The 71405-nt window shown below is 46.4% G+C and overlaps 1 protein-coding gene across 1 annotated transcript; it reads right to left on the bottom strand.

The window, feature by feature from the left end:
• Nucleotides 1-19976: 19976 nt before the first annotated feature.
• On the bottom strand, nt 19977-63931 carry NETO1 (neuropilin and tolloid like 1). Its single transcript, XM_054381706.1, has 10 exons — nt 63904-63931; nt 60328-60381; nt 58763-58900; nt 52885-53133; nt 41744-41785; nt 41468-41595; nt 32548-32776; nt 24274-24387; nt 21899-22457; nt 19977-20037 (listed from the first exon to the last, which is right to left on the bottom strand). The coding sequence occupies exons 1-10, from the start codon at nt 63929-63931 to the stop codon at nt 19977-19979; spliced, it is 1602 nt and encodes a 533-aa protein (XP_054237681.1).
• Nucleotides 63932-71405: the final 7474 nt, after the last annotated feature.

Below are 71405 nucleotides of genomic sequence, written 5' to 3'. Positions count from 1 at the left end.
TTGCTCTGTGTCGCTCTGCAGCAAGCTGTAATTAAAGCCAGGGCGAGCATTTGAGTGTCATTCAGGCTAGCAAAGCAAACTAAGGTGAGGGCTGCGTCTAGAGAGACTGGCTCCTTCAGGAGGAGTTCATGCGAGGTCAGGGAGGGTTGGGAAGTTGTGGCCCTTTGGCTCCTGATTGTGTGGCCTCCAATTTCCCTAAGGGAATGTTCTGCTCAAGATAAAGCTCAAGCAAGTTCTCTGCCGTTAGGTGTCCCTCTTCTCCTTTGGAAAACACCAAAGGCTACACAACTGCAGCGGCTGCCTCAGCGGTGCTCAGAGCAGTCTCGTCTCTCTCTCACGCTTTTATTCAGCAAGAACATCTATTCGGTTTTTTAAGGTGATAGAATGCAGGGACCTTGGGCAGGCTGCAGAGGTGAGCCCAAGCCAACCTCATGAAGTTCAACAAGGCCAAGAGCAAGGTGCTGCACCCGGGTCAAGGCAATCCCAAGCACAAATATGGGCTGGGAAAAGAGTGGCTCAAGAGCAGTCTGGAGGAGAAGGCCTTGGGGGTATCAGTTGGTGACAAACTCCCCAGGAGTAATGGTCACTGGCAGCCCAGCAGGTATCCAGTGGATGGGCTGCATCCAAAGCAAGGAGAGGAAAAGGACAGGGAGGGGATTCTGCCCCCCTGCTCTGCTCTCAGCAGATCCCACCTGTAGTACTGCATCCAGTTCTTGTGCCTCCAGCATAAGAGAGATGTGGAGCTGCTGAAGCAGATCCAGAGGAGGCCACAAAGATGATCAGAGGGATGGAGAACTTCCCCTATGGGGACAGGCTGAGAGAGTTGGGGCTGTTCAGCTTGGAGATAAGAAGCCTTCAGGGAGACCTTAGAGCTGCATTTCAGTATCTGCAGGGGACCTACAAGCAGACTGGGGAGGGACTGTTCAGAAGGGCCTGAGGGGATAGGATGAGGGGTAATGGTTTGAAACTGGAGCAGGGCAGGTTTAGGTTGGACCTCAGGAGGAAGCTCTGCACAGTGAGGGTGGTGAGACACTGGAACAGGCTGCCCAGGGCTGTGGTTGAGGCTCCATCCCTGGAGACATTGAGGATCAGCCTTGATATGTCCCTAAGCAATCTGCTCTGACTGCTGGGGGGTCGGCCAGGATGACCTTTGAGGGTACCTTCCAACCCAGAGCAGTCTGTGAAGCTGTGGGATTCAACCAGTGACACATGAGCTAAGCCTTAGATTCTTCCTACACCAGCAGCCTACAGTGCTTTCTGAGGGGTGACAGACAGTATGACAGGAGTTCCAGCTGCAAGCTGGTGTGGGCTTTATTGAGCTGAAAGGAATCTATCAAGAGTTTGCTGACTGATGGAAAAGAAGGGTTAGTCATAGTCCCTTTTTTTTTTTCATATTTTTATTTTTTCTTTTATGGTAAAATCAGCACAGATCTGGGGACTGAGCTAAAATCTGTGCCTCACTGTATGACATGTGAACAAGACTGGGACCTAAAATCCTCCTTGCAAAAAGTTTTTTCCTTTTTATATTCACCAAGAAGCAGTTGGAAAACCCAATTTATAATTACCTGAAACACTAAAAAGTCTCTCCCCAGCTTTCTTGTTGCATCCTTCAGATACTGGAAGGCCACAATAAGGTCTCCTCAGAGCCTTCTCTTCTCCAGACTGAACAACCCCAATTCTCTCATAGGCCTGTCCTCATAGGAGAGGTGCTTCAGCCCTCTGATCACCCTCATGGCCCTTCTCTGGACATGTTCCAGCACCTCCAGATCTTTCCTGTAAAAGGGCTCCAGAACTGGACACAGTACTCCAGGTGGGGTCTCACCAGAGAGGAGTAGAGGGGGAGAATCACTTCCCTCGACCTGCTGGCTATGCTTCTCTTGATGCAGCCCAGGATCTGGTTGGCTTTCTGGGCTGCAAGTGCACATTGACAGCTCATGTTGAGCTTCTCATCCACCAGCAACCCCAAGTCCTTTTCTTCAGGGCTGTTCTGAAGCCAATCCCTGCCCGGCCTATATCAGTGCCTGGGATTGCCCCAACCCCCTGCCAAAAAAAAAAAAAAAAAAAGGAAAATAGAAAGAGATTATTCCTTCTAGGAATCCTTGAGAAACAACAAATGCAGCATCCACAGAGTGTATTTTACCAGCACCACTTCTCAGAGTGGAAACACATTTTAGTGTCAGCTGGGCTCATGTGTTATGCTGAATGACTAAAAAAAACCCAAGAGCTTAGTGCACCATCTGTTACTTTTAATAGCAAATGAACACCATGAGTTGTAGTTAATGCTGCTGATGTAAAAATATAAAAGGGGATGTTATAAAACTGCTCCCTGACAGACAGAAACATCTTGTGAAATATGAATGAGCTCATTCATGGAGGGGTTCAAGAAGCTGTAGCTGTGGTGCTTCAGGATATAGTTTAGTGGTCATGGTAGTTGGGTTATGGTTGGACTCGACGATCTTAAAGGTCTTTCCCAACCTTAATGATTCTATGATTTGATTTCTCCAACCAAAACAATTCTATGACAAAGGCAACAGAGAAATTCTGTAGTTAGGCTACCTTAAGTATGTGTGCACACACACACAGAGATTAAATTCTACTGGGAAGTGACTCCTTGGAGCTAGTGAAGTCATCCTTCAGCTTTGAAAGAGGCTTTAGATTTAGTGAACAATGCTATAACTAAAAAGATTCAGTCTTTTAGTTCTGTAAGACAGCAGCAATGGCTCTAGATACAAAGCAAGTCCATCACTGAATGATACTTGAACAAATAAATGGATTAGGCTGTGGTCTGCTTGTGGGTTAATTTACACCCCAGCCATATGTTTTTATACTTCATAGGGAAACCCAGGAGGCTCCACCTCAACACAAGGAGAAAATTCTTTGATGTGAGGGTGCTGGAGGCCTGGAGCAGGCTACCCAGCGAGGCTATGGAGTCTCCTTCTCTGAAGACTTTCCAACCCCACTTGGAAGTGATCCTGTGAGACCTGATATTATTTATTCCAATCAGGATCCAGTTCCTGTTTGGCTAGAAGACACCAATGGAATTTTTCTCTTGACAAGTTGATGTTTTTTTGACAGCTGGAAGAGCAACCAACCTGCACTGTAGGAAGCACCTTACCAAGGAGACAAAACTTAACTGCTTGAATCCTTCCCTCAGCTAGAAAACTTCAACAAAGATTTGACTGTGGGTTTTGAAATTGAATTTAAACTTATTTTTGTGGGTTACATTTAGCCATGTCAAGGTTTTTAAGGTGGTATTTGGAAGATTCAGGTGGGATCTGGATATTGGACTTGCCTCTCTTAGTCAGGGTTTCTTCATTCCCCTTCCAAATGGATGGAAGGAAATAATTCAGGTGAATCACCCTCCACATACTCCTTCCCACTTTGCTTTGGATGGGTTGAATCACTCTCCAGAGGCCTGTGCCTTCCCACTGACTGCAAGGGGAACAGTAACAAAAGGATAGAGATAAGCTATAGATAGGGGCAGCTCTTAAGGCAGAGAAAACACTCCCATCACTGTCAGCTCTTAGCAAGCCTCCATCCTTTGTCATGTCAGCTGCCAGCTGGAGGATTTCTGCCACCGGGCACACAATAATCATGGCGTTTACCTCTGCAAAGCATAGCTTTCTTTTCAGGCTGTGGATGGAGGAGTCTAGCTGTTGCTTTCTAGATTCAGAACACATTTGGTGCTTAGTCACTCTTAAATATAGTGCTGGTCCCACTGTCTGCATTGATATCTGGCTAACTTCACACCTTGACACCCAGAACAAGCAAAGAGAGCAGTGCAGAACAGCTACCTGTAACCTTCACACGGTCTGCCATCAGCACAAGAAAGGGGGCTACAGGAAAGCCAGGAAAGGACTTTCGACAAGGGGTTCGAGTAATAGGATGAGAGGGAATGGATTGAAGCTTGAAGAGGACAGATTGAGGCTGGAGATGAGGAAAAAATTCTTGACAGTGAAGGTGGGGAGACACTGGAACAGGTTGTCCAGGGAGGTTGTGGATATCTCCTTCCTGGAGGTGTTCAACACCAAGTTGGATGAGGCCTTGAGTAACCAAGTCTAGGTGAGAGGTGTCCCTACCCATGGTGGGGAGATTGGAGTAGATGAGCTCTAAGGTCCAACCTGAGCCATTCTATGATCTTAGGATTCTCTGACAATTCACTTCCTTAGGTAAGACTGTAATAGCCCTGGGAAAGTTATAAGAGGTGTAAGAGGTTGCGATTCTGATGGCAGAGGTTTGTTCATCAGGCAAGGTGGAGCCTTGTTCTGAAGAATGAAGTAAAAGGTAACAATTCATCCTACCACAGCCACAGCACTCAGTCCAAAATGTCCATTTTCTCTGCAGGCAGCTTGCTGGGAGCTACTTCAGTGAAGCAATCCAGAGAACTGGAGTGTACAATGGGGTCTCTGCTGACAGCTACCCTGAAGTCCTTAGCTACATTTGAGAGCCATTTAAATGCAAATAGGATGTGAGTTTGTCAGTGACTAAAAGCAATCCTGCAGGCCTTAGGAATTAGAAACCATCTGGTATCAGGAAAGCATTCAGTGTTTTCTGTATTTCCAGAGGCCAAAAGGATGCATTTTACCTTCTGTAGAAACAGGAACACCTATGCTTGGGTGTTAGAGCTTCCACAATACATGTGAAATCAGATCCAGCTTGCTGGTTCTCCTCTGGGTCACTCCTGGGAAGTAAATAAACAAGCCTGGAAGAGAGAGTGCCATCAGCTACCAAACAGGAACTTTAAGAAGAACAGAAACAGCTGAGCACCTGGAGAAATGCTCTGGTAAGACCTCACCTGGAGTACTGCATCCAGCTCTGGAGCACTGCATCCAGCTCTGGAGCCCTTGACACAGGAAGGACAGGGACTTGATGGAGCAGGACTAGAGGGGACCACGAAGATGATCTGGGGCCTGGAACACCTCTGCTATGAGGACAGGCTGAGGAAGCTGAGGTTGGTCAGCCTGGAGAAGAGAAGGCTCTGGGCAGAGCTAACAGCACCCTTCCAGTACCTGAGGGGCCTACAAGGAGGCTGCAGAGGGACTGTTCCCAAAAACCTGCAGGGACAGGATGTGGGACAATGGTTTGAAATGAGGGCAGAGCAGATTTAGAGTGGATGTGAGGAACAAGTTCTGCACCAGGAGGCTGCTGAAACAGGTTACCCCTGGAGATATTCAAGATGAGGCTGGGCAAGGTGCTGAGCAACCTGATCTGGTGGAGGATCAGAGCATCATAGAATGATTTGGGTTGGAAGGGGCCTCCAAAGGTAACATCTAGTCCATTTCCCTTACACTGAGGGAGTTCTCTGCAATGAGGGTGGTGAAATATTGGAATAGGCTGCCTGGGGATGTGGTTGAGGCCCCATCCCTGAAGACATTCAAGCTCAGCCTTGCTGTGTCCCTGTGCAGCCTGCTCTGGTTAGAGGTGTCCCAGCTGACTGCAGGGGGTTGGGCAAGATGCCCTTTGGGGGTCCCTTCCAACCCAATGCCACCTGTGCCACCGTGCCAATCCCCACTCACACCTGAACAGGCATTTTCCTTGCCTGAGTCTTCTTGCTGAGGATGTTGCAAGGTTTCCAGCCTGTGCCCTTCACAGTTTATTAGCTCAGCTTTAGTGAATTAAAATCTAATGAAACAGAGGACAGGAATAATTTACACACCATAAAGGAGGACTGATCCAAAGCTTTCCAGCAGTGCTACCACATCATTATTTCAAGCAGATAAAGAGGCATGGCACCAACATTCTCTTGCAAGTTAGGAAAAGAGATTCATTACAGCAGGCAGCATATTGACAGCTTTAATCAGTGCTCTTGCATGAGGCCTGAGAAATAGCAATAAGAAAATGATAAAACTGAAGAGAGTATAGAAAATAACAGAACAAGGGAATGGAACATTTGTTACAACAGAAGAGCAGCCTTCAAAACCCAGCAGCCCAAAGGCAATCTCAAGACTATTTACAGTTTTGATACAGAGCTTTACAGTTTGGATACAGCATAAACTAGAGTCAGTGCACTTGGCCCCACAGAATGGAACCTGCAGGACTGAGCAGTGCAGCTTTTCACTGCTCAGAAGGATTTTTTGATCTATACAACACTGGAAAGTATAAAAGTAGCATCTGAGTCACATCAATCAAGGGAGACAGACACTATGACAGAGCTCAGGGAGGTGGTGGAGTCCCCATCCCTGGAGGGTTCAAGAAACACGTGGATATGGCACTTTGGGAAGTGGTTTAATGGCCATGGTGGTGTTGAGTTAGACTTGATCTTAGAGGTCTTTTCCAACCCAAACAATTCTATGATTCTGTAAATATCAGATGAAATAAAGATCTCAGTTATGATGCCCCCTCCCTCCCATCCAACACAAATCATGCTGGGAGATGATGAGGTTGTGAGCAGCCCTGCAGAAAAGGGAAAAGCCAAATATCAGCTCTCCTCATGCCCATCTATCCACTGAGTTGTAATATTTAGAGCAAAATATGAGTCACAGAATTCATAGAATGATTTAGATTGGAAGGGACCTTAAAGATCATCCAGTTCCAACCCCCTGCCATGGGCAGGGACATCTTCCATTAGCCCAGGTTGCTCAAGGCCTCATCCAGCCTGGCCTTGAGCACCTCCAGGGAGGGGATATCCACAGCCTCCCTGGGCAATCTGTTCCAATGTCTCCCCACCCTCACTGTAAAGAATTTCTTCATCATCTCCAGCCTCTATCTGCCCTCCTCAAGCTTCAGTCCATTCCCTCTCTTCCTATTACTCCAACCACTTGTAAAAAGTCCCTTCCTGGCTTTCTTGTAGGTCCCCTGACTGTTAAGATCTCTTGTCCATGCCCATAACACCTCAGTCACCTGTAGATCATGCTCTTACCTGGCTCTGTAGTCCCTGCCAGCACACTCTTTTCACCTGTCTTGCCAGTGCCATGCACTGGATCAAAAGGCCTCATTTTCAGCTGTTACTGATGCAAAACCATAAACACTGATCTGAGAGGTTTCAAAGGAAGCCTGAATGGATCTGAACGCAAGGAGGCTTCACAAATGAAAGGAGCTATCAGTAATACTCATCTTGTTTGCACAATGGACCTTCTGTGAAATGAAAAAAAAAAAAAAAAGAGGTTGACTCTCTCTGGAGAGGCTTGATGAGAAGCAGGATACTTATTAATCAAATGCATTCTTTTCTGTAATTAAAAGGAGAGAGAGAAAGAGAGAGTGCATGCTTGCTCTCATAGCCCTGATTCATCAACTCATTGTCCAATTCATCCTCAAGCAAACACTTTGGGTAGATTAGGCCTCCACTTGAAAAAAAAAAACACACCACCAACAAACCCCACATTCATCATTTTTCTCTTTTCAAAAATCCAAAAACATATCCTGAGAAAATCCAAAAACCCCAAAGCATATCCTGAGAAGCTGGAAAATAAAACTGCTCCCTATTACCTAGTCTACAAATGAAATCTTCATGAAAACTTAATGGAGAGCAGTGGAAAAATCAGCAAGATAATGTCAGGATGAGAAGGAAGCATTCACACTCTGAGATATTTAATATTTTGATGGGTTATCTGGAAGAAATAAAAGACTGCATTTGTGGATCTGGTTCTAACCTTCTTAACGTCAGTGGCAAAGAGCCCAGTGAGTTCAGTGGGGCCAAAATGAAGCTCAGATTGGATTAAGAACTGACTTCTGATAAAGTATGTGATGCAATTCCCTTCATCTTCCCATCTGAGCAGAACAAAATAGGAAAGATTTATTGAAGCCTGTCACACAGACAACTAATTAAGTTTGTTTTGACCTGGAAAAAAGGAAAAGTAGCTTTGGCTATGAATTCATTGCAACAGCAGTGCTGGACACTGAGCCTTCTGATGGAAAGGTGACTGCCCTTACTGAAGGGTCTCAGACCTGTGCTCCACTAAACCCTGAGCTGTCCAAACACCTGGCTGCTGAGCTCTGCCTGCTTAAACACAGCAACTGATGGGGACACCCACACTGGGAGGGGTGGCTGGCAGCCTCTCAGGCTGTGCTGCCATCCAACCAGATCTGGGCAAGCTGCAGAGCTGGGCAAAGGGGAATCTCATGAAGTTCCATCAGGACAAGGGCAGAGTCCTGCCTCTGGGCAGGAACAACCCCAGGCACCAGCACATCACAGGCTAGGGGTTGTCCTGCTGAAAAGCAGCTCCATGGAGAAAGAACCTGGAGTGCTGGTGGACAGCAAGTTCTCCATGAGACAGCAATGTGCTGCTGTGGCCAAGACAGGAAGTTCCACCTTAACATGAGGAGAAAGTTGTTTGTTGTGAGGGTGCTGGAGGCCTGGAGCAGGCTGCCCAGAGAGTTTGTGGAGTCTCCTTCTCTGGAGATTTTCAAAACCCACTTCGATGTGTTCCTGTGTGACCTGCCCTAGGTGATCCTGCTCTGGCAGGGTCGGTGGACTGGATGATCTCTGGAGGTCCCTTCCAAGCCTTAACATTCTGTGATTATGTGAAATATTGAATCTTTCTCTGGAAAAAAAAAAAAAAAAAGAGACAGAGAAAATAATTCAGAATCTGTTGATGGTAAAAGGCACAAACCATTGTGCTTTCAGCTCCCTCTGACAGTCAGTACTGCAGTCAATTAGTTCACATAAGGAGAAGCTGCCCAAAGGAACTCCATTCCCTTTTGCTGGTTGCAAGATATCTTATCAGTTGTTACTGGTGAAAGAGCACTAATGGAGATGAAGGAAAAATCTCTATTTCCCTTTACCAACATATCCAGGTTGCCCAAGGAGGTCATGGATGCCCACTCCCTGGAGGTGTTCAAGGCCAGGTTGGATAAAGCCCTGAGCAACCTGGGCTGGTGGGAGGTGTCCCTGCCTGTGGCAGGGGGGTTGGAACTAGATGATCTTTAAGGTCTCCTCCAAACCCAAACCATTCTATAAATCTATGAACACCAATACCTCAGGATCTCACTCCTTCAGTTCCTACTGGTTGCTGTCACCTCTTTCGCCTTGGTCTTCTGTCACAGTAGCTGAGCTGAGTGGAAGGGAGGTTCAGCTATCTAAAGCAAATGTTGGAGAGCAGCCCTTCTGGAGAGCTTTCCTTCCAGCCCTCACAATCAGAAGCTTCCAAATTCTGTTTAAATAGGAGAACTGAAGCATGGAAAGAGAGCTGCAATATGAGAGCCTCCAATATCAGAGCCTCCCTTCGACCGGGAGCTCTCAGACAGTTACCCAAAGCTTTGAATTCAAGCACTTCATGGAAAGAATTCTAAACCTAACTGCTATTCCTGTGCAACACCCCAGCTATTCCTGCACCATTTCCTGTGCAGTTACTCTTGGGAGAACCATTCCTTTCCTGTTCAAAGACAACCTTTCATTAGAACAAGAGATAAACTGAAGGCAGAGAAGTAAGGAAGAGCACATCTCCTTAACCCACTGGTTAGGAGCCATTTTCTTTCATGTGGAGCTTGAAACCTCCCAAATCAGTCTGAGGAGAGACTAATTCCCTGTCATCAAAAGTCATGCAGATGAACAACCACCTAGCAAGAGTTCAGAATGTCAGACAGCTTGAATCTGCCTCTTTTTGAGGGCAACAGAAGAAGGATTTTTACAGAGGAGGTCCTTGATTTACAGTGCTTTGACTTCTGCTGCACAATAGGGTTACAGGGTCCAGCAAATCTCTAGAAGTTCCACAGACAAGGCTGTTTCCTTCCCTGCAATTCCTGCAGCGGCACAGGCTTGGGGCAATGCCAGGCACCCATCATTGCCTTTGGTTCCTGCTGTATTTATCCTGGTAAGGGTCCAACCCATCCAAGATCTTAAACAATACTCAGCTTTGAGATATTGCAGACCTTGGACTGATGGCTTTGAGCATTCATGAAGAGTGATTGAAAGACATAAAAATCAGTAATATATAAATATATAAAGTGAATGTGGAGTTGTTTAGTCTTGACATGGCAAGGCTGCTCTTGGTATCTTCTCCCAAAGAACCAGAGACAGGACGAGAGGAAATGGACTGAAGCTGTGCCAGGGGAGGGTTAGATTGGAGATCAGAAAGAATTTCTTTGCTGCAAGAGTGGTGAGGGGTTGGAGCAGGCTGCTCAGGGAGGTGGTGGAGTCCCCATCCCTAGAGGTGTTCAGGGAGCTGTAGCTGTGGTGCTTCAGGGTACAGTTTAGTGGTCATGGTAGCTGGGTTGTGGTTGGACTCAATGATCTTAAAAGTCTTTTCCACTCTTAATGATTCTCTGTGCTTCAGGATATGGTTTAGTGGTCATGGTAGGTGGGTTAGGGTTGGACTCAGTGATGTCAAAGGTCTTTTCCATCCTTCCAGAGAATGACCTGGTGGAACAGATGTTTTCCAAACACTGTGAAGTTTTAACTCCATCTTTTTTCCCCAGAATGAAACACTCCCAGCACCTTCAGCCAGTGAACTGATAAAGCTTTTAATTTCTGTTGAGCATTGCAGCAACTGAAATACATTTTGACATGCCAAGCATGAAATATCCTGGCAGGGGATGAAAGCCTTCCTTAATACATCTCTCTCCATCTTCTTTGTGAAGTATCAGTCCAAACACTTGCAGCATTAGCTTGGACAGCTCTGCAGTTTCCAGCCAGCTGATGACTTGCTTATTGCTGTCTGGGGACACCTAAGCTCTTCTTGTCCATACTGGAGCATCCAGGAACCTTTGAGGCAGGCATCCTAAGTGATGGAGAACATGCCAGCCTAGAAAATTGATTGCCTAGCTCAGCACGTGGCCCACGTTTTCACCAAGGTGAGTTAAACTCCGGGTGGGGGAGGGCAAGGACTCCAGACTTTTGTTCAGACTTGAACTTCTTTGTGAAGTGTTAACCTGGAATGCATTTCCTGTCAGGAACAGCAAAGGCAAAATGCTGTCACACTCTCACATCATCTTTATTGCATTGATGAATTTGAAGGAAACTTCAAGAAGAAGCCTGAGGGAGGCTTGCATAAGCAGCAGCCTTCCACGTGATGATTGAAAGCCTTTATCAGCAGTGAATTTTCCCCTCAAAAAATACATCAGCCAAAGCAGGAGATGTAGAGCTAAGCATCACTATTGTCATCAAAGAACAAACCCCTCAGGATTCTGCTTTTGTTCTCCCTTTCTCCTTCACAATGCTGGTTATTATGTTAGACAAAAGGACAAATTGGAGCTCCTTGGAAAGAGCTCTACACTAAAAGGTCCTGTTCCAGGGTTGTATGGACTGGGTCCTTGAACGTGACCTTCCATTTCACGGACACATTTCCAAACAAAGCTCCATGATTACAATGCTGCTAGATGCCTTTGAGCCTAACAATATTTTGCTAGGCTCAAAGGGAGCTCACAAGAGAATTCCTGTTGTAAAATGATCTAAAACATCCATAGAACAGACAAAGGAGTTGGAACTGTTTGGCTCCAAAGGTACAGAGAAATGTACAACATACCATGCTTAGCACTAGGTGAGGCAAGCACAGCTCAGATGTCAGCAACAATGCCTGATCCATGCCTAAAAACAAGCCCCACAGACTCCTTAGAGGATTAGCAAATTGTCCATCAGGAGCAGGAGCAGGAGCAGGAGCAGGAGCAGGAGCAGCTCCATTCTGTGCTATGCTGGACATTAAATCTAGGCACAAATGGTTTAGATACTTACCACTGCTGGCCTCTGGATGCTTCTTAGCAGCCTCCTTGGTTTTCCACTTCTCTTGCATGCACTTTGAAAATGAGGATAAGGACTGGGGTGGATTAGAAGAGCTGTGGTGAGTAGGTCAGAGAGTTTCTCCTCCCTCCCTGCTCTGCCCTGCTGACGCCACATCTGGAATACTGTGTCCAGTTCTAGGCCCCTCAGGTCAAGCAGGACCTCAGGGAACTGCTTGAGAGAGTCCAGCACAGAACCACAAAGCTGCTGCAGGCAGTGGAACATCTGCCTGTGAGGACAAGCTGAGGGAGCTTGGGGTTCTGGTGCTTGGAGCAGAGGATCCTGAGGGCTGCCCTCATTGCTGGGGATAAAGATGTGCAGGGATAGAGCTCAGGGATGTCCAAGGACAGGACAAGGGGCAATGGGGACAAGCTGGAGCAGAGGAGGTGCCATGGGAACAGAAGGGAAAACTTTGTCACTGTGAGGGTGACAGAGCCCTGAAGGAGGCTACCCAGAGAGGTTGTGGAGTCTCCTTCTCGGAGACTTCCCAACCCCAGCTGGCTGTGTTCCTGTGTGACCTGCCCTGGGTGATCCTGCTCTGGCAGGGGGTTGGACTGGATGGTCTCTAGAGGTCCCTTCCAACCATGTCCTCCATCACCCACTGGCTTCTGTGATTAGCTGGGTGTGGGATTCACAGTGCTAACAGAAATGCTGAAAGGTCTGTCATGAAGAGCATCACCAATGAATAATTTCATGTCAGTAGCAGCACAGTGGTGAGCAGTGAGCTCACTCTCACAGATCCTGATTCCAAAACTCAGGAAAAGAGAAGTTTCTCAGTGACTTGATTGGATATTGCACCTTTGTTATGCAGCAGCTTGAAACCACCCCTTGTAGGAAGGAACCCAAAGGGAGATGTTCAGGTTTGCAGTGTTTCAAGGTAGCATTTATTGGGTTGAGGATCTCACACTCCACTTTTCAACACTTACAGTACCACAGCCTACTTCTCCTGCTTCTTCAAAGCCTGCATTTCAGATCTCTCTTTGAAATAGTTTGTTCAGAAAGGAGGCTGTGCACAATCTGAGTAATTCTGAGAGAAGAAAGCATTACATCAGGTCCTTTGTGTTCCTTTGCCTTTCCCCATCTACTCCAAACAGATGTGTGTTTAAAACTTGATGCTATATAGAGTTTATGTCCCTGTTGAGATGTCCATAAAGCTTTCTACCTGCTGAGACATCTATCCTTGGATCACAAGCAGCTGAATAATAAAATCTCAAGAGAAGGAAAAGAATGCAGAGTTTCTAGAGTGCTTTCCTGGTTTTATTGCCATGCATCCTGCATCTAATCGTTTTCCAGCAGCACATGAAGTGATTCAGCTAAACTCTAATGACATCTAACAGCCTGGGTTCAAAAAGCTGCCTGTTCTCACAGCTAAAGTCTTCTTCCTTTTGAGTCCCCACAACTCAGACAGGCAACTGAACTGCAAGAGATGTTCAGCCAACAGACATTTACAGGCTACAAAGTCTGCACTGCAAAAGGGGATGGATGAGTAAAACTGAGAATTCTACCTGAATTTGGAGGGAAGAATGACAGCTCCAAGGAGGTTCTTCTCCTTCTCTGCTCTGCCCTGCTCAGATCACACCTACAATTCTGTGTCCAGTTTGGGGCAGCCTAGTGCAAGAGAGACAGAGATCTCCTGGAGAGAGTCCAACAGAGAGCTGTGAGGATGATGAAAGAACTGGAACATCTCTACCATAGAAAAAGACTGAGAGCATTGGGGCTGTTTAGTCTGGACTTCTCCAGAAGGCTGAGAGGGGATCTGCTAAATGTCTATCAATATCTGAGGGGTGGGTGTCAGGATGAAGGTGCCAAGCTCTTTGTGGTGGTGCCCACTGATAGGATAAGGAACAGCAGGTACAAGCTGGAACCCAGGAAGTTCCACCTCAACAGGAGGAGAAATTTGTTTGTTGTGAGGGTGCTGGAGGCCTGGAGCAGGCAGCCCAGAGAGGTTGTGGAGTCTCCTTCTCTGAAGGCTTTCAAAGCCCACTTGGATGTGTTCCTGTGTGGCCTGCCCTAGGTCATCCTGCTCTGACAGAGGGGTTGGACTGGATGTTCTCTGGAGGTTCCTTACAACCCCTAACATTCCATGATTCTGTGATCTGAAAACCCTGGCATATATAATAATACTCAAGCACGGATGTAGCTGGGTGAGTCATCTAACTAGATCCATAGAGCTAGGACCTGTGAAACAATCTGCATTTAGGGTTTATTTGTGTCACAACAGCTGCAGCAAATGCCCTGGGTGCATTTCACATCCAACCAACTGAAATGCTAAGCAATGGCTTTCCATTTCCTAACCAGCTGAGAACCTCTGCAGCGTCTCTCACTGGAGCTCAGGAGGGCAGACTGAGGAATGGCAACCTTCAAAGGTCTAAGGACCTCAGATACTGAAGAGCTGTTCACAAGATAGGAGGCAAACAAGACTCAGTAAACTGTTTGCCCGCCTATGTTTCTGCCAGCAGCTTTTAAGCCCTTCCAAAGCCCTGAACAGAAGGGATACTCACAGTGGTGGTGTGCTGCTCCCTGGGGCAAGGGATTGCTCTTCAGGCTCCCCTTATTTGGAAGTGAAGAGATGCAGTGCTGCTGGGCAGGCCTGGTCTTTGGGGAATGAAGTCTGGGCAGTCTTGTTCTTGCTGTTATTCATCATGGGCTGCTTAGATTGTTTCTTTGCTCCTCCTTACAGTGTGTTGATTGAAGGGGGTGACAGCCACCCTTTTGCTTTCCCCACAGTGACCTTGTTGGGAGACTGCAGGTCAGCAGGACTCCTTTTCCTGGAAAGAAAGTGGAGAGAAGCAGCAACTTCTGCTTCTCCTGGTGGCTGATGTTCTTACCTTGCTGGTGATAGCTCTGCCAGACCACTGGTAGATGTTTGACAGCCTGTGCAGCAGAAAGGTGAAGGAGGCTGGAACAGGAATTGATGTTGTGTGGAAGGACAAACTAATCTAAACATGACAGAGGAGAAAGCAAAGAAGTGCTGGAGCCCAAACTTGGTTTGACAATGGGTCAGGCATCACTGGGAGGAGAAAAGGGGTGGAGGCAAGTCTGTTTTTGAAGCACACTGAGGTATGACTATCCCAGGAGGAGACATGCCAGCCCAGGAGGAGATGGCTCAGACATCACTGATGCACAGCCATTAGAATACAAATCCTCCCTAGGAAGCCCCTACTCCAATCCAGTCCAGTGCCACTGCAGAGCTTCTGTTGTGCTGCATAAATTAGAAGCAATCAAGGTGTGCTGTGATCATGGCTTCATGCTTAGAGGCAAGGTAAAGATGGTTCAGCAGTGATAAATGGGAAAGAGTCAGGGGGATGCAAGGGTAACACAAGGGCATTGCAATGCTGGCAGCATTTCAGCATCTGGAAGGCTGCAGAGGGACTTTTCCTGAGGGTGTCTAGAGACAGGACAAGGGGGAATGGTTTGAAGCTGAGGCAGAGCAGGGTTAGACTGGAGCTGAGGAAGAAGTTCTTCAGTTTGATGGTGGTGAGACTCTGGAATAGGCTGCCCAGGGAGGCTGTGGATGCTGGGTGTTCAAGGCCTTGAGCAGCTAAGTCTGGTTGAGAGGTGTCCCTGCCCATGGCAGGAGTTTGGAGCAGATGAGCTCTGAGGTCCCTTCCAGCCTGAGCCATTCTAGGATTCCATGATTTTCAGTGAATTTGGAGGAGAGAAGGAAACATAACCAAATTCACTGTGTGGACAGGAATGAGAAACAGCAGTGATAAAGATGTCAAAGGATCATCAGAGAATAAATAGAGATGATGCCAAGGTAATGATGAGAAGGAGCAACAGAGCCATAAAACCAGGACTTCATATCCAATGCTCAGTCAGGAGTGAGGAGATGAGAGACTCTGGGATGAGGTACAGACTCCTGTGTTGAGAAGAAGCTTGAGTGGTGCAATTCTCATCCTTCATAGCACTCAGCTCTTCAGCTCCGCTCCCTCAGTTGGAGAATCTTTGTGGTGGAAGGAAGATTGTCCAGGAAGCAGAAGACAGGAAAACCCAAAAGGCCAACTTCTGGTGTGCTCATTAAAACACAGGCACCACAGCTGGCTTCTGGAGTTGGACAGGGACAGTACACTGAGTTTTTGGTGGCTAAGGAATTTACTGCCCTGAATGTGCCTGTAAATGGCTATGAACAACCACCCTGATTTGCCTGCTTTGGTTTTTTATCTTTCAGCTTTTATTTTCTGTTTTTTTTGTTTTGTTTTGGTTGGTTGGGGGGTTTTGTTTTTTTCTCTTTGGTTGGTTGGTTTTTGTTTGGTTGGTTTTGGGAGGAGGAGAGAGTTGGCTGGTTTTTTGGCTTTGTTTTGGTTTTTTAGGTGCTAGCAGTTTCTTTTGACCAGAAAACTTTCTCCTTTCTCTTATTCCCTCCCTGATGTTGTTCAAGGCCAGGTTGGAGACAGCAATAAGATCTCCCCTCAGCCTTTTCTCCTCCAGACTAAACAAGAAGTGTTCAAAGCCAGGGTGGATGAGTCTTTGAGCAACCAAGTCTAGTTGAGATGTGTCCTTGCCCATGGCAGGAGGTTGGAGTAGATGAGCTTTGAGGTCCCTTCCAACCTGAGCCATTCTCCATCATAAAACTGAAGAAAAGAAGAAGCTATTAACATTTCTCAAGGCCTTTATATTTTTTAATTTTTTTTTCTGAAGATGCTTTTAGAACTGAGAAAACAAAACAAACAAAAAAAAAAGGTTTCCACTGGGATGGTTTAAAAACATGAACTACCTGCTATTTTTTAAAAAGTTATTTTTTGAGCTTAATCTCCTAACTTTTCTACTATATTTGGGGTTCAGGTCTCTCAAAGTTTTTTATTTGAGCTTAATATTCTAAATTTATTTGAGCTTAATATTCTAATTTTTTTTATATATTTGAGTTTCGAGTCCCTCAATTCTACATTTTGAGCTTAATCATCCAAATTTTCTAATGTATTTGGGGTTCAAGTCCCTCAAAGTCATTTTTCTAAGCTTAATAGTCTAAATTTATTTATAGATTTGGGTTTTAAGTTCTTCAGAATTATTGTTTGAGCTTAATCTTCCAATTTTTCTACTATATTTGGGGTTGAAGTTCCTCTGAGCTATTTTTTGAGCCTAATCTCCCAAATTTTCTGATATATTTGGGTTTCAAGTTCCACAAAGCTAGATTTTGAGCCTAATCTTTGAAATTTTCTACTATATTTGGGGTTCAAGTTCCTCAAAGTTATTTTTTTGGAGCTTAACTTTCCAGATTTTCTGATATATTTGGGTTTCAAGGTCCTCAGAGTTAGTTTTTGAGCTTAATTTTCTGAATTACACCAGTTTGGGTCAGTTTGGTGAAAGAAAACATTGCCATTGAACTCCAAGTAAGAAATTATTACCCATTGTTTTATGTACCTTTATATAAAAAGTTACAAGTAGCAAGCAGATGACAGAGCAATGGGAGAGTAACAGCAGTAACCTGTGGATGCATGCTTTGTACAATGCCAGCTAAGAAAGAGAGTTCTGCCAACTCAAATCTTCAGGAACATACATGCAGATTAAGTGTCTCAAGTGTCCAGTTCAGTCATATTGCTAGGTCCAACAAAACATTTCTCTTGAAGTGCTGCTGCTGCTGAATGGCTAAATACCTGATTTCAATCAATTCTTCCTGAAATTGGGAATTTAACTTGCAAAAAAAAAAAAAAAAAAAAACATTTAAAAAAAGGAAATTAAAAAAAAGTAGAAGAAAAAAATAAAGAAAAAAAAAAAAAAGAAGAAAAAGAAGAGAAATGCCCAGTAAGTAATATAACCAAAGTCTTATTGCCTTCTAGGAATTGTACTCAACACTTTTTTTTCCTCTCATGATATGAGAACAGGTGGTCAGAGAGTCCATAAAACCTCTTAGCTGGTGTTTCCAAGGATGCCAGTTTCACATTTCATTGGAGCACATCCAAAGTCACCCAGGAGAGCTCTATTCCCAGCCAGGCTAGATAATGGAAACAACGGACACAGAACTTCAATGTAAAGCTTCTTCCACGCAGCAGACAACAGAGAAGTCAATCACAGACAGAAAACACAGCAGCAGAGATAAAACTAAATGGTTTTTATGGAAAAAAAAAATAGGGGGGAGACAACAGGGATAGTCTCAGTTAGAAGCTAATTTTTCCTTCGAGTTGGTAGCAAATCTCCAAGTGGATTTAAAAACTAAGGAGCACTTGTTGGTCAGCATCAGGTTACCAAGGAAAACAGGATTGTGCAATAAGGACATCTTGCGAAGGAGATAGGCAAGGCCAGGGTCAGTGAGGCTCTGACCAACCTGATCCAGTGAGGGATGTCCCTGCTGACTGCAGAGGGGTTGGACTGGATGACTTTTGGAGGTCCCTTCCAACCCTGACCATTCTGTGACTCATAGGTTTAGATAAAGGTAATGAAATGGAACTGAAATGTGGTCAGTCTCTCCTTCAGACAGTTCAGAAGTCTCACTGTAGGTTTTGCCATTCAAGGTTTGCATGACTGCATGAATAGCTGTCTGGTGAGGGGAGAGAAGGGACCCTCAGCAAGGTTGCTGATAGTACCAAACTACTAGGGATGTCTGATAACACCATCAGGATGTGCTGACAGTTAACTGAGATCTGGGCAGGCTGCAGAGCTGGGCAAAGGGGAGCCTTATGAAGTTCAATAAGGGACAAGTACAGAGTCCTGCCTCTAGGCAAGAATGACCCCAGGCACCAGCACAGGCTAGGGGTTGTCCTGCTGAAAAGCAGCTCCATCGAAAAAGACCTTGGAGTGCTGGTGGACAGCAAGCTCTGCATGAGACAGCAATGTGCCCCTGCAGCCAAGAGAGCCAAGGGCATCCTGAGGTGCATCAAAAGTGTGGCCAGAAGCTCTAGGGAGGTTCTCCTGCCTCTCTGATGTGCCCTGTTATGACCACATCTGCAATGCTGTGTCCAGTTTGGGGTTCACCAGTGCAAGAGAGACAGAGATCTGCTGGAGAGAGTCCAACAGAGAGCTGTGAGGATGATGAAAGAACTGGAACATCTCTGCCATGGAGAAAGACTGAGAGCACTGGGGCTGTTTAGTCTGGAGAGGAGAAGGCTGAGAGGGGATCTGATCAATGTGTCTAAATATCTGAGGGGTGGGTGTCAGGATGAAGGTGCCAGGCTCTTTGTGGTGGTGTCCAGAGACAGGACAAGGAACAATAGATCCAACCTGGAACCCAGGAGGTTCCACCTCCACATGAGGGTGCTGGAGGCCTGGAGCAGGCTGCCCAGAGAGGTTGTGGAGTCTCCTTCTCTGAAGACTTTCCAACCCCACCTGGATGTGTTCCTGTGTGGCCTGCCCTAGGTCATCCTGCTCTGGCAGGGTAGGTGGACTGAGTGATTTCTAGAGGTCACTTCCAACCTCTCCCATTCTGTGACTGTGTGATTGCCTGAAAGCAAAGTAAGGTTAAAATGCATTCTCTCTGTGAGGAAAAAAAAAAAAAAACACAACAGAAAAATCTTTGTCTACACTCTCTAGAAGCAACAAAAGCATTCATTCATGGATCCTTTCCCAGTAAAATGATTGTATGCATACATAGACGTAACAACATCTTTAGACACAATTCTATGGTTAGATAGATACTCAACTATGAATCCACAGATTCTCAGCTACCTAAAACTTCAGTAGAAACATTTGGTGACCTGGCAGTGCTGGCTTATGGTTGGACTTGATGCTCTTAAAGGTCTCTTCCAATCAAACCTGAGAATTCTGTGATCTGAGATTATATTTATGGAGGTGACATGCTGCTAACAAATGATACAGAACAAAAAGCCTAGGAAAAGACTCAAAAAACCCCTAACCCAAAAACTAAAACAAATGAAGATTATTTTGCAAACATCAACATCAGTGCTAGAGTATCTCTACCACACCCTCTTCCCCCAACACTTTGCAAGGTTGAATGAATAAAATGAACTGAAAGCAGATAATCAATTCCACATCTTCCTGTCTTGGGTTAGATTGCCAAATCTGAGAGATTACTTTACATGCTGGGGCTCCAAATTTTGGGTTCACAAATAAAAAGGAGCAGTAATGAAGCACTAGAGCCATGCAAAGCATCTGTCTTTACCAACTGTTTGCAATGAGGAGTATATTAAACCAGGGAATGAGGACAGTGCTGTGAAGAATGAGGAATTAAGAGATTTGGCTTCATTAAAGTGGTCATCATCTGTCTTTCAGTTTTCTCACCATTCAAACCTGGCTCTTTCCAGACAAGGTAACAGAAAGCTTGAGAACTAAGGTGCAGCTCAGCAAAAAGACACACACACACACACAAATCAAATCAATGCAAAGCAACAGATGGCTCAAACTGTTGCAGTGTTACTCACCTCCACTTTGTCTCCTAGACCCTAGTGGTGTTGTACTCAGACTCATGTTTGCTTAGAGACCCAATGAGGCAGAACCTGGAATGTTATGGCTATTTCATTCAAAATAATAATTTTTGCATAGAAAAAAGAATTACATGCAGAGAGATACTTAAGGAACAGTACAGCTTGATCATATGAGCAGTATTCATGAAGTCATTGACATTGTCATGCAGTCAGGTTCAAATCAGCAATTAACTTAGTGGGGTTTTTAAGAAACAGAAATGCCTTAATGTGCAAAGAAAACAGGGAGGGCTTGTAAAAAAATCACAAGGAGTGCACAAAGAATGCATGCAAGAGGAAAAAAGAAACAACCAAATAATAAATAGATCAAAAGTTTCTGTGTTTCTGTTTCAAATAAATTGTTCATAAGTCTTTTGTATTTTTTTTTCTTTTCCTTGCAACACCCAGCAGAAAGTGCTCTTCGATTAAAAGCAACATGCTTGACTTTTTGATTGGTTAGAAAGATCCCTTTCAACTTTCTTTCTATATGGAAAGCTATGGGTAGTCTCTATTTGCTGTGCTGTCTCATCTTCTAATTGATAGATAGCTTGGGGGCTGACCCGCTGGAGAGCAGCTCTCGGGAAAAGGACCTGGGAGTCCAGTGGAAAACAGGATGGACATAAGCCAGCAATGTGCCTTGGAGGCCAAGGCCAATGGGATGGATTAGAAAGGCTGTGGTGAGTAGGTCAGAGAGTTTCTCCTCCCCCTCTGCCCTGCTGACGCCACATCTGGAATACTGTGTCCAGCTCTGGGCCCCTCAGTTCAAGAAAGATGTCAGGGAACTGCTTGAGAGAGTCCAGCACAGAACCACAAAGCTGCTGCAGGCAGTGGAACATCTTCCTGTGAGGACAGGCTGAGGGAGCTTGGGACTCTGGAGCTTGGAGCAGAGGAGCCTGAGGGCTGCCCTCATCCCTGTTGATAAAGATGTGCAGGGATGGAGCTCAGGGATGTCCAAGGACAGGACAAGGGGCAGCGGGAGCAAGCTGGAGCAGAGGAGGTGCCATGGGAACAGAAGGGAAAACTTTTGTCACTGTGAGGGTGCTGGAGGCCTGGAGCAGGCTGCCCAGAGAGCTTGTGGAGTCTCCTTCTGTGGAGACTTTGCAACCCCAGCTGGCTGTGTTCCTGTGTGACCTGCCCTAGGTGACCCTGCTCTGGCAGCAGGGTTGGACTGGAAGATCTCTGGGGACCCCTTCCAACCCCTAACCTTCTGTGATTGTATGATTTGTGTGTATCTTAATAAGACAGGCCAACATCCTGTGATTAATAATGGAACAGTAAATTTTGCAAGTATTTTTGTCATTCGTTATACCAAAGCTGCTATTTCACGAGAAAAGGAAGTTCCTTACCCCAGGCTTGAGTTTCTCAATATCAAGCCATGCATCTAACCTGATCCATGTGTTTTGTATGTATTGATGTCTTGACTTAGGGACATTAGACCAACAGTGGATGCCCCTGCTGACTGCAGAGGGGGTTGGACTGGATGACTTTTGGACGTCACTTCCAACCCAACCCATTCCATGATTCTACGATGCTCAAGGCCACCTCAGTTAGAAGGAAGCCACACATATGTGGCAGACTCAAAAAATGAAGTTAACACACAAAAAATTCTTTGGTTTTTAAAGATTATCCCTATTCTTTGCTGACCTGTGTGGATGTGGCTAAGTGTAAACTAGAAAAAGAAAAAGAAAGACAGAAAGTGGAAAGGTAGAAGTGAGACACAGGATCCCTCAGGAACAGGAGCAGAGATGAGAGAGAGAGAGAGGAAGAGCGAGATAAAATAATGGAGATGTGCTATCAGGAAACAGAAAGATAAACAGGAAATCAAGCAGACAGTGAAGGTGTTGGGGCAATCAAGTCCTCACACAACAGTCTTCATCAAAAATCTATTGATACTGACCGCTGAACAGCTTTGTCATGTCTGGCCAGCCTGTGGCTCGTGGTTGGGACGTCTTCAATCTCGTCAATCTCACATGCATCTGCAGCGTCCTGGGAGTAGCTATGTTTCATGACAAGGATGTTCCTCCTGTTGACAGGCTGGATGAGTGGTTTGACAGGCTGGGGCTGGATTTCTGTCAAGACAGAAGCATCTCTTGTGCTGAGGTTACTCCGGCTGCCCTTAATGCTAGACACTTGTGATCCACAGTGATGGTCATGAATGCATTTGGAAGATGATCTCCGCAGTTTATGGTAGTTCTCAAAGTCATCTGCCACGTCAGCCAGGTCAGCTGTATGGCCTGTCCCTCTGAGGGTGCATAACTCATAGTGAGGAGGCTCAAACACCTCCTGGAATACTGTTTGATCAAAGTCTGCTTTCCTTTGGACGAATTTTTTCCGAGGCTGCTTGATCTGCACTATAACAGAGATCACAATGAGGATGATCACGATGCAAGAAGTCACCCCAATTATAGTCCCACTGGTATTGGTAAGTTGGTCCAAGAGGTTAGCATTTCTTTTTTCTGTGAGATAGGAGAAAGGGAAAAAAGGGAAGAGAGGGGAGAGAGGGGACAGAAGGGAGAGAGGAGAAAGGAAAGAAAGGAAGACACAGAGTTAATTGCAGTTCAAGAATAAAAACAACCCTGATGGGTTCACAGATGACTGCAAAACTGAGCCTAAGTCTACGCCTGAGGTCACTTAATCAGTCTCCCTGATGGAAATGAAGAAACCAGGAATCTGTGAAAGCCAAGTGCACAGCACACAGGTCCTGTGCCTGCCCACTCACCTGGAAGGTTATTGACTGAGAGTAGATGACAAGGAATCATTCACAAAGCTATAGCCATAACAAACAGACGGCTTTGATGTCACCGCTGAACTCCAGCTGCCTGCTAAAGCCCCCCCAGACCGCTACAGATCTCTCCCCAGTCCCTCCCCAGCCTTCTTCCTTATATCCAACCTAAATCCACTCCCTGCCTACTCCAGCAGATTCACCTGGGCTTTCTCTGACTGACTGACAGAGACTCTGGGGACGTAGCAGAGTTAGAAAAAGCCACACAGCAGCAAACAACTTTTTGTTTTGTTTGGCTGGAATCAGCAAAATCTTTTTGTAGTCAGGGGAGAGGATAAATGCAGAAGGCCAAATGAAAAAGCTACTTGGTAAAGGTCCGATGAAGAAAATGATGCTGGAAAACTAAAGAGTGGGGGTGGCTCTCTGTTCCCTTTGTTCTGGAAAATAAAGAACAGATAATTCTTTCCCAATGCTATGTTTAGGGTTGGTTTGTGGGGTGTCTTTTTGGTGAAGAATATTATTGCCATGCCACAGTTTTGCCATGTCCTTTTAGAGTGCTGCTTTCATTTGTGCTTTCCCCTATTGCAATGCTTGTCAGGATTTTCCAGGCTTCAACAGAATTATGGGCTGCCTGCTAATCCATCTCATTCTGAAGTTTGTGACTTGATTGGTTCCTAAATTTGGCATATCCCATGTTTCCAGGAACAAATCTGCAACAGGGAGGAGGAGGGAGGCAGGGAAGCAAACTGTCTCCCTAGCTTACAGTGTAAGTTAGTTAAGCTCTTCCCCTTCAAGGCAGCACAGATGCTGATTTTTATTTCTTTTTCTTTTGCAGAAACACAAAACAATGTTCAGAAGCCACTGCAGGACCTGTTTGAGAACATCAATCCCTACCTATGAAATAGACGTTCTGCCTCATTTCATAGGTTCAGAGATTCATACAATGGGTTTAGCCTGGAAGTGACCTTGAAGGTCATCTGAAGATCAGAGAATCATAAAATGGCTTAACCTGGAAGGAACCTCAGAGTTCATCTGCTCCAACCTCCTCACCATGCCCAGGGACACCTCTCAAGCAGACTCAACTGCTCAAGGCCTCATCCAGCCTGGCCTTGAGCACCCCCAGGGAGGAGGCATCCACAGTTTCCCTGGGCAGCCTATTCCAGAGTCCCAAAAGCCTCAAGCTGAAGAATTTCTTCCTCACCTCCAGTCTAACCCTGCTTTCCCTCAGCTTCAAGCCATTCCCCTTGTCCTGTTTCTAGACACCCTCAGGAAAAGACCCCTTCTTCCTGGAGATCCCTTCAGGCACTGGAAGGCAATCAAACCAAATTGGAAGGCAATGCAAACCAAGCAAAACAAATGCAAAGGCTGCAGGTAAAATCCAGTGGTGCCTTTACCTCTCTTCATTTCTTCTCTTGCTTGGTTTATGCTCTCCCTGCATTACTCTTCCTGAGCCCTGCCCTGTCTGGCACGCAGTTAACAAGACACTAAAGATGAAATGCTGTATCCCACCCAGTCTAAATGGCTCTGACATCTCCTGCTCTCCACATTACCTTTGCAGTGGTTTTCATCCCAGGGATATACACAGTTCTGGAGTCCATTGCAGACCAAGGTGTTATTGATACACATATTACTGTGGCAAAAGAATGTGTTGGCTTCACAAGGGGCTGAAAACAAGAGAGAAAAAAGCTGATATTAAGAAGAGAAAATCATTCAGCTATCTGCAACAAACAAATCTAGGGGTGGTCACGTAATGTGGAATAGGAAATAGCTAAACAACACAGCTTCAAGAATTGCACTGGGTTAGAAGGGAGCCTCAAAGATCACCTTGGCCAACACCTCTGCAGACTGCAGAGGGACACATCAAGGCTGAGCTTGAATGTCTGCAGTGATGGGGTCTCAACCACCTCCCTTGGCAGCCTGTTCCAGTGTCTCCCCACCCTCATTGTGCAGAACTTCCTCCTGATGTCCAACCTAAATCTGCTCTGCTTCAGTTTCAAACCATTGCTCCTTGTCCTACCCTCACAGGCCCTTCTGAACAGTCCCTCCCCAGCCTTCCTGAGGTCCCCTTTAGACATTGAAATGTTCCTTGAACAAATTTAATATTCACCACGAAGCCCTGAGAGCACTCAAGTCCCACACTGTTCATCATGCAAGAGCTTTTCAGTTCCAAGACAAATGGACTTCCTCAAAGCCTGACTGGCATTATTGTAGTGGTTGCCCCCCTCCACACATTGCTGGAGGGTCATGGATGTTCTATCAACAGTTTTAGCCACAGATCCAAAACACAGCACCCTATGGGCTGCTCTAAAAAGAGTTAACTGCGTCCCAGCCTGACCCAGTGTATGGACAAGAGTTTGGTCTAAAACTAGTTGCTGAAACTAGTTGCCCAAAGAAAAATGAACTTTAGTGACATATGAAGTTTGCCTGAACATTTATATGCAGAGAAGATAAAATTACTTTAAAAAACTTTGAGTCACAAGAAAGGCTACAGCAAAAAAAAAGACTACTTTGGTCGCAAGTGTGAAAATCATACACAGCAACAATCTTAGTTGTCCCTGAAGCCCAGAGTCTAGGAGAATAATGCAGATAAAAGCTGCAGGATGAAGGCTTTACTGAAAGCAACAGACTGTTGCTGTGAAGAGGCATGGAAGCCACCAGAAGGATAGAATCATAAAATGGTTTGATTTGGAAGAGACCTCCGAAGGTCCCTGCAGCCAGCAGGGACATCTTGGGTTGGAACTTTAAGGACCCTTCCAACCCAAAGCATTGCATGAATCTGTGAAAGTATTTACAGTGGACACAAGATGGTGCACTACTCCTAGGAGATAGATGAGCAGGTGAGGGGACAGAAGAGATGTTAACAGTGAGGGAACAGGGAGAGATGTTCTCAGGGGCGGGGACAGGAAGAGATGCTATCCCATCCAGACTCTTGCCATCACCATATATAAAGAAACCTAAATTTAGTATTTTAAGGTTAAATGGCTTTCAAAATCAATAACAATTTAGTCAGTGGAGCTGTCCACATTTTGTTACTGTTGGAAGGTTTTCAGAATGCATGTGGAGCCCATAACCTCCAGTTTTTCCTTTATTAATGCAAAATAATCATAAATTCTTTTCATCCTGAATAGCCCCAAGGCAGAGAAACACAAAAAGCATTAATAGGTCTTCCATCTGCCATGTTCACCAAGTACCATGACATAAAAGCAGCCATCTTCTACATTAAAGCAAAATAATAGTGCTTCCACTGAGACAATCAAATAATCAGAAGTACTACATGGACAATTGTACTGTAAACCAACTCTATTCATAAAGCACTACAGGAAATAAATGGAATCAGAGAATCACAGAATGGTCTGGGTTGGAAGGGACCTCCAAAGGGCATCCAGTCCAACCCCCTTTACTCAGCAGGGACATCCTCCACTAGATCAGGTTGCTCAGAGCCTTGTCCAGCCTCACCTTGAATATCTCCAGGGATGGGACCTCAACCACCTCCCTGAGCAACCTGTTACAGCGTTCCAGCAACCTCCTGGTGCATAACTGGTTCCTCATATCCAATCTCAATCTGCTCTCATTTCAAACCATTGCCCCTTGTCCTTTGGGCCTTTGGGAACAGTCCCTCTGCAGTCTTCCTGGAGGATCCCTTCAGGTATTAGAAGGCTTCTCTAAGGTCTGCCTGAAGCCTTCTCTTCTCCAGATTGAACACCCCCAGCTCCCTCAGCCAGACTATTTTTAATAATTATTTTACCATAGTGATGTGTAACAAAATACATCTCTCTCTGTGTGTTAAAGAAAGGTGGGAAGGGACTTTTTACAAGAGCTTGTAAAATAGGATGGGAGGCAATGGATTAAAGCTTGAGGAGGGCAGATTTAGACTGGAGATGAGGAAGAAATTCCTGACAGTGAGGATGGGGAGACACTGGAATAGGTTGCCCACGGAGGCTGTGGATGCCTCCTCCCTGGAGGTGTTCAAAGTCAGGCTGTATGAGGCCTTGAGCAACCTGGGCAGGTGAGAGGTGTCCCTGCCTGTGGCAGTGGGGTTGGAACTGTATGATCTTTAAGGTCTCCTCCAACCCAAACAAGTCTCTGAATCTATGAAATGTGTTTAACACCAAATTTTCATTCACATCCCCCTTCAAGACAGCTCTGTTAAAGATAAATGTAATGTTATCTTTTGTGGTCAGTTAACAGCAGATGCACATTGATCATCTAATGTTTCCAACCCACCTCTGTGGGGTTTCCCAAGGTTGTTTGGATAGATGAACTCAGCAGAGCATGACAGCTCAAGACCATGTGCTCAGAGCTCCAGCCTCTGTTCAGTGTCTACACTCTAAGCACCACAGACAGGGATTTAATTCAGGGGAAGAGAGTCATTTGGGATGCTAAAGCCAGGGAGGGCTTTTCACCTAAGAGAGAGCTGCAAACAGCACAGAGGTGAAGAAAATCACAGCCGAGCGCTCACCAAGGAGGCAATCCCAATGTTCCCCTTTCCAGGTGTTAGTGTGGACAGAGGCAGCAAAGCCAGCAAGGCTGTAGTGTATTTGCACTCCTAAGACCTTGTAAAGGGAAGCTCTCTCTTCACGTGTGCTGCACTAATTGCTTTGCTTCTCCCTTGCTCAGGAGTTCCCTTTGCATTACCACCACAAACACAGTCACTAAGGCTGCATACCTGCAGTGCCCTTTCCCCATGCTGAGGGCATCACCTGTGGAATTCTGCTTGCAGACAAGGCCTGGAGTGCTGTTACTCACTGAGGATCTGCACCACTTCTTTAAGATTTCTACCCAAATACAGATTTTGCTAATCAGAATAAAATAAGAATGCAAGAGCTTGTCCTCCTTTAGGGAAGCCACAGGTAGCTTAGAGGTCAAAAATAAGAGAAGGAATAATATTTTATCTGGCATTGGGTTTGTGATGCAGGGTTATGGACAGAGAAGGGAGCAGAGCTACCAAACAGGACTCAGAGGTGAGACAACAAACCTCTTGCCTGCTGTGCATATAGAGGGATTTCTTATCCCTGCTGTACTGCTTCTCCAAATCTGCTTTTATGTTCAAGTGTGGCTGTGTTTGCTCAGGAGCAGCTCTTGGAAGAAGCTGGAGGTGTAGCACAGCTGTCATTAATCAGCCTGGAGATCACTCTCACAGGCATGGAAAATGAAATGAAGAGTTAGTCAGTGGGTGAGAAAACAAAGGCTCATTTTTCAACTCTTCTTACTAGATGAACCTTTTGATGAAGCCACCTTCCTTGTTTTCCTTTTTCTCGTTCTTAATTTCTTTGGATATTTGAAATCTATTGTAGACAGTGGCTGCCATGCAAAAAAATATGATTTTTTTTTGTCTACAGATATAGATAATGTAGATATAGATAGTGGCTGCCATGCACAAAAATATGTTTTTTTTTTGTCTACACATATAGATAATGTAGATATAGGTATACATATAGATATATAGCTATATAAATTTAGACTATTTAGATATATAGATATATAAGTATAGAAGATACAGATGATACAGATGGATTTATAGATGTGCTTAGAATGTACATTAAAGATCATAAGGTAAGGATATATTACATCCTGTTCTGGTGTTTCCAGCAGAAGAAGGACACAGAGCTGCTGGAGAGAGTCCAGAGAAGGCCACAAAGATGAGACAAGGGCTGGAGCAGCTCTGCCGTGAGGACAGGCTGAGGGAGCTGGAGGTGGTCAGCCTGGAGAGGAGAAGGCTCCAGGGAGGACCTTAGAGCTGCCTTCCAGTACCTGAAGGAAGGCTGCAGAGGGACTTTTCATGAGGGTGTCTAAAGAGAGGACAAGGGAGAATGGCTTGAATCTGAGGGAGAGCAGGGTTAGACTGGAGCTGAGGAAGAAGTTCTTCAGTTTGAGGGGAGTGAGACTTTGGAATAGGCTGTCCAGGGAGGCTGTGGATGCCTCCTTCCTGGGAGTGTTGAAGGCCAGGTTGGATGACACCTTGAGCAGCTTTTTCTAGTTGAGAGGTCCCTGGACATGGTGGGGAGGTTGGAGTAGATGAGCTCTAAGGTCCCTTCCAACCTGAGCCATTCTGGGATTCTATGACTCTATGATAGAGATGGAGATAGATAGATAGATAGATAGATAGATAGATAGATAGATAGATAGATAGATAGATAGATAGACAGATAGATAGATAGATGGATAGATAGATAGAGATAGATTATATAGATGCAGATATAAATATAGATATTCTCAGAGTGCATATTAAAGATCCAAAGCCCATAATGACAGTTGAAACAGCTAATAATGCTGCTCACATAGTACTACTGCAAATTACCACCTATTAGGAATTAATTGGTTATCGTTACTTAGAGCTCTGCTACTCTTCTGATGATCTGAGAACCAGCAGTGTTTTCCTGGCTGAGGAAACTTAACCACTATGTGCATTGCATCCCTTTCTTTTGAACATTTATAGCACTGCTAGAGGTCTGGAAACTTGCAACAGCAGTTTTTAGATGCCAGCCACAAAATCCTATCTATTTCAAATGGAACTGGAGCACACCAAACAAACCTCATTAAAATATTCACTCAAGAAATCTCTTTAAGATTTCTCTGTTCTACACAAACATAAAGTCCCCAGGAAGTGGCTCTGTAACAAGAATTAAGAGAGTTACACAGAAGGAAAACATTCCTCAGGCTAAGCAGCCTGCATCCAGAATAAACCAATTCCAGACCACAGAGCTGCCCACAAGGGAAGGCTTCACATCTCAACAGCTCAGCTCCACACTGCGGAGAGAAACTCAGGGAGCAGCAGAGCACAACACACACAGTCACAGAACCACAGAATCTTAGGGGTTGGAAGAGACCTCCAGAAATCATCCAGTCCAACACCACTGCCAGAGCAGGGTCACCCAGGGCAAGTCATACAGGAACACATCCAGGCAGGTTTGGAATGTCTCCAGAGAAGGAGACTCCACAACAGTCAAACAGGATTTTTTCTTTGTCACTCTTTCCCACGCACAGCCCCACCACATATATGCCATCTGTTTTATTTCTTTCTCAGCTCCAGGGTAACAAAACAGCTTTTTTCCCCCTCTTTCTTTGTCCCCAAGTAGAGACACAGGTGTGTGCTCCCTGATGCACATCTTCCTGAACGAGCTCTGACATTCCCTCTCTGCCATGCAGATGATCTAATTATGCCCTCACCCTGCTGAAAGACGCTGCAGCCTACATGCAGTGAGCTGTGTCTCACCTCAGCATCTGCTCTGGCTGATCCAGGCAGCCCACACCAGTCTGACACACAGGGCAGCACTTACAGCTGACATGGCCCAGGAGCTACAATCTGCAGCACCTTTACATCTTTAAAGTCCCTTTCTAGCATTAAAAACACAGACACAGTTTCTTCTCCTGTTTATGAACAGGCTGTGTACTACATTTTCTTCCCCTTGACTCTGTGGCCAGCAGGGCAAGAGAGGGGATTCTGCCCCTTCACTCTGCTCTGCTCTGCTGAGACCTCACTTCCAAACCTGCCTCCAGTTCTGGTGTCCACAGCAGTAGAAGGAAACAAAGCTGCTGGAGAAAGTCCAGAGGAGGCACAAAGGTGATCCAAGGGCTGGAGCACCTCTGCTAGGAGGACAGGCTGAGGGAGCTGGGGTTGTTTAGTCTGGAGAGGAGAAGGCTCCAGGGGACCTTAGAGCTGCCTTCCAGTACCTGAAGGGATTCTCCAGGAAGGCTGCAGAGGGACTTTTCCTGAGGGTGTCTAGAAACAGGACAAGGGGGAATGGTTTGAAGCTGAGGCAGAGCAGGGTTAGAGTGGAGCTGAGGAAGAAGTTCTTCAGTTTGAGGGTGGTGAGACTCTGGAACAGGCTGCTCAGGGAGGTTGTGGTTGCCTCCTTCCTGGGGGTGTTGAAGGCCAGGTTGGACGAGGCCTTGAGCAGCTGAGTCTAGTTGAGAGGTGTTTCTGCCCGTGGTGGGGAGGTTGGAGTTGATGAGTTCCAAGGTTTCTTCCAACCCAAACCATTCTATGATTCTGTGATTCATGAAGGAAAAAGAACCCACATTTTTTTCCTTTATTTTCATTCAAAATATGAAAGCTGTTCACACACCACTTATTCAAGAAAAAACAAAAGAAATCATTTATTTTCCTTATTTTCCTTAAAACCATGAAAGCTGTGCACACACACAAACTTACTCAAACCTTCCTTTCAAGTTTGTCATCCTAGTGTTTCACTCCCCTGCTCTTTATATGCTGTGAACCTCCAGTGCCTGTGCAGTTGTTTCTAAGGTAACAGATCAGGGTGCCTTGTGAAAAAAAAAAATGAATCAGACCTTGAATATTCAAGACACCTCCGTCTGCAGAAAGGAGAAGAGTAGGATCATCTCAACTGAGGGTTCTCAATATCTTTTAGACCCTGGCCTGATTTGCAGACAAGGAAAACACAGTGCTCCCTAAGGCTGCAGAGAGAGAGCACAGTGGCAGAGGCAGTGTGAGGCATGTAGACTGTCAGAAATTTTTAATCAGAGCCATAATTAGGGAATTACGGAGGCTGCTCTCAGCACAGTCTCATTGCCTCATCACAGGGGACACGCATGCAGAATACAGATGAAGGATGTCTTTGGTAGGGTTGTTGTCTTCATTCCAGCCACTGGCAGCTGCACAGAAATCTTCTTGTCAGACTTGTGATGCACCAAACCAAAAATACACTGCAATGGGCATGGATAAGCATGTGAGAATTAATGCAAATGTTCCAGCAATGAGCCCCTGTGGCCAAGAGGGACAAGTGCATCCTGGGGTGCAGCAAGAAAAGTGTGGCAAGCAGCTATAGGGAAGTTCTCCTGCTCCTCTGCTCTGCCCTGCTCAGACCACACCTGCAATGCTGTGTCCAGTTTGGGGGTCCCCAGTTCAAGAGAGACAGAGATCTGTTGGAGCGAGTCCAACTGAGAGCTACCAGTATGATGAAGGGACTGGAACATCTCTGATATGGAGAAAGGCTGAGAGCCCTGGGGCTGTTTAGTCTGGAGAGGAGAAGGCTGAGAGGGGATCTGATCAGTGTCTCCTGATATCTGAGGAGCAGGTGCCCAGATGAAGGTGCCAGGCTCTTTTCAAGGATACTCAGTGGTAGGATGAGGGGCAATGGACATAAATTCAATCACAGGAAATTCCATCTCAACATGAGGAGAAATTTCTTAGTACATAAGTCCAGAAATTGGAAATGTAGGAATGCAAGCAGGGTGCAGAGAGAATGTTAAGAAAATACCCTGCCAAGCTTGTAGAAAACTTCTTTTACCACAAAAGACTTAAGTAAATGATTTGCTTAACAACACCTGACACCTATGTTTGTTGATAAGCACCGGCTACAACCTGCACAAACAAATCCACCACCTGGGAGTAGATAAACATAAGTTTTGTTCAGTACCCATCATAATGAGATTAAAAAATCAAATTCATAAAATCATAGAATGAGGATGGCTCAGGTTGGAAGGGACCTCAGAGCTCATCTACTCCAACCTCCCCACCATGCCCAGGGACACCTCTCATCAGCTGCTCAAGGTCTTCTCCAGCCTGGCCTTGAATATCCCCAGGTAGGAGGCATCCACAGCCTCCCTGGGCAGCCTCTTCCAGAGTCTCACCACCCTCCTACTGAAGAACACAACTGGACAGATCAGGACTGCTCTGAATCCTGTGCTCTTCCTTCTGCCTTACAAGTTGCTGCACACTACAAATAGTCAGAATAAAAACGGCTCTGAATGCTTCCAGAGCTTGTTTGAGAACACTTTGAGGATACCGCTCTGTGTGAAGCAAACATGAACAGTTCAAGGGGCTGGACCAAGCTGGAAGGCAGACACATTGGTGAGGGTCTTACGTTCTTGGAAGGATGTGAAGAGCATCTGGAAGTGGCTGTTCCGACTGCCTTCATCTGCCCACATGCGGATGACTCCCAGCCCTGTCCTCAGCATCACGTCATTGGCAACAGTGCTGCAGAACTTGGCTTTTAGATCCTCCACTGAGCTGCTCCCATCGTAGACAGCTACAAAATTCCTCTTGCACTCGTTGGAATTCTGCATCTCGTAGTCCAGGAATCGCAAATAGATCTGGGGAAAAAACAGCAGCAGACATCTGAGAGTGACTGAAGCCACAGAGCAGAGCTTTGCTCTGCATGGTGGGGGAAAGGCTACACAACAGCACCAGCAAAATCATTTCTCTAGAACTGGTGATCCAGAGGCCACTTCCCTGGAAGAACATTAATATAAACATCACATGGTATACAGTTTGGGGCTCCTCAATTCAAGAGAGAGAGGGATCTGCTGGAGAAAGTCCAACAGAGAGCTGTGAGGATGATGAAGGGACTGGAACATCTCTGCCATGGAGAAAGACTGAGAGCCTTGGGGCTGTTAAGTCTGGAGAGGAGAAGGCTGAGAGGGGACCTGATCAATGTGTCTGAATATCTGAGGGGTGGGTGTCAGGATGAAGGTGCCAGGCTCTTTGTGGTGGTGCCCACTGATAGGACAAGGAACAGCAGGTACAAGCTAGAACCCATCTCAGCATGAGGAGAAACTTCTTTGTTGCGAGGATGCTGGAGGCCTGGAGCAGGCTGCCCAGAGAGCTTGTGGAGTCTCCTTCTCGGAGACTTTCAAAACCCAGCTGGATGTGTTCCTGTGCGGCCTGCCCTGGGTGACCCTGCTCTGGCAGGGTGTTTGGACTGGATGATCTCTGGAGATCCCTTCCAACCCCCAACATTCAGTAATTCTGTGAAACTCATCCCCTTTTATACTTCCTGGTATTTTGTCTCTTCTTCAGAGTAAACCTAGCAGATTTAGATATTTGTTTTGCTCTTTGCAGGAGGGTCCCAATTTCCAGACATATATTTGTTGTTTGGGGACTATCTACAGCAGTCCTTCAAGATGAAGGAAAGTCATGCTAGAAATTTCTTCTTTGGCTGCCTGGCACAACATTGCTCTGTGACGTGCCTGACATGGCTAATAATAAGGCAAATAATTGCTGCTCCCTCCCCAGAGTCAGTATGTGTCATCTTTGTGAGATGTGTCAGCTGCACTGATCCAGGAAGTGAGGAGCTGGGAGCCAGGCAGAGCTCAATCATTAATCTTTTGATGTTTTTCTCAAGCAATTTGGCCATCATCTCAGCTTTTCTAAACAAAGCCTCGTGGTATATATCTTTAGGATGTAACAGGGGTGAAATCAAGTGGATTTCTTGGAAATTGGTAGGAACCTAGAAAGGTTTCCTTCAGGAAATGTCTGCTGCATACAAGCTCAGTTCTCTAATCAATACAGGAGGTATACAGCCCTCGGCAAAGACCTCTTTAAATCCACCCAACAAGGTAAGATTGTGGACAAAATGCTGCTCAGAGATCCATAGAAAACTTGGTATTAAACACATTTCAAAGATCCACAGAGTGATAGATTTATTTGGGCTGGAAGGGACATTCAAGTCTGGTTCCATTCCCCCTGCCATGGGCAGGGACACCTCTCACCAGCCCAGGTTGCTCAAGGCCTCATCCAGCCTGGCCTTGAACACCTCCAGGGAAGAGGCATCCACATCCTCCCTGGGCAACCTGTTCCAGTGTTTCCCCATCCTCCCTGTCAAGAATTTCTTCTTCATCTCCAGTCTCAATCTGCCCTCCTCAAGCTTCAATCCATTCCCTCTCATCCTATCACTACAAGCCCTTGCAAAAAGTCCCTTCCTGGCTTTTTTGTAGGTTCCCTTCAGCTATTGGAAGGCTGCTCTAAGGTCCCCCCAGAGTCTTCTCTTCTCCAGGCTGAACAACCCCAGCTCCCTCAGCCTGTCCTCACAGCAGAGGTACTTCAGTCCTTGGATCATCTTTGTGGCTTCCAATGGATTCACTCCAACAGCTGTGTGTCCATAGAACCACAGAATGCTGGGGTTGGAAGGGACCTCCAGAGATCATCCAGTCCAACCCCCTATCAGAGCAGGGCCACCCAGGGCAGGCCACACAGGAATGCATCCAGGTGGGGTTGGAAAGCCTCCAGAGAAGACGACTTCCAGTTCATTGCTCTGTGTGACAAATTCAACTAAGGACGTAACATAAACAGACTTGATAGGTGCTGGAAGCAGTGGAAAGAAATATTTGAGTAAAAACCTCTTTGTCTATCTGAGGTCTTGAGTTGCTGAGTCTAGTTGAAAGGCCTTTGGTAGGGAGGCTGGAGGAGATGATCGCTGAGGTCTCTTCCAAGCATTCTGTGATTCTTTGATGCAGGTATATTAGAGCAAACAAACTGCTGATCTTCTGAGTTGAATTGGAGTTTCCTTCTCATCATCTGCTTTGGAGATACCTATTCTCTGAATTTTATATCAAGCAGTGAAGGCCTCATGCCCTAAAATCAGTGGGTACTTTCAATTTAATTATCTGGATCAGAGCTGTGGATGAAATACTGGAAAGTGATGACAACCTGCCATGGGATCCCACCTTGTTTTAAAGAGCTGAAGTAATTTAATTGCATCTGCATCCCTCTGCCAGTTTTTTCTGGCTTCATCACTGGGTGTTTGCCATTGTTCCTGTCACTGGCTCTGAGACCCACACTGGCAGAAAAAAAGACTAAGAAATTGAATCCCCCCAGGGGAAAGATAAAATTGATTCTGTGGCAAACTGTTATCTAGTGCAAGATGTTCCTCAAACCAGTAAAAATATTGTGGTACCTTTCACTGGTGTATGGTACTCACTGAAAGAAATCGAACAGACAAGACTGCGATTCATAGATTTGTAGAATGGTTTGGGTTGGAAAGGACCTTAGAGATCTCCTAGTTCCAATCCCCTGCCTTGGGCAGGAACACTTCCCACCAGCCCAGGTTGCTCAGGGCCTCATCCAGCCTGGCCTTGAACACCTCCAGGGAGGAGACATCCACAGTTTCCCTGGGCAACCTGTTCCAATGCCTCCCCAGTGTCAAGAATTTCTTCCTCATCACCAGTCTCAATCTGCCCTCCTCACGCTTCAATCCATTCCCTCTCATCCTGTCACTCCCAGCCCTTGTCAAAAGTCCCTCCCCAGCTCACTTGCAGCTCCACTTCAGATACTGGAAGGCTGCTTTATGTTCTCTCTGGAGCCTTCTCTTCTTCAGGCTGAACAGCCCCATCTCTCCCAGCCTGGCCCTCCAGCAGAGGCTCTCCAGCCCTCTGATCATATTTGTGGCCTCCTCTGGACTCACTCCAGGAGCTCCATGTCCCTCTTATGCTGGGTGCACCAGAGCTAGAGGCAATGCTGCAGGTGGGGTCTCACAAGAATGAGAGATCTTAGTCATTAATTCTACCAGGAGAGGATAAGAAACTTTGCTTCCCCAAAAGCAAACAAATAAACTAAAACCAAAAAGAGGACAGAAACTGAAATGCCACCACCTGCCTTGGTTGAGCATTTTGCCATTGGTGCCCAGAGGAGCTTTTGGAATGCTGATATTTCCATAGAGAGAGACATTACATTAGCATAAAGGGGATATTCTGCTTGAGGAGAACACCTTATTTCAATGAGGCAGCACAACTGCCACAGCTTCCTCTGTCTCATTTCTGCTGTTAAGCTTTAATAAGACACTTTCCTCAAACCATTAATTTCACATTACTTGCAACAACAGGCAGCTGGTGCACAAGGATTAGCTGTGAGTGAGCTTTGAGATGTCCCTGCAAATGCCAATGCCTTTAGCAACAACACTAATAAAGCATCACTGCCACTGTGGCATGAAGAGATCGTAGAATGGCTTGGGCTGCAAGGGACCTCAGAGATCATCTGCTCCAACCTCCCCACTATAGGCAGGGACACCATTCAACTACACCTAGCTCCTCAAGGCCTCATCCAGCCTGGCCTTCAACACCCCCAGGAAGGAGGCATCCACAGCCTCCCTAGACAGCCTGTTCCAGAGTCTCACCACCCTCAAACTGAAGAACTTCTTCCTCAGCTCCAGTCTAACCCTGCTCTCCCTCAGCTTCAAACCATTCCCCCTTCTTCTGTCTCTAGACACCCTCGGGAAAAGTCCTTCTGCAGCCTTCCTGCAGGATCCCTTCAGGTACTGCAAGATAGCTCTAAGGTCCCCCTGGAGCCTTCTTTTCTCCAGACTGAACACCCCCAACTCCCTCAACCTGTCCTCACAGCAGAGCTGTTCCAGCCCTTGGATCATCTTTGTGGCCTCCTGTGGCCTCTCTCCAGCAGCTCTGTGTCCTTCTGCTGGGGACACCAGAACTGGAGGCAGGATTGGAGGTGGGGTCCCAGCAAAGCAGAGTCAAGGATAAGTAAAGAGTAAATCCATAATTTACACTTGGTCACAATGGATTTTAAGTCATTTCTTTGATATTTTTAAGGTTTGGATTGTCAACAGAATAATAAAAGTGGAAATATTGGAGAAGTTTTACTATTCTGTTATTTGCATCTGACAACAGCAGAATGCTGCCTGAATATATTAGGACCAAAAAGAAGAAATGATTGTGAGCTATGAATAATAGCTCAGCTCAGTAAAGTGATCAGATTATCATCTCTTCAGAGTGAATCACTTCTTATGACTTCTGCTTTTTAATCAATCACTGCAGCTTAGGGCTGACAACAGGATCGATCAGGCCAGCCAGAAAAAGCTTCAAACCATATCCTACCACATCATACTCAGTGGATGTGCACAGACACCCAGTCTCTTGCAACCAGAGCAAGCAAACCAAAAGCCATCCTTTAACTGCCAGAAGGAATTTAGGTGTGAGACAAAAAGCTTCTCCTCAGCCTAACATGCAGCTCGTACATTCAGTCAGTTCTCCTGTAAACACAGGACTGGGCTCAGTGCTGCTGTGACTCTCACCACAGCTCAGTGATCAGTTTCAGTGTCTGCTCCACTCTGCATCTGCTTCAGCTCTGTGTGTCCTTCATTCTGGGAAGCCCAGGGTTTCTAAAGTAGATTGTGCAACACTAATCCTCCTTCAAGAAAGGATCACAGAATAGTAGGGGTTGGAAGGGACATCTGAAGAACACCTAGTCCAAGCCCCATGCCAGAGAAGGATCATGCACAAGAACACATCCAGGTGGGGTTGGAAGCTCTCCAGAGGAGGAGATGCCACAAGCTCTTTGGGCTGCCTGCTCCAGGCCTCCAGCACCCTCACAACAAACAAGTTTCTCCTCATGGTTGAGGTGGCATCTCCTGGGTTCCAGCTTGTACTTGTTGGACCTTGTCCTGTCTCTGGACACCACCACAAAGAGCCTGGCACCTTCATCCTGACACCCACCCCTCAGATATTTAGACACATTGATCAGATCCCCTCTCAGCCTTCTCTTCTCCAGACTAAACAGTCTCAGGGCTCTCAATCTTTCTCTATGGCAGAGATGTTCCAGTCCCTTCATCATCCTCACAGCCCTCTGTTGGGCTGTCTCCAGCAGATGTCTGTCTCTCTTGCACTGGGCTGCCCCAAACTGGATACAGGATTTCAAGTGTGGTCTGAGGAGGGCAGAGCAGAGGAGGAGGAGAACCTCCCTAGAGCTGTCATTCTTCTCTCTAAATACCAGTAGAATTCTGAGTTTTACTCATCCATCCCCTTTTGCAGTGCAGACTCTGTGGCCTGTAAATGTCTGATGTCTGAACATCTCTTGCAGTTCAGTTGCCTGTCATGGTAGGGACTCAAAAGGAAACAGCTATTAGCTGTGAGAACACAGATCAGGCAGCTTTTTGAAACTAGAAATCACATTATTTTAATTTTATGGAGTCTCCTTCTCTGGAGACATTCAACACCCACCTGGATGTGTTCCTGTGTGACCTGCCCTGGGTGACCCTGCTCTGGCAGGGGGGTTGGACTGGGTGATCTCTGGAGGTCCTTTCCAACCCCTGATATTCTGTGGTTCTGTGATTTGCTCTTCTCTGTCCCATTCCAGCTTGGTAAGGGTAGCAGCAATGCTACACCCACACTGCCAGATTAAAGCTCAGGCTTTAGAAATCCCAAGTCCTCACTGTCTGACTGATCTCAGTTCTCATACACTGAGTTCAGACTTGGCTTGAATCTGGAATTGGAACCCAAGGCAAAGGCTTGCATCTTGCTTCTGCAGGCAGTTTAGATTGGATGAGCTTAAGACAAATGAAATTGCAAGCTGCCCACATTCTGGCAGAGTTTAAGTAAGCAACTAAAGGTGTAAAACTCCAGCCCAAAGTGCCTGAGAAACAGTGGCCCTTAGGTATAATTCCCAGTAACAAAATGCAGTACAGAGTACAGGAAGGTGTGGATTTAGAAGTGGCTGCTGAGCTCTTACTGTTTGTAGAGGTGCAAGCTGCCATTAAATTCCAGTGATGTCACTGAGCTCTTGTACTGAACATGTCATTAGTTCAAGGTTAGATAAGCACAAAGAGAGCTCATTGTAAAATATGGACAACAGAATGAGTTCATTTGAATCAGGCTCATAAATAACCTGACCATAAATCCTTACTGCCAGGGGAGTTTCATATTTTATCCACTAATTCCTTCCTTAATCTCTGAAGGCTTTTCAGCTTGTTGCAGTATGGTGAACACCATAACCGTGTGTCTGTGTGTGTAGAGATGTACACCTGGATTGGTGTGTATAGAGATGTCAGAACCACACTAAGAAAGTTCAAGGGCTAAATTAGATTGGCTCAGGTTGCAAGGGACCTCAGAGCTCATTTACTCCAACCTCCCCACCATGCCCAGGGACACCTCTCAACTAGACTCAGATGCTCAAGTCTCATCCAGCCTGGCCTTCAACACCCCCAGGAAGGAGGCAGCCACAGCCTCCCTGGACAGCCTGTTCCAGAGTCTCACCACCCTCAGACTGAAGAACTTCTTCCTCAGCTCCAGTCTAACCCTGCTCTCCCTCAGATTCAAGGCATTCTCCTTTGTCCTGTCTCTAGACACCCTCAGGAAAAGTCCCTCTGCAGCCTTCCTGCAGGATCCCTTCAGGTAGTGGAAGGCAGCTCTAAGGTCCCCCTGGAGCCTTCTCTTCTTCAGGCTGAACACCCCCAGCTCTCTCAGCCTGTCCTCACAGCAGAGATGCTCCAGCCCTTGTCTCATTTTTGTGGCCTCCTCTGGCCTCACTCCAACTCTGTGTCCTTCTTATGCTGGGCATACAAAACCTGGACACAGTATTCGAGGTAGGGTCTCAGCAGAGCAGAGTAGAGGGGAAGAATCACCTCTCCTGACCTGCTGGCCACAGTCGTCTTACAAATAAATAATTATGAGGTTTCTAGCAGGACTTTGAATCCTATAGAATTTAGAGTTAGATCAAGTAAGGATGTCACAGCAAAACCCTGTGACCAACCAAGTACAAGCTGGAATTAAGACTATAAACCAATTTTATTGGCTTGTTTAATTTAATTCTCATTTCTTCTTTACCTGTGTCCGTCCACCTAATCCCAAGTACAGAACTTATATAATAAGCATTCATCAATCCAGTCACTTCATGTCTGCAGCTACTTACTGGAGCAAAATAGGAGACTCATCTACTTAATTGAAAATCTCTATGAATAGTGAATTGATCCATAAGTTTAAAAATAAATAAATAAATAATAAAAGTGATTCAAGTAAATTCTGGAAATAATTTGCTGTGATCTTTATGAGCCAGCTATTTAGCTGCTCCCCTAAACTTTCTCAATAGAAAAATGCTGATACTGATGATTTTCTCTCTTCTGGAAATCCTTCCCTATCCAGTACCAAATGCTGAAACTGATCTTTTCAGAACAGGCTGCTCTGAGATTAGGCAGCAGTGCTGCCTAGGGGTGGTCCTGATGGAAAGCAGCTCCATAGAGAAAAACCTTGGAGTCAGAGTGGACAGCAAGTTCTCCATGGGACAGCGATGTGCCCCTGTGGCCAAGATGGACAATGGGATCCTGGGGTGCATCAAGAAAAGTGTTACCAGCAGGTCTGGGGAGGTTCTACTCTTGCTCTGCTCTGCCCTGCCCTGGTGAGACCACACCTGCAGGGACACCTCCCACCAGCCCAGGTAGCTCAAGGCTTCATCCAGCCTGGCCTTGAACACCTCCAGGGAGGGGACATCCACAACCTCCCTGGGCAACCTGTTCCAGTGTCTCCCCATCCTCACTGTCAAGAATTTCTTTCCCATCTCCAGTCTCAATCTTCCCTCCTCAAACTTCAATCCATTCCCTCTCATCCTGTCACTCCCAGCCCTTGCCAAAAGTCCCTTCCCAGCTTTCTTGTAGCCCCTTCAGGTCCTGGAAGGTTGCTCTAAGGTCTCCCTGGAGCCTTCTCTAGGCTGAACAGCCCCATCTCTCCCAGTCTATCCCCAGAGAGGAGGTTCTCCAGCCCTCTGATCATCTTTGTGGCCTCTGTTAGACCACCTCCAGCAGTTTCATGTCCCTCTCACGCTGTGGGCACCAGCACTGCATGCAGCACTCTAGGTGTGGCCTCACCAGAGCAGAACAGAGGGGCAGAATCCACTCTCTTGACCTGCTGGTCACACTTTGAAACACTTTAAACGTATTGAAAATGAAAATTGGTAAGGTTTTATCTCCCATTGAAGAAAACACATTGATTCATAAAAAAAAAAAAAAAAAAAAAAAAAAAAAAAAAAAAAGAGGATAATTAAAGAAGAATTTAAGAGCATTAGGTATAGCCCAAGAAGCAGCTCAGTGCTGCCCATAGCATCATTTTGGCTGAGGTGACAAATTCCCCTTCCATGGCAGTGGGATAAAAACCCCCCAAAAACCAGTCTACGAGTTCAAGCTGAAAAGTTATTAAACAAGATCTGAGTGTACTGAGAAGTGCAGAAGATATTAGAGAAGTCAATTTCTGAAATTAAATGGCAAAGCAGCAAGTGAATGAAGGACTGACCTTGGACCGGGGTGGTGCTCGGATGTACCATTTACAGTCTACTGCTTCAGTTTCAGAAGCTTTGCCTTCTTTGACAATTTGTACAGATTCCACAATTCCTTCAGGTCCTCCCATCTCAAACTCACAAACTGAATAACAAAACACCAGAAAAAATGAAACCTGAATAGCAAAACAGAAATATTTTCTACAGCAAGAGTGCAAAAGTCCTCCAAAGTGCCACATAAAAAAAAAAAAAAAAACCAAAAAAAACCAACCATAACCAACCAACATACCAACCTGGCAAGGGCTTCAAAGCACCAAGGTCCTTAAAATCTGGATCTTAAAAATCGAGAGAGAGAAAAATTAGCTTTTGCTCAATGTTTTGGCTGTAATGTCAATGTCCTAAAACTTGACAGTGAGATATAATTATAGACCAGTGTTCTGGAAATAGGAAATGTTCCACAACTAAGACAACATAAAATTATAGAATGATAAAATTACGGAATCATAGAATCATAAAATCATAGAATGGTCTGGGTGGGAAGGGACCTCCAAAGGGCATCCAGTCCAACCCCCCTGTAATCAGCAGGGATATCCTTCACTAAATCAGGTTGATCAGAGCCCTGTCCAGCCTCATCTTGAATATCTCCAGGGATGGGACCTCAACCACCTCCCTGGGCAACCTGTTGCAGCGTTCCAGCAGCCTCCTGGTGCAGAACTTGTTCCTCGCATCCAATCTCAGTCTGCTCTTCTCTCATTTCAAACCATTGCCCCTCATCCTGTCCCTGTAGGCCTTTGGGAACAGTCCCTCTGCAGCCTTCTTGTAGCCTCCTCCAGACACAGGAAGGCTGCTGTTAGGTCTGCTTGAAGCCTTCTCTTCTCCAGGTTGAACACCCCCAGCTCCCCCAGCCTGTCCCCACAGCAGAGATTGTCCAGTCCTCTGATCATTTTCATGGCCCTCCTCTGGGCCCAATCCATCAAGTCCATGTCCTTCCTGTATTGGGGTCCCACAGCTGGACACAGCACTGCAAGTGAGGTCTCCCCAGAGCAGAGCAGAGGGGCAGGATCCCCTTTCTTCATCTCTGGCCACGCTGCTTTAGATGCAGCCCAGGCTGCCATTGGCCTTCTGTGCTGCAAGCTTCCACTCTCTTCTTACACTAATTGTTAATGCAGCAATTACTGACACTATTACCCCAAGTTCTTCTCTTCTGAAATCCTTCTTTGCTCTCTTACTGAAGAATTAAAAAAATATTTCTGCAGAGACAAGCGAGCAAGAGCATCACAGAGCTCAGCATATGGTATTTTAATACATCAGTCTGAGGAAAGACAATATATTATGAGAGACATTCACAATCTCTTTCTCTATTTCACATGTTGTAATTTAAAACTCAGCTAGGGCAGAGAAATCTCAATTTCTTTCTGGCTTTCTGAAGGCAATAGAGAGCAAAACAGAAGACCTACCAGTAACCTTTACCAGGGTCTACACTGAGTACCTGAAGGGGGCTACAAGAAAGCTGGGGAGGGACTTTTTTGAAGGCTTATAGTGATAGGCTGGGAGGGAATGGACTGAAGCTTGAGGAGGACATATTGAGACTGGAGATGAGGAAGAAAGTTTTGACAGTGAGGGTGGGGAGACACTGGAACAGGTTGCCCAAGGAGGTTGTGGATGCCCTCTCACTGGAGGTGTTCAGGGCTAGGTTGGATGAGCAACCTTGAGCAGCCTGGGCTAGTGGAAGATGTCCCTGCCCATGGCAGGGAGTTGGAACTGGAGGATCTTTAAGGTCCCTTCCAACCCAAACAAGTCTATGAACCTTTTTCTTCAGCTTGCTGCCAGTGAGCACTGACTCTGCATAGCCTTGTGAGAGAGCTCATCCAGTCCATAGAGTGGACTTTGCAGGACAGAGGGAGGTTATAGGAAACACTTTGTGATATAAAGCAACTTATTGTTATTTTAACACAGGAGAAAGGTTTTCTCCTGCTTTTACCTCAGAACATTCCACAGAATACATAAGTCACTTCAGCATTCCCAGACCTTTTGAAGAACTAAGGTCTTGCCAGCCTTTATAGCCCACAGAATATATTACCTGCAATACTTCAGGAAGTAACCTGCAGTTGACTGCACATTAAGACTCATTTCCAACACAAGCAGAAACGTCAACTCGCTCTGCACCTACTAACAGCTCCCTGCTGTGGGCATCTTTTTGAAGAGAGCCACATCGCACATGAGAAACTCAAACATCTCCTTTAGTTTCCACGTGGGAAGAGTTCACTTTCACAAGAGATTTCCTGCACTGTCTCCAAACAGCTCTGATATGAGGACAAGAAGAGGGAGCTGGGGTTGTTCAGCCTGCAGAAGAGAAGGCTGCAGGCAGATCTAATAGCAGCTTTCCTGTGTCTGGAGGAGGCTACAAGAAGGCTGCAGAGGGACTGTTCCCAAAGGCCTACAGGGACAGGATGAGGGGCAATGGTTTGAAATGAGAGAAGAGCAGACTGAGATTGGATGTGAGGAACAAGTTCTGCACCAGGAGGCTGCTGGAACGCTGCAACAGGTTGCCCAGGGGGGTGGTTGAGGTCCCATCCCTGGAGATATTCAAGATGAGGTTGGAGAGGGCTCTGATCAACCTGATCTGGTGAAGGATGTCCCTGCTGAGTGCAGGGCAGGTGGAAATGATGACCTTTGGAGGTCCCTTCCAACCCAGACCATTCAGTCACTCTATGATAATGCTACAAATTATTCTTGTGGAGTGAGCAGATAGAGGGATTCATATCACAGAACCACAGAGTTGTCAGGGTTGGAAGGGACCTCAAAAATCATCCAGTTCCAACCCCGCTGCCATGGGCAGAGACACCTCCCACTAGATGAGGTTGCTCATACAATTGAATATATAAATGTTATAATAATTGATAACAGATTTTTTAACCAATTCTGTATTGTAAACTACTCATCTGGCTACACTTTATTAAAAAAAAGTTATATAAATTTATGCACATAATTCAATAAATATCTTATAAACTTATTACATAAATATATTCTAAAATTCCTTTCTGTAATTTCAGTATAGACTTTGCACTTGGTAGCAGTTAATAACCAGCAATATAAGCCACCAAAGGAAATCAGCATTAAGGCCAAAAAACAAAAAAAAAGATATTGTTAATAATAATAGTAATAATCTTCATCATTCTCTTTTAATATTCACTTGCACAGAGTTGAGAAATGAGCTACAGGAAAGAAAATAAAAGAAGAAACAAAAATAATAACCCCAAGAGAAAGCCAGAATCATACAATCTTTTATTAACCCACATACTGCAAGCAGCAGATTTGATAACATTCGCTTCTGAGCTTCAACTATCAGATAACAGCTGGCAAATGATGTTGGTAAGTCCTGTTACACAACATCTCCTGGCTCCTCAGAGGCAGCGAGGGGAATGGGATGTGACTGGAACAACACATTTCATGCTGCCTGCTCCGTCATGCTAGCACAGGTGTTGAATAATGGACATGCCACAGACAGCACTTTGTGTCAACCTGAGCCTCCAGGAAATATTTGGCACTTCGGCTCTCATAACCTCACTCAGGACTCAAGCAGTCCCTGCTGGAGATTGGGGGTATCAACAAGAGAGGAGTGTGGGCAACAGGGCAAAAGAGGGGATGCTGCCTCTTGGCTCTGCTCTGCTGAGACCTCTCCTCCAATCCTGCCTCCAGCTCTGGAGATCCCAAGCAGAAGAATGACACAGAGCTGCTGGAGAGAGGACAGAGGAAGCCACAAAGATGATCCAAGGGCTGGGGCACCTCTGCTATGAGGACAGGCTGAGGGAGCTGGAGGTGGTCAGCCTGGAGAAGAGAAGGATCCAGGCAGACCTTAGAGCTGCCTTTCAGTACCTGAGGAGATCCTCCACAAAGGCTGCAGAGGGACTTTTCCCGAGGGTGTCTAAAGACCAGACAAGGGGGAACGGTTTGAAGCTGAGGCAGAGCAGGGTTAGACTGGAGCTGAGGAAGTTCTTCAGTTTGAAGGTGGTGAGACTCTGGAACAGGCTGTCCAGGGAGGCTGTGGATGCCTCCTTTGTGGGGGTGTTCAAGACCAGGCTGGATGAGGCCTTGAGCAGCTGAGCGTAATTGAGAGGTGTCCCTGGGCACGGTGAGGAGTTTGGAGCAGACGAGCTCTGAGGTCCCTTCCAATCAAACCATTCTATGTCTCTGTGGTTCTATGCTATTAGATGTAGTCCTTTGGCTTCAAAGTATTCAAAGAAACTTTCTGCATCTCTAATGTGTTACGATCTCTGAAGCAATCTTTTTCAAATGTTAATCAAAACCATTTGCTTTTCACACTTCTGCACTGAATTCATTCCTTCTGATGGCATTCTCAATTGTTTGGTAGGTCTCATCACTCTGAACAATAACAAACATTTGAATCAAAAGTTCATTTTAGATGGTGCAGCAGAGACCAAAGCTTTCTATCTCACTGAAGGTAAATTTTCCTGTTTGAGGAAACACAAACGTCAGACCCTCATTTACCTCCTGAATTGCAGACGAGGCTGTGACCATCTCAAGGTGCAGCATTTGGCATAACTGGAAGAGTCTTCAGAGCGAGAATAATGTGAGGGCAATCTCTCAGTTTCAGAAGATATTTGTGGGATATATTATATTGCATGATGCAGTTTTAATCAGAAACAGAAAATATCTGCCTTGAGAATTGCTCTCGCAGGGCAGAAGTAATTTGGTGAACAATAATGTTACCTGATTTGATTGTCAATCACTGGCAGCTCTCCATGAAGGGTTCTCAGCTAGACTGTGTGCCCAGACAGCTGAAAAGTACTCTTGGATCTGGTTGGATTCACATTCACAGAATGGTTTGGGTTGGAAGAGACCTTAAAGATCATCCAGCTCCAACCCCCTCCCATGGGCAGGGACACCTCCCACTAGCCCAGGTTGCTCAAGGCCTCATCCAACCTAGCCTTGAACACCTCCAGGGAGGGGGCAGCCACAACCTCTCTGGACAACCTGTTCCAGTGTCTCACCACCCTCACTGGAAAGAATTTCTTCCTCATCTCCAGTGTCAATGTGCCCTCCTCAAGCTTCAAATCATTCCCTCTCATCCTGGCACTAAAAACCATTGTCAAAAGTCCCTCCCTCAAAGATAATCAGGGGGCTGGAGCATCTCCCTTATGGGTACAGGCTGGGAGTGTTGGGGCTGTTTAGCCTGGAGAAGAGAAGGCTCCAGGGAGACCTTAGAGCTATGTTTAAAAAACAGTTAGGACAACATTTCTATCAATGCTGAAGAAAGTACAATCCTCCTTTTATTTCTGAGCACCAAAGAAGCTCAGATGGGTCACCTGAGATGAAAGATTTACATAGCCTTGCATTTCCAAACAGAGAGGAAAGAAATCAGCACTGGTCACAGCCACCAGTACCACAAAAGTTACAGTAAGGTGACAGCACACAGCTACTAACCTTCACCTCACCTCTGGTAAGCCAAAGAGCCTCTAGATTGAGCCCTTTACCAAGCCCTCAGAAAAATCAACCAGCTGATGAGGATAAACATCCAAGGCGGAGAGAGGATACATCTCAATCTGACACTTTTACCATCCTACTAACTGCTGCAGACTGCAAAATAAAAGCAAATCAGTTCATGCCTGATTTTTCCTGCAGTGCACAGAATCAGAGCTACAGATTATTGACAGGAAATCTTTCTGTTAGATAGAGAGGACTGGGAGCTTCCTACCAAGGGGCTTGTGTGCATTTCTTGAAGAGGAATTAGCTAGAAGCACTGCTCAAAGAGTGAAATATCTGTTAAGGAAAACTAAATATGTCAAGAGCGAGATGTGTGAGCTGAGAAATCCTTCATTAAACAGACAATAACAGAAAGTCCATAACTGTAGTTACTTGAACCTATGCAAATATCAAACCAACAAACATCACAGAACCACTGAATGTCAGGGATTGGAAGGGACCTCTGGAGATCATCCAGTCCACCTACCCTGCCAGAGCAGGGTCACCCAGGGCAGGACACACAGGAATACAGCCAGGTGGAGTTGGAAAGTCTCTGGAGGAGACTCCACAACCACTCTGCGCAGCCTGCTCCAGGGTTGCCACCCTCACAGTGACAAAGTTTTTCCGTGTGTTTCTGTGGAAAACATGGGAGACTGAAAACAAGTGATAGGAATATGTCTTTGTTTCTGACAGAAACGCATCGTTTTTCTGTACAGACAGCTACAGAATCTGAGCACTTGCAGCTCTGTGGCTAGAATAACAAAGAGCTTCTCTGCCTAACAGAAAGGCCTCAGCCACATTGAGTAGACCAAAGCACTGAGGTGATTGATAGATTCATACAGTGGGTTGGGTTGGGAGGAACCTTCAAGATCATCCAGTACCAACCCCCCAGTCCATTCCCTCTTGTCCCATCACTACAAGCCCTTGTCAAAAGTCCCTTTCCAGCTTTCTCGTAGTCCCCTTGATTGTTAGGAGTTATTGTCCATACCTATAACACCTCAGCAAGCTGTGGATGTGATACATACAGACGAAAATTCAACACTGAAGGAAAGGATAACTAAAGAAAAAAGTGGTTCTTCAATGTCAGCAGAATCTCTGCAGACATACACATGGCCAAGGTCACCAAAGGAAACTATTGCAGACAACAGTGCTGCCAGGATGAGGCCATAACACAATCAGCCAGAAGTGCATCCCACTAAGAGCTATTAGAGAATCTGCCAGGCAAGGAAGTCAGAAGATCTGGACCAAGTTTGAAGAGAATTCAAAAACTCTCTACTCATTAGATATGAGACACCAAGTTTCTATATTTTTTTTCTTGATAAAAAAGGCCTTAAAATATTTGAATGAGAATCACTAATTAAGCTGCTGAGCAGATTTGGGAGGTGCTGTTGTGAATACAACAAGAAGTTGCTTCCAAACACTTGTAGAAAACAACTACCCAGGCTTGCTGTTCACTAAAATCCTCTATTAACTTCCCTGCTCTGCCACTTCCAAATGCTTCATAAGCGTTACAGAGAATCAAGAATTAGTAGGGAAAACATTGGTGAATGTCCACATTTTACAAGTGTTTAAAGCAAAGGGGAATCATGAGAAGCTGGACAGAAGGCAGCAATGGGCACTGGCAGCCCAGAAGGCCAATGGCAGCCTGGGCTGCATCCAAATCAGCTTGGCCAGAGATGGAGAGATGGGATCCTGCCCCTCTGCTCTGGGGAGACATCACCTGCAGAGCTGTGTCTAGATCTGGAGCCCTCAGCCTTTCTTCATAGCAGACCTGTTCTAATCACTTCATCATCCTCATGGCTCTATGATGGACTCTTTCTAGCAGATCCCTGTCTCTCCTGAATTGGGGAGTCCCAAACTGGACACAGTATTCATGTTCCCTGCCTCCTTTCTTTCCCCAGCCAATTATACTTCCATTCAAAGTGAACGAGAACAACCTGAAATTCTTGCAGCCTGAGATACTGTTTCTTTTCCATGTGAGGCTTGGAAAAAACCAACCCCAACCTTTATGGTAGGTTCAGAGAGTTCCATCCAGAAATGATCAAAGTTTATCAGTGTTTCACAATACAAATTGTAATTAAAATCATATTTAAAGAGTAAATTTGTTTTCTTTGCTTATAAACTCCCAGGTCTACAAAATGGTTTTAAAAATCACAGCCAAATTGCAGCTGCTTATTACAGGCATTCACAAGGAATAACAGAAAAGAAAGACAATTTCCTCACTTCACTCAGAGTTTTGACATTTCAAGCACTCGGTCCTTACACCATACACAGAGCCTCATTCAACCACCTCTTGCTTCCCCCCTGTCATTTAGAAAATCACCAAAATGAAAGCCTAAATTATCCTCTTCATGAGCTAGTTCTGCCACACACTGGCTGTGTTTTTGTTGGGGTTGTTTAGAGGCCTGCATTTGTCATTAAAGTCATTTTTTCTACTGCTAGATTTCACCTTTTACAGGGCTGGAAAGTGCTCTGATAAAAAAAAATAAATTCAAACAAACAAACATCTATTTAAAAGGAGCAGAAATTATGGAAAGAGAATTAGGCTTGCTTCAGCTGCAGCTTGGTGGGAGTGTTGAAACTCCACTAGACTTCAACATCAGAGAATGGGTTGGGTGGGAAGGGACCTCCAAAGGGCATCCAGTCCAACCCCCTTGCAGTCAGTAGGGACATCCTCCAGTAGATCAGGTTGACCAGAGCCTTGTCCAGCATCACCTTGAATATCTCCAGGGATGGGACCTCAACACCTCCCTGGGCAACCTGTTGCAGCATTCCAGCAGCTTCCTGGTGCAGAACTTGTTCCTCACATCCAGTCTCAATCTGCTCTGCCCTTATTTCAAACTGTTGTTCCTCATCCCATCCCTGCAGGCCTTTGGGAACAGCCTCTCTGCAGCCTTCTTGTAGCCTCCTCCAGACACAGGAAGGCTGCTGTTAGATCTGCCTGCAGCCTTCTCTTCTCCAGGCTGAACAACCCCAGCTCCCTCAGCCTGTCTTTGCAGCACAGCTGCTCCAGCCCCCTGATCATTTTTGTGGCCTCCTCTGGACCATCTCCATCAGGTCCATGTCCTGGCTGTGTTGAGGGTCCCACAGCTGGACACAGCACTGCAGGTGAGGTCTCCCCAGAGCAGAGGGGCAGTATCCCATCTCTCCATCTCTAGCCACTCTGCTTTGGATGCAGCCCAGACTGCTTTTGGCCTTCTGGGCTGCCAGTGCCCATTGCTGGCTGACATTAGCAGGTGGAGATCCAAATATTTCAATGCCAAGGAGTGAAGAACTTATTAAACAAAAAAGTTCCAGAAGTTTGCCTATTCCTGAGAACTGTTCTAAGTAATTGCTCTTTTTTTTTTTTTTTTAGGACTGAGTCCAAATAACTTTCAACCTGCCTCAGGTGTCAGGGCTCTTTTGACTTGCACAGACTAATTGATCTCCATTGGAACATTTTTCTTGGTGCCCTAATTGATCTTTTCTTTTTTCAGCTTCATCAAGTTAGCTGCCTTTGTACCCCCTGCAGACACAGCAAATAATTTCTTCCCTTGCTTCTCCAGGTACTATTCGAACAATAATAAATGGCGGCAGCTTCAATTTTAGTCATATTTCCTTCATTTCTTTTCAATCTTGTCACACAGCCACACACTCAGTATCACATTGCTCATCTTCCTCCACAGGCCAGAGCTTCCACCCAGATACTGAATGCAGAAGTGACAGCTGAAGGGACTGCAGGAGACACAGGGGTGGAGAACACTGAAGACTGCTGGTACCAAAGAGGTATCTCTGTTGTGTTTGTCACTGGGATGTAGAAAGCTGCCCAGGCAGGCTGCAGTTGGTGCTGTTTCTGCCCAGTGAGATGACTGCAACAAACTGCAGCTCCCCCGAGTGTTCAGCAGCTCTACACACTGATAGTTTCCAGATTAATCTTTGCTTTGGATCGTTCCTTGATAGTCTTTAGACAGAGGATAGTTGAACTGGGGCTGTTCAGCTGGAGAAGGGAAGGCTCCAGAAAGGCCTTAGAGCAGCCTACCAGTACCTGAAGGGGGCTAGAAGCAAGCCATAAGGGGACTCCTGACAAGGGCTGGGAGTAATAAGAGAGGGAATGGATTGAAACTGGAGGAGGGCAGATTGAGACTGGAGATTAGGAAGAAATTCTTTCCAGTGAGGGTGGTGAGACACTTGAACAGGTTGCCCAGGGAGACCTTCCAGGCAGCTCTGAGGTCCCTCCAGAGAATTCTCTTCTCCTGGCTGAACAACCCCAACTCCCTCAGCCTGTCCTCACAGCACAGCTGCTCCGGCCCTTGGATCGTCTTGGATCTGGACTCACTCCAGCAGCTCTGTGTCCTTCTTATGCTGGAGACACCAGAACTGGCTGCAGGACTGGAGGTGAGGTCTCAGCAAAGCAGAATCAAGGGCAGAATCCTCTCCATTTTTGTCCATTTACACTCAACATCTACAGCTACCTACAAAGCTGCTACAGAAATTCTGTGTTCTTTTAAACAGGTTTCCACCTGAAAGCCAGAAAATGGAAGGTTGCTGGCTCGTTTTAGAGCTATTTTTCTTGCATTAGGGGAAGAAAACCATGCAGAGAAGTGTTCAGGTGGTCCTGCTCTCTTCTGTGATGCCAGTGGAAAAATTAAGCAAGCTGAACTAGGAGCCTGTTAATTTTAGCTGATATTCTAAAGAACATTGTTCCACCTAATCCAAACATTTAGCTGAAACAATAGTGCCACAATTGGCAAAATCACTGAATAATTACAGTGCTTTGGAGGCAGCTATATTAAGGTCTGACTCATCACTCAATACATGAGAAGGTCCAGAACTACGTCAGATCCAGCAGTGTAGAGCAGGATTGTGAGGCTGCAGCCAAAAAGGAAATTTAAAATCAGCAAGTTTGGGATAATAAGTGAGGAGAGGGGGAGTGGAATTAATAATAAGTATGACAATGAATTTTGTGTTACTTTATAGGATTAAATTTTTTAAAGTGGAAAGGATCCCCAGCACAAAAAAGTGTCTCTATCATAAGAAGGACATGGAACCACTGGAAAGAGTCCAGAGGAGGCCACAAAAGTGATCCAAGGGCTAGAGCCCTCCCTACTGTGAGGACAGGCTGAGGGAGCTGGGGGTGTTCAGGCTGGAGAAAAAAAGACTCCAGGGGGACCTCAGAGCTGCCTTTCAGTACCTGAAGGGATCCTCCTTCAGGTACTGAAGGAAGGCTGCAGAGGGACTTTTCCTGAGGGTGTCTAGAGACAGGACAAGGGGGAATGGTTTGAAGCTGAGGCAGAGCAGGGTTAGATTGGAGCTGAGGAAGAAGTTCTTCAGTACCAAAGTGGTGAGACTCTGGAACAGGCTGTCCAGGGAGGCTGTGGATGCTTCCTGCCTGAAGATGTTCAAGACCAGGCTGGATGAGGCCTTGAGCAGCTGAGTGTAATTGAGAGGTGTCCCTGGGCATGGTGGAGAGGTTGGAGCAGATGAGCTCTGAGGTCCCTTCCAACCTGAGCCATTTTCTGTTGAATAATTGTGCAATTTCAGTTAAGATTTCCTTCTTTTATTATTAGCAGAATATTTAATCCATTTTACAGTTTGAACCTCAGACTTCTTCTGGCAACGCCTGTAACAGTTTGCTTTAGTGAAAAGGGAGAAGCATTGCACTCCTCAACTGGGGAAACCATGGGTGAAGTGGAAAAGCAAGGATGGAATTTTCATGGATAATAACTTTTGATTTTCCCTATTATTAGAACAATTTATCCATGACTCTTTTGAAAGCAAAGCTGCACAGTGTAATAATAAAGGAGAAACCCTGCAACTTCCCAAGAACCATTGATGACTCTCATTTTCCTACTTTCCTGGACAGCACACCTAGTCCCAGTTAAAGATGTTAGTCAGTAGCAGCTACAAATCATCAACAAAGTTCATCTGCTAAGCTTTTTCCATCCAAAAAAATGGAGAGATTTGTACTCACCAGGTGTAAAATTGTATCGAGCAGAAAACCCAATAGATTCCAGCTCACCGTCAGCAAAAAATTTAATCCATAGGAATCTTCCACTGGATTTTATCTTAGGTGGATTTTGCTGTCCACAGAAACGTCCCAGGATTGGGGAAAAGCCAAAAGGTCCATCTCGGACTTCAATGTGGTCAAATTTACACTCCCAAGAAGGCTCTATGGAATATTTCTCATCAAAGTGGAGTTCAATGCATTGTCTAGGGGCAGCTGGAGACGAAAAGAAAAGCATCTTTTTATCTTGTGAACCAAATACCTTCAAACCCCCAAATAAAAATTAAAATCAAATATATCACACAGAATATATCTGGTCGGAAGAGACCTTGAAGCTCATCCAGTCCAACCCTCAACCCAGTACTGAAGGGTCACCACTAAACCATGTCCCTAAGAACCAGGTCCACAGCTGCTTGAACAGTGCCAGGGATGGTGACTCCAGCACTGCTCTGGACAGACCATTCCAGTGTTTGAGAACCCTTCCAGTGCAGAAATATTTCCTGAGATGCAGCCCGAACCTCCCCTGGGGCAGCTTGGAACCATTTTCTCTGGCACTGTTGCTTCTTCTGAGAAGAAGCTGCCCCCTCCTTGATCCAACCTCCTTTGAGGGAGCTGTAGAGAGCAATGAGGTCTCCCCTCATCCTCCTCTTCTCCAGCCTGAACACCCCCATCTCCCTCAGCCCCTCCTCTCAGCCCAGGTGCTCCAGACCCTTCTCCAGCCTCATTACCCTTCTCTGGACATGCTCCAGCCCCTCAATGTCCTTCCTGTAGTGAAGGGCCCAGAACTGAACACATTACTCAAGGTGTGGCCTCACCAGTGCTGAGCTCAGGGGGATGATCACCTCCCTCTCCCTGCTGGACACCCTGTTTCTAACACAAGCCAGGATGCCATTGGCTTTCTTGGCCACCTGGGCACTGCTGGCTCATATTCAGTCAACTCTCAACCAATACTCCCAGGTCCCTCTGCAAGTTGTGGCAATTTTGATGCATCTTAAGGTCTTGCACTTAGCAAAACTAAGAGAGGTATCTATGTTGTAAAGCAAGATACAGTTAACAGGGGATTCAAACACAAAATCTTCCTAAGAAATTTAGGCAACTGGGAAAAAAAAACATTTCTTATATTTAGGGAGAATGGTTAATTAGAATATTTTTCCCTTTTTTAGCCTAATGCTCAAAAAGGTGATGAAAAACAATTGATCAGAATTGTGCTGCAAGAAGGACAAATTCTGCTTCTACACATGTTGCACTCCAGGACAAACTTGAGTGTAACTGCTTCTGCTTAATTCATTAATTAATTAAGAATCACTTATCATCTCATTTGAAACATAAAACAAGTGTAGTGAAGTCATAGATTCATAGAACAGTTAGGTTGAAAAGGTCTTTAAAGATCACCCAGTTCCAACCCCATGGCAACCACCAGCTCAGGTGGCTCAAGGCCTCACCCAGCCTGGCCTTGAACACCTCCAAGGAGGAGGCATCCACAACCTCCCTGGGCAACCTGTTCCAGTGTCTCACTACCCTCACTGGAAAGAATTTCTTCCTAATCTCCAGTCTAAATCTACCCTCATCTTGTAGGTACTTAAAGTCTAAATGTTTTGTCTGCAATAACCTACTTAAGAAGCAAAATTAATCAACTCTTCCTTGGAAATGAGGCTGAGGGATGAAAACACACAAGTCCAGTTCCCAGCTTGAACTCGTATTGTTTCAGCCTCCCACTCTGGCCTTAGCAAAGGGTTTCTTTGCCACATGCAAGCTAAAATAAGCAGGTATTGTGTAGACAAACAGCTTGTGCCACAGCTTTTGCAGTCAAGTGTGTGCAGATGTGGTCACAAGCAAAGCTTAGAGAAATGTAGTAGGGACGAGTCCAGAATCATGACTACTGACAATCCATGCACAGCTACAGAGGAAAAAAGCAAACCAACCAAACAGCCCAGAATATCCAATTCCTCCAGACTAGAACAGAATCTGCACATCTAATCAGAACAGGGGGGATGCCCCTTCCCCCCTCCAGGGGGTTGGAGCTAGATGATTTTTAAGGTCACTTCCAGCCCCACTCATTCTATGAATCTATGAATCCTCCTTTGAAAAGAAGATGCTTTCCTTGTTTTGATGGGAACTTTCTGAACCCAAAAAATCAACAGCAAATACAAAAGGACTTTGAGCAGGGGGGGTTTGACACAGAACCATTTTCTAACACCTGTGAACTATCTAGGACCAAAGATTTTAAGGATCAAAGAGTTCAATGGAAGACCTTCAGGAGAATGAACTTGAAATGTCCACAAACATATATGATGTGGAAGATTTCTTTCCTATCTCTGTAACTCAGTTTTGTGCTTACATGGTAATGGACTAGAATTGTTTTACAGAGATGGGGAAAAAAATTATAATGTTATATCTAAACGTGTTATATATAAATATCTATACACCTAATAGTTTTCATATATATTTATACTACATGAAATTTTATATATATATGATATTACATTATATACAATAATATATTAATATATTAAAATATATCAATGTATCAATAACATATTAATATATTATATATATGTTATATTATCTAAATACATTAGACATTTGCTCCTACCAAACCTCATCTGCAAATTTCCCTCTGGAGCACACAAGCCAAATTTTCTGCAGCCTGGCAAAGGCTGAAGCTTGGCCCTGCTGCAGTTGTTCTGGGCAGCTGTGAATTCTGCCAGGTTAGAGCCATGAATATGCAAAAGTAGAGTGCAATTGGGCCCAGCTGGGAATTGCCTGTGTACACTCAGCTCTTCCCTACATTTGCTATATGCTCAATGAGACTAAAAGAAAAACAACCCACAAATTCTCATCACATTTTGAGAGGCCCATGGGATTCAGCAGAAGCTCCTCTATAGCATAACAACTTCTGTACTTAGTCCCTGAGTTCTGGATGACCTAAAAGATTTCTCTTGGAAAGACATCCAATCTGGACTTGAAGCTTCCTGCCTGTTCCAATAGCTAATTATCATCACTGCTCAAACAGGAAAGAAACTTCTAGCTGTTTGATCTGTCTGTGCCTTTGACTGCTGAGATAGAAGCCTCTACAAACAGAAATCTTCTTCTCCTTTAGAAACTCCCAGTCTATGATCATGACAAATTTTTGTTAGCTCCCTTATTTCACCCAAGTAATTTTGAAATGATAAAAGGCAGGCATACATTTTACGATGAGCTCCAATGGAAGGGAGGAAATGGTAGCAGGAGATGAAATTCTATTTTATTACAACACACCACAAGCTGGGGTCTTCACCAAGTCACACAGAATCACAGAATGGTAGGGATTGGGAGGGTCCCCAGAGATCATCCAGTCCAACACCCCTGCCAGAGCAGGCTCACTCAGGGCAGGTCACACAGGAACACATCCAGATGTGTCTGGAAAGGCTCCAGAGAAGGAGACTCCACAACCTCTCTGGGCAGCCTGCTCCAGGCCTCCAACACCTTCACAGTGACAAAAGTTTTTCCTTCTGTACCTGTGGTACCTCCTCTGCTCCAGCTTGCTCCCATTGCCCCTTGTCCTGTCCTTGGACATCCCTGAGCGGAGCCTGGCTCCATGCCTGCACATCTTTATCAACAGGAATGAGGGCGCTCTCAGGCTCCTCTACTCCAAGCCTCAGCTCCCTCAGCCTGTCCTCACAGGGAGATGTTCCACTGCCTGCAGCAGCTTTGCAGCTCTGTTCTGTACTCTCTCAAGCAGCTCCCTGATGTCCTTCTTGAACTGAGAGGCCCAGAGCTGGACAAAATATTCCAGATTTGGCCTCAGCAGGGCAAATGAAAATATATTTCTTTTAGTACCTCAGTGCTAGATTTGCAAGGAGTGATTTCTAAATGGGCCTGGCGGAGGCTTCTAAAGCAGCTAAGTCAATTTTTACCAGCTATAGACCTTTAGAAAGCTCTCTGGGTGCTACCTGCACCTTCAGCAAAATCAGGATGTCTCTAATTCCTGCCTCCATCATCTGTAGGTAATAATTCTGTCCAATCAAGCATGGCCAGAAACAGTGTTGCTGTTGTATTCTGCATGTATTCACAACTCATGAATGAGTCTTCTTGGTTCAATGACTTAACATTCTCTACCTGATTCATCTTTTCTGCTACTAAGCTCTGACAGTATCTGGTCTCTATTACTTTCCACTGATTTATTTTTACAGCAATCCCTTCGACATCTGTTGTGCTAAGGCTGATGAAAAGAAACCACACGAGCTGCTTCTAATACACCTCTGACCTTCCTTACATCACCTCCATGCCTGCAGTTTTCTGCTCTTTGAAAACTGTGTCACAGAAGCACAGAATGGTAGGGGTTGGAAGGGACCTCCAGATATCATCCAGTCCAAGCACCTGGCCAGAGCTGGCTCATCCAGGGCAGGTTACACAGGAACACATCCAGGTGGGTTCTGAATGTCTCCAGAGAAGAAGACACCACAACCTCTCTGGGCAGCCTGCTACAGGGCTCTGTCACCTTTGCAATGACAAAGTTTTCCCTTCTGCTCCTGTGGAGCCTCCTCTGCTCCAGCTTGCCCGCATTGTCCCTGGTCCTGTCCTTGGACATTCCTGAGCAGAGCCTGTCCTACAGCTACTTTTTATTCCTTTCTTCTTCTTTTCTGGTTTTGGTTTGGTCTGGGATTTTTTCCCCACTTATTTTCATCTCTTATAAACAATGAGATGTAACATCATGTTTATGCTCACCCTATGGATATTTTCTGGTCGCCATCATAAAAAGGACATGGAACCGTTGGAGTGAGTCCAGAAGAAAGCCACAAAGATGATCCAAGGGCTGGAGCATCTCTGCTGTGAGGACAGGCTGAGGGAGCTGGGGGTGTTTAGCCTGGAGAAGAAAAGGCTCCAGGGGGACCTTAGAGCTTCCTTCCAGTACCTGAAGGGATCCTCCTTCAGGTAGTGAAGGAAGGCTGCAGAGGGACTTTTTCTGAGGGTGTCTAGAGACAGGACAGGGGGAATGGTTTGAAGCTGAGGCAGAGCAGAGTTAGACTGGACCTGAGGAAGAAGTTCTTCAGTTTGAGGATGGTGAGACTTTGGGATAGGTTGTCCAGGGAGGTTGTGGATGCCTCCTTCCTGGGGGTGTTGAAAGCCAGGCTGGATGAGGCCTTGAGCAGCTGAGTCTAGTTGAGAGGTGTCTCAGGGCATGGTGAGGAGGTTGAAGCAGATAAACTCAGAGGTCCCTTCCAACCTGAGCCATTCTGGGATTCTATGAATTTCTCATAAACATTTATTTGGAAGATCATTTGCACTCACTTTGTGGATAATTTCTGCATGACTTTCACCACTGAACTTTTCCTGCCTCTGCTTGCATCTCTGCTTCACTCAGTTATAAGTTTAAATTTCTATGTGAAAGTCAAAAGCTTTTATGTTTCCTCTGTTCACTTTTTTCACTCATTTTAAAATATTCTTTCTTCTGTCATCTTACACTATTTTAGGTTCCATTGATTCTCTGAACATCCTCAAAGAAATTTTTCTATGTTCATTACTAAGTGACTCATAGAATCATAGAATTGTCAGGGTTGAAGGAGACCTCAAGAATCATCCAGTTCCAACCCCCCTGCCATGGGCAGGGACACCTCACACTAGATCAGGTTGCTCAGAGCCACATCCAGCCTGGCCTTAAAAACCTCCAAGGATGAGGCTTCTACCACCTCCCTGGACAACCTGTTCCAGGGTCTCACCACCCTCATGGTGAAGAATTTCTTCCTAACATCCAGTCTGAATCTACCGACTTCTATTTTTGCTCCATTTCCCCTAGTCCTATCACTACCTGACATCCTATAAATTCCCTCACCAGTTGCCCTCTGAACAAAGACTCTTTGCTCACCTTCTATGATGTAGACACACTCTCTGTCAGGAGGATATTTGTTGGGGTAATTGGGAGATGTGAAGATGCCTCCTTCTGCATACTTTGTCCAGGTTCCACACTGCACTGGTTTCTGTCCTTCGGCAGTAGCTTGCTTTTCTGGGAAAGGATCACATCAAGCAGTAGGTAATTAGCTCACAGATTACTGTGGCCCTGTGACACTCAGCATCCCCTTGCAGCCCCTTCTGTTAGTCACCTCAACTTTCTTATGCTGAGGTTCAAAGTATGCCCATTGACCTGAGTGAAAGCAAAGCTGTTCCTTAGGGGTACAAACATAGAATTCTCACTCAAAATAGTTTCTGAAAGCAGTGAAGAGGTTTGGGTGTCTAGAGGAAGATTTATTTACACTGATTTTTAACTAATAACCTTGTAGGGAAAGCACGTGCAGAAGAAATGGGAGACAGGAGTTTCCCATTTGTGTATCTTGGGAGGCTCAAGCGTGTGATCCATCAGCAAGCTGTATGCTGGAACATATCAGAGTTATAAAACCAAGAGAAAAACCCCACAGGCCTATGAAAGAATATACAAATTGTTTTAAACTCCCAGCAGCTTGACTCTCTAATCACCAGACTGAGGCAGGCAGGGGGGAATTCCTGGATTCTGCTGCCTAGATTGTTATAAAATGCCTCAGTAGCTTTGAAGCCAGGAATCAGAGTCCAGAACCTTCCCTCTCCTAAGTGAATCATCAGAGAGCAGAGTCAGACCTTCTTGTTTGCTTTCTTCGTAGACCTGAAACATTTGCACTCCTTTCTGCACATTGGCAGAGGGCCTGGAGACAAAGGTTTGAGTCTGTGCAGGCTGAAGCAGATAAAGGATCACTTCCTGGGCATCACACTTTAACAAATAGGCTAAAGGAAGATGGATTTTTCAGAGGGAGAAGTACCTAAGCTAGCTTTAAAAAGAAGTATGACAGGTTCTAGACATCACAGAGGTGTCTGGAGAGGACTCCTGTATTTGGCTACAAATGAGGTATCTATCTCCAAAGGAGTGCCCCAGTCAACTTGAGCATCTAGTGCAGAGCTGAGTTGTTTGAGGCTCCCTCTTGCCATCAGTGGAGGGAAACAGACACCTTCCAAGGACGATTTTAACCACCTGAGATCTGCCTTCTGCTCTGCAAGTGTTTCTCTTTCTCCTGGTCTGTATCCAAGCTGGGTATGACATGGATCCTAATTTCCTGGAATTGATTCAGGCCTGCAGAGACTGAGCACTCCAACCCAAGCTCAGACACATACTGTGCTTGGCTCTCACCACACCTGACATCCAGGGCTTTTCAGAGCCACTTTCTATTCCCCACCCTGCACAAAGACACCAATAATACCCAGTTTCAGAGTCTGAATTCTACTTCCACAAGGAACTTGCTGGATTGTAGCGTGCTCAAAATGAACAAAGGACAGACACAGCAAGGAAGTAAACTACTGAAAATGCCAAGAACTAACCAAACCAACTCAAATCTATGCTGTGGATGCTGGTATGTCTTTTTAAAAAATAAATAAATAAACAAACAAACATTTGTGAAGCTCACATACCTGTTCCTTTTTTGGTTGCCCCAGACAAATGTAGGATGATTAGACTTGCTACAACTGCAAGAGAAAGATGCATTAGAGATCACAGCATGGCAGTGCCTGCAATCAAATCGCTTGTAAACACCTTTAAAAAATACAAATTAGACAGAAGGACTGGGAAAAGGAAAGGTGTTCCTGTTTGCTTGCATCTTTAAATTGTACATTTTGTGTAAACAAGGTTGTGTAAAAAAGGGAAGCCCTTTTAAATATCCAGCTCAGTAAATCCATCCAAATGAAAAGGAGATCTTTGGGGTTTAATAGGAAATTTCCAGGCAATAATGTTTCCCCTCTTTCTTTTTTCTTTTTTTTTCTCAATATTAAACATTTTACTACTATTTATTTATATAATTACATCTCAAGCCAGTAGTAGAGAAGTGGCTGCTTTTTACCAGAGGGAGACAAAGGACTGCTAAGTTTCAGTGCTGCTGGACTCACTAATTTCTCTCACTGAGGCATAATAACATTTGAAAATGAGCAGTGGGAGTATGAAGGAAGTGAGGGGCTGGGTTCTCCATATCCATCAAAGCATTTGCACGTCCCCAGGGAAACAAATTAGTGTGTGTGCTTAAAAGTCTCATTAATCCACTTTGTTGGACTTGCCGGGAGGGTGTTGCTCTGTGCTGCAGTGAATCTGCAGCCCATTCCACAAACAGCAAGCTCCTCTCTCAAACCATGACAGATCAGCTGTGCCTCTTGGGGAATAATTGTGACCTGTCTGAGATAGACCACAACCTGGTGATAATACTTGAGGTTCTGGGAGTTTCTGAGTGTAATATTTTAACAAGAAAAGGCTAAGAGGTAAACACTGGGACCAGTCATAATGAGACTGCTTTGAAAGATCAGTGACTAGATAGCTACCTGAGGAAGAAATCATGCACTGATGACAGCATTTTCTTGCCCTCTTTGGCTACAGGAAGAAGTGGAAGGGAAAAAACAGAATAAATCCATCCGTTCTTGGAGCACTCAAGGTTTTGACCCCAGCTGGCTTGGCTTTAAGCCCGCACATAGTGCCCAGATTGCACTGCAGTTGAATTGGAGCTGAAGCTGTGTGTTTGATCTGGAGCACTGGGGTCAATCAGCTGCCATTTGTGTTATTGACTGTGATGAGGAACTGATGGACCTGCGGTCCTTAGCAAAGATAATTAAATGGCATACTTGCCTCTTCTCATCCCCAAGAGACACTGAAAGCCATCATGGGCTACGAACTAGCTACATAACTGATCCTTTCCAAGATGGTGCTTTAGGCATTTTTCAGCTTTTATGCTGCAAGCTGTGCTCAGTTTTCACCCTGAAGGGAGCCATCCTCCCTATTTCCAGTATTCTGGTGGCATTGAGATCTCTGTTTATAGGCCTTTGACCCTTTTGGGTGTGACAGAGGGTTTGAGACACAGGTGATGGTTACCTTCTCAAGCAGGGACAGGCTGATGTTCTGGGCAGATGAAGGTCTGGCAGCATATTCACTGTTAGTTGGTCAGATTCACAGCCTCTGCATCTCTTTGAATGCCTCAGCTAACAGGGACGGATGTTGGCAGAGATGGTAGTTACAAACTCTTCTGTGTCGTGGGCATTCAGCGAGAACATTGCATCTTCTGCTCAGATCTGAATGCCTCCCAACTATTCACAGCCCTTCCCCTCCTCAGGGATGCATTCTGGAAATAGGAGCTGGCTGGGACTCTGCCTGCAGGCTGTCAGAGTCTGAAGGCAATGCAGGGTTTGCCCCTTTGCTAAGTTGCTCATTTCCTTATTTGCCTTTCGTGCAGTGAACATCCTGCATCTCTGGCTGTAATCCTCACTGCCCAGACCTAATTTCTCCGTGGTGTAAGGTGGATTGGTGTGAGAGTCTGGAGCCAGTGGCTGGCATCTCTTCTGCGCATGGATTGATGGAAGTTAGACTAGGACGTACAACAGCCAGGCAAGCCCCATGTGAGAAATGTCTCCTCTCAGGCAGTCTCTAACAATTCATCTCTGATTCTTACACCTTCATTTCAACCACCTTCATTCAACTGCTTTCTCCTCCTTTCTATATGGAAAAATTTCAAGTTTGGAGAAGCAGAACTGGTCCAAGTCCCAGACATGTTATTACCCAGCTGCCACTGGGTCTTTTCAGCTCCAGCTGTCAGCCCTGGAAAGGATGTTTCCAAGATGCAGAGCTCTGTTATTCCAAAGCAGGGAGTTATACTTACATATCACAGAGTAAATATCTTGGGTTGGAAGAGACCTTCAAGATCATCTAGGCATCATGTCAGCATTGATTGGTAAGAGGAGTCAAAATAATCTTGATAATAAAATGTTTCAGAGAAGAAGAAGCTAAGTTTTATCTGGACAGATGATATCTGACATTTGGATAGAGGAAGTGAAATACTTCTCCCAAATTAAAAAAAAAAAAAAAAAAAAAAAGCCTCTTGATTTAGTGATATTAACACTAAGACCCGTATATTGTCAGAAAGTAACTGAAATTAGGGGCTTTTGTGGGAAAAGATAATGCTGCCTAAGCCATCAAGGCAGCCCATTTCATTTCATTTCATGACCTTTTTCTTTCTCAAGCCACAGGAAAAGAATGGGAGGTTGGAGGGGATGGAGGGGGTGGGAAGGGGCAGAGGGGAAAGACCCCAAAGAGCTGCAATCTTCCCAAACTGCAAGCTGTCACTTGGGAAGCTTTGACAGCACAGCAACAGCACGGTGATTATCTGGGTTTGGGAATTATCTTAAAGAAGTTTCCACCGAATGTCTTGTTGCATTCTCTCTGCCTTCCTCCTCCCCCTTTCCCTCCTAATCAGGGGTGTAATTACGATCGTGCCTTCTAGTACCACTCTAATTAATGCATCGCTGCAGCTTTTTGGATGGGTGCATTTTTCTCTTCCAAGCTGTACAAGGAGACATTTCTCTGCTGGCCAGGCAGCTTTTTGGAGTCTGTGTTTTGGCACGGCCATGGCTCCAGCCCAGCGAAGAGTTGCTGGACACGCAATACCTGGCCACGGCGCTGCTGTCTCACAGGTGTGGGCGTAGAGAGAGGGCTGGAAGGAGCCGTGGCCAAGTCAAGCCCCTTCGGTAGCGCAACCCCTCTGCGAAACCGAGGCGGAAGAGGGGGTCCCACCCACTCAAGCCCTGGGGGTCCTCCACGAACAGCTGTTACATTTCGGGGCCTCCTAGCTGCCGCCCTCGCCCCGCAGCCCTCCCGAGCTCCGCGCCCTCTGCGGCCGCTCTCACCGCGATGCCCCGCGGTGCTTCGGCCTTCGGTTCGAGCCGCAGCCGGGTCCGCGCCGCACTGCGAGGACGGCTGGGGCCTCTCCCCTCCTCTCCACCCCGTCACCCCGAAAGCCACCAGACGCGTCTCGCCCGGGTGAAAACCTCCGTGCCACCCACGGCCCCCAGACCCGACAGACAGCGGCTCCCCTCCGCTGCAGCGCAGAGTGCCGGGGACGGGGGTGCTGCGTGCTCCTGCGGGGGTTCCGCGCGTCCCGGTGCGCTGTACGGGCAGCGGAGGGCAGGAGCCCCTGCGCGACAGAGGAGCTCAGCTCTGGGGTGGGGGAAGATACTCACTGTGAAAGAAGCTGCGCCCATGGGTCATGTCTGTGCCTTACACAAGGGGCTTCGGTCTCCACTAATTCCATTTAGATACGGGAGGACTTCCAGTGGCGGGGAGAGGATGGAAGTAGGAAAAGAAGAAGAAAAAATAAATCCCGAATCCCACACGCACAGCAGAGCGGAGCAGCCTTTCCTGTCGCTCGCTCTCCCTTCAAATAATCACCGCCGGCTCAACCCCATCACACCCGAGCTGCCATCAGCACCACCAGAAGCGCTGCATCGCGGCGGGAACGGCGGCGGCGACCCGCGCATCCAGGTGCCGGCGGGCGGCGGTGGGGCGAGCCGAGCCCCTAGTCACCAGTTTCATACAAAACCAAAAGCAGGTCGAAGCGTTTCCTGCAGGACTCCGAGCCCAGCCACTTCCAGCCCTTCGGCTTCTTTTGATGCATTGAAGAAGGGATTAATGGGTCCGTCATCAGCTCCCTGTGCTTGCTCCTCTGAAGGGGTGGGGGCGGGCGGGAGGGAACCCAAAGAGAAGGGGTGGGGGGAAGACAGATTTACCAAATAGGGGATTTAGTCATATTCGTGTGCAACGCGATCCTTATTAGAGAAGAAATCCTTTAAAATCGAACAAATCCATTTTTGCAAAACCCTCTCCATGCGTGCAGCATAGTGTCAAGTGGCAGCGGCGGCAAGAGGCTGCAAACCCTAAAATCCTCTCGGGAATGGATGGAGAGAGATAGAGATGGCTGAGGATGAGAGAGATGTCCTCTCACTTCTCCACTCCAGGGCGAGAAGCAGAAGAAAACCCTGGAGACTCTCCCATTCACTCAATGCAGGGGAAGGGGAGGGGAAGGGTGCGAGGGTGGCAGTGGTGAGGAAAGAATGGTTTCAAAACTGGGAAAGGAAGAGTAAGAGGAGAGGAACAGTTTCCTCACCCCTAATCACTTCATGGATCAGACAAAATGCTCACGGATTCCTCCTTGAACTGCACCTGCCAAAGGAAAATTGAAAAGATTCTCTCCCTCGAGAGGCGACTTCTCCATTTACACACCTCCACACGCACAAAAGGGCACAATGAAAGTTTAGCTGCCAATCCTTCGGCCGTAGATCGGTGACTGCCTCTTCCAATCAGCCCAGAGACCACAGCAAAATCTCTCCCTCTCGCTCCCCCTTCCCTTTCTCTGGCTAATCTTCCTCCTCAGCTACATCCAACCCCAAACATCCATCCCCTTGACGAGGGTGCGGAGCGCTAGTGGCCAGGGATGGAAGGGAGGGGAAAAGTGGCGTAAGGAAAGCATAATGATAACAAGAATACTGAGAGAAACTGAAATGATCTCAGCGGAAAACATGAGCGGAGGAGGAGCGGATGGGCAGCAAGGGCAGTGTCCCCTCTTGGCCCCGAGTGCCGGCCATGCAGGGCCGCGGCAGCCAGCAGCTGCCTCCTGCAGCGCCGCAGCCCGGGAAGCCCCCGGCTCGGACAAGGGAGGGCGACAGGCAGGGGCCAAAGAGAAGGGAAGATTTGTGCCACGGGAGCGCAAGGGGAGCAGGATACGACCCCCCGAGTCTCTGCCCCTCTGCTGCCGTGGCGAGGCTGGGCAAGAGCCGGCGCGAAAGAGCCGCCGCCCCCTCTGCAGGGATGGGGGGGACTCGGGGTAACCCCAACCCCTTCCTGGGCTCCCCACGCCGCAGTCAGCGCTTCGGAGGCACGCGTGTCGCCGTTCTTCTTTGCCCCACCTGATGCTCACGCCGTTGGCAGGGAGGAAAGTCTGTCTGGAAGCGCGCAGGCGGCGCTGGGAGAGCTCCGGGAGGATGTTGGGGAGGGGGCTGTAAAGCTGAGAAAAGTAAAACACGGTTCGGGATCCTCCTTTGCGCGGGTGAAGAAAGGCGAAGGGGAGGCGAGCGCAGCTCAGCCGTTGCTGGTGCCGGTGTCTTGTGCCTGTGTGCGGCCGGGCGCGGAAGGGTGGCTCGTACCTGCGGAGCCGGAATCGGGTTCTGCAGGCTGGGGTCTGCCGGCTCCCCGGTGGGCAGTGGTAAGGTAGTGGAGCTCTCTTAGGACAGCTTTTGAAGGAGGCGAGCGCCTTTCCTCCCCTTGGGACAGCACCGCAGAGCGCAAGGGCTGCTCGAGAGGGGGAAGCCTCGCCGCGTTTCTCAGTTTGGTTTTCAGAGAGAACTCCAGGGTTGTGCTCAGCCTGTGGATTGTCGGCTCCGTGCTCTGAAAGCAATGACAAACGATGGTGGTGGATGCGGATAGTCGGCAGCCGCGGCATGCACAGCACGGCAAACCTGAGGTGGTCTTGCTAACAGAACTCACCCGTTCAACCAGCCAAGCAGCTGGCACCACAGCCAGCGTGGCTCTGAGCAGCTGAAAACCCAACCAGGTGAGAAGGGCACAGGACGCAGCTACAGGGCTCTGCAGTAAACTCCTCAGAATAAGGAATAGAATCACTGAATTAACCAGGTTGGAAAAGACCTATGAGATCACCAAGTCCAACCTATCACCCAACACTATCTAATCAACTAAACCATGGCACTAAGTTCCTCATCAAGTCTTATTTTAAATGCTTCCAAGGACAGTGACTCCACCACCTCCCTGGGCAGCACATTCCAACGGCAAATCACTCTTTCTGGGAAGAATTTCTTCCTAACATCCAGCCTAAACCTCCCCTGGCACATCTTGAGACTGTGTCCTCTCATTCCTCTCACTGGTTGCCTGGGAGAAGAGACCAACCCCCAGATGGCTACAGCCTCCCTTCAGGCAGTTGTAGATGACAATAAGGTCTCCCCTGAGCCTCCTCTTCTCCAGGCTAAACAACCCCAGCTCCCTCAGCCTCTCCTCATAGGGCTTGTGCTCCAGACCCCTCAACAGCCTTGTTGCCCTTCTCTGGACATGTTCAAGCAACTCTTTCTTAAACTGAGGGGCTCAGAACTGGACACAGTACTCAAGGTTAGATTGTTTAATCTGGAGAGCATTGGGGCTGTTTAATCTGGAGAGGAGAAGGCTGAGAGGGGACCTGATCAATGTCTCTAAATATCTGAGGGGTGGGTGTCAGGATGAAGGTGCCAGGCTCTTTGTGGTGGTGCCCAGTGATAGGGCAAGAAGCAATGGGTACAAGCTAGAATCCAGGAAGACCCACCTCAACATGTGGAGAAACTTCTTTGTTGTGAGGGTGATGGAGGCCTGGAGCAGGCTGCCCAGAGAGATTGTGGAGTCTCCTCCGGAGACTTTGCAACCCCACCTGGATGTGTTCCTGTGCGGCCTGCCCTAGGTGATCCTGCTCTGCCAGGGGGGTGGACTGAATGATCTTCAGAGGTCCCTTCCAGCCCCTACCATTCTGTGGTTCACCTGAGCTTTGCTTCATCTGCCTTGCCATTGGCAACATCCCCAGCAGCTGTTAATCTCACTCAACTGCCCTACTCTGCCTTGTAACCCCATCAGCACTTTCTCTAACGTTCCTATTCCCTCTTGCCTCAAATTAAAGAACATTGTGTCATAATTAAAAGACACCTGAATCATCCACAGGGTAAACTTCCGTAGTACAGATGTGCAGTCTGCCTTAAACAAGAGGCCAGCAGCTGAGAAAGGGCGGCGTTGAAAATAGTCCTCAGAGTGTTTATAGACTGTCAGATGTTTCTTCTGCAGGATGATGCAGACATCCACATGGCTACAATTCAAGTTATAGTTACTCCTGGAAGGGAAAAGAAAAGAGGTTACAGAACAAGTAGGCACAAAAGAGCTGATCTGGCTGTTGTGAGAAAATGTGCTTTGTCACATCATGAAACAAGCAGCTTCAACATCTTCCCTTTTCTCAGACTGGGTGGGTTTTCATCTTTCAAGATCTCAGATTCCTTTTGAATGGCACTCTTAAGGACACCATTGCAACAGTAGTAACAAATAGCAAGTGGTACATACCAGGTACCTCAAAAAGATGCCAAAATGTAGTTACTCAACATCTACCAAACAGCTGAGGAATGGCCAAGGTGGTCACAGCAGCCACTGCATGCTCTGCAATAGCAGAGCTCTTCTTCCAAGGAAATCATAGGAGGGTATCCCAGGATCTACACAGCTGGATGCTAAATGGTTGTTCCAAAGCGTTGATACAAACATTTTGTACTTTAAATTCTGAAGCCAGTCAGACTGAAAACAGATATCCCAACCCTCAGCTCAGGCAGGGTAACTTTGTTGGCTTTACCAGTTGCATTTTTATCCCTGATGAAAATGCTGAGAATCCCTTTCAGCTAAGCAGTCAGTAAACAGTTGGGACACCTCTCAACCTCTCAAGGCCTCATCCAGCCTGGCCTTGAACCACTCCCATGGAGTAGGCTTCCACAACCTCCCTGGGCTGCCTGTTCCAGAGTCTTACCACCCTGAAACTGAAGAACTTCTTCCTCAGCTCCAGCCTAATGCTGCTCTGCCCCAGCTCCAAACCATTCTCCCCTGTCCTGTCTCTAGACACTCCCAGAAAAAGTGCCTCTACAGCCTTCTTGAAGGATCCCTTCAGCTATTGGATGGCAGCTCTAAGGTCACCGCCAAGTCTCTTCTTCTCCAGGCTGAACACCCCCAGCTCCCTCAGCCTATCCTCACAGGGAGATGTTCTGTTGCCTGAAGCAGCTTTGTGCCTCTGTGCTGGACTCTCTCAAGTAGTTCCCTGAAATCCTTCTTGAACTGAGGAGTCCAGAGCTGGACACATTGTTCCGGGGCAGAGTAGAGGGGGAGGAGAACCAGAGGTGGAAAATGACTCAGCCTCAGTTAAACATTCCCCAGCATGGAGGCCCTCTGGGTAAATTGCCCCTGCACCTTTCTTCTGTAAAATCTTCCTTGTAGAAACAGAATCTGTGCAGCATTTGTACATTTTCTTGGTCATTTTGACAGCCTTGTCCTGTCCCTGAATAATTGCTCTTTGTGTAGATAAAGATTCACAGATTGCATTGGGTTGGAAGGGAAACTCAGAGGTCATCTTATCCAACCCCACTGCAGCCATCAGGGACACCTCCAACTAGATCAAGCTGCACAGGAACACAGCAAGGCTGAGCTTGAATGTCTCCAGAAGCTCATCCAGACTCAGGATTAAAAGTAGCCATGAGTTACTCCCACATTCCTATGCAAAGATTCCTTGAACTGTAAGAAAGAGCGAAGATATGAGCTGGAGGAGATGCTGGCTTCTCGATTTATGGAGAGCAGTCTACCCATCTGAGGGTGTGCAAGCAAAGCACTGCTTCGTTTCTCCACACCTCCTTTACACCCAGTGCTGGTTCTCTGCTGACGTACACAGTGGCAGAGGCACTTCTTGTCACCATCTCTTTGTGAATGGTTTTTGTTGCTAGAGTGCAGGAAATCCAAACTGCAGGCTCGGAGCCACACACAATGTGACATTTGGACGTGCCAACATGAATCACCAAGCCCATCAGCATGTCTATGTTCGTGTTTTAGTGCAGTTTGGAGCTGAAGCTCCCAGTTGCCCCCGCTTGGAACATTTTGGGTTGCAAACTGGAGCAGGCTTTGGGTGTCAGAGCTGTTCTACTGAGGGATGAAACCAAGCTGAGATATGCTCCAGGAAGCCAAGTCTGCTCTCCAAATTCTAAAGAGCATGCAGTGCAAAGGAGCAGGCCAAAACTCACACAAATTCATAAGTTCATGAATGGATTGGGTTGGAAGGGACCAAAGATCATCCAGTTCCAACCTCCCTGCCATGGGCCCTGACACCTCTCAACTAGACTCAGCTGCTCAAGGCCTCATCCAACCTGGCCTTGAACACCTCCAGGGAGGAGGCATCCACAGCCTCCCTGGGCAACCTGTTCAAGTGCCTCTCCACCCTCACTGTCAAGAATTTCTTCCTAATCTCCAGTCTCAATCTGCCCTTCTCAAGCTTCGATCCATTCCTTCTCATTGTATCACTACAAGCTATTGTCAAAAGTACCTCCCCAGCTAAGGGGGACCTCAGAGCTGCCATCCAATAGCTGAAGGGATACTGCAGGAAGGCTGTGGAGGGATTTTTCATGATGGTGTCTAGAGACAGGACAGGGGGGAATGGTTTGAAGGTGAGGCAGAGCAGAGTTAGACTGGAGTTGAGGAAGAAGTTCTTCGGTATCAGGGTAGTGAGACTCTGGAACAGGCTGCCCAGGGAGGCTGTGGATGCCTCCTGCCTGGGGATGTTCAAGGCCAGGTTGGATGAGGCCTTGAGCAGCTGAGTCTAGTTGAGAGGTGTCCCTGGGCATGGTGGGGAGGTTGGAGCAGATGAACTCTGAGGTCCCTTCCAACCTGAGCCATCCTGTGACTCTATGATTCTGTAACATTAAGAGATTCAATGATGAAGAATGCTCCACCATCATGGTACACCTCCCTATTTTTACATCCTGAAAGTAATCCCTTAGATGGGAAAATCTCCTCCTCTGTCATTTGCATTTACACACAAACACCACTCTGTGGATTCTCCAAGTGTCTCAGGTATCTTTCACTTTCCTATCCTGAACTGGGACTTCACATTTTTAACTCTTCTAAAATCAGATGCTCTAGATATGCAGAAAGATGCACACACAGAGCTTTGGAAGTAGGGATTCATCACAGCACTGCTTTATTTTGTATAATGAAAACCCGCACAAACCAACCTGGAGGTTTCTAACTCCATCTTGTTGCAGACTCTGCCAGCTGAGATCTGAATATGGATCCAAATCAAAGCATTCATTTCCATATTTACTGGAATTAAAAGGACTTCTTGCAGAGATTTTGCTCAATCATAAAATAAAGGGGAAGAAAAAGAAATCTCCGCATATGAGGCCAGCTGCAGAAAATGTTAAACCAGAATGGAATCATCTGACAAAGCTGCAGGATTCCAAAGACGAATGAAGTGCAAGCTGCAGGACAGACTGCTCAATGAAGCCAAGTGATTGCATGCACCACAGGAGGACTTCAGTGCCCAGACATAGCCAACAGAAGAAGCTGATGAACAGCAGGGACTTCCCAATCATGCAAGTAAGAGATGGGTTTAGGCACCATTTCTGTTGCTCTTCTGAAGGAGAACTTTCCCCTTTGTGTCATGGTGAGCAGAAGATTCCTCCTGCATCATTTTTAACTGATTGTGTTAGCAGGTCCATGAAGAAAGACTTTGGGGATATGTGGACAGCAAGTTCTCCATGGAGAGCTATGTGCCCTTGTGGCCAAGAGGGCTGAAGATATCCTGGGGGATATCAAGAACAGTGTGGCCAGCAGCTCTAGGGAGGTTCTCCTGCCCCTCTGCTCTGCTCAAATCACACCTGCAATGCTGTGTCCAGTTTGGGGCTCCCAGTGCAAGAGAGACAGAGATCTGCTGGAGAAAGCCCAACAGAGAGCTGTGAGGGTGATGAAGGGACTGGAACATCTCTGCTGTGAACAAAGACTGAGAGCCCTGGGGCTGTTTAGTCTGGAGAGGAGAAGGCTGAGAGGGGATCTGATCAATGTCTATCAATATCTGCGGGGTGGGTGTCAGGATGAAGGTGCCAGGCTCTTTGTGGTGGTGCCCAGAGATAGGGCAAGAAACAAG

The sequence above is a fragment of the Indicator indicator genome, chromosome 6 (assembly GCF_027791375.1).
Source record: "Indicator indicator isolate 239-I01 chromosome 6, UM_Iind_1.1, whole genome shotgun sequence".
Classification (NCBI taxonomy): Eukaryota; Metazoa; Chordata; class Aves; order Piciformes; family Indicatoridae; genus Indicator; species Indicator indicator.
The sequence above is the reverse complement of the archived record's forward strand: the minus strand, read 5'-3'. Positions and strand labels throughout refer to the sequence as shown.

Coding starts and splice junctions, on each gene's coding strand:
- NETO1 (XM_054381706.1), bottom strand. CDS start 63,931: ATGACCCATGGGCGCAGCTTCTTTCACA. Junction 41,596..41,743: donor TGCTTTGAAGCCCTTGCCAG/GTTGGTATGTTG, acceptor TTTGTTATTCAG/TTTGTGAGTTTGAGATGGGA. Junction 24,388..32,547: donor CTTCACATCCTTCCAAGAAC/GTAAGACCCTCA, acceptor TCTTGTTTTCAG/CCCCTTGTGAAGCCAACACA.